A 72,089-nucleotide genomic window follows, 5' to 3' on the forward strand; every position below is an offset into this window, starting at 1 on the left:
GAAATCCTCAAGGACCCTGAAGCTGTTTATGAAGTGGAGGAAATGTGGGTGCTGTCGAGCAGTCTGACTAACCTATTTCCTAAACAAATAGAAGACAACTCCTTTAGTGTTGGGAGGGAAAAGCACTAGACAGCGACAACTGATCACCAAAGCTGTTCTCCCTGAAAGCTCTCTTCTAGCTGCCCAAGAACCAAGCACAGACCCACAGATCAGCTGAGGCTGGAAGGCAGCTCTGGAGGTTGCCCAGTCCAACACATTGCTCAGAGCAGGGTCAGCAACAACAGGTTGCTCAGGGCTGTGTCAGTCAGGTTTTGAAGATCTCCAAGGATGAAAACTTCACCACCTCTCTGGACAACCTGCTCCAGCGTGTGACCACCAGCAGTCAGAAAGTGTTTTCTTATGCTTGGATGGTATTTCCTGCATTTCGGTTTGTTGTCATTGTCACTGATCATGTCACTGGGCACCACTGAGAAGGGTCTGGCTCCATTGTCTTTACTCCTTGCATCAAGAATTTATATCTGAGCTCTCTCCAAGCTGACCAGCCCCAGATCTCTCAGCTTCTCCCTGTATGACAGACAGATGCTTCAATCCCTCTATCACCCTTGTGGCCTTTTGCAGGACTTACTCCAGTGTCTCCACATCTCTCACACCAGGGATCCCAGTGCTTGACTCAGCACTCCTGATCTGTCTCCCTCTGCCTCTGGTGACGCTCTGCCTGCTGCAGCCCATAGCGCTGTTGGCCTTCTTTGTTGAAATTCCACATCCAACGTGGTGTCCAATGCCCACCTCCCCACAGTGTCCAGCAGGGCCCTTTCTGCAAAGCTGCATCCCAGGCGGATGGCCCCCAGCCCGTGCTGTTGCCTGTCATTATTTCTTCCAAGATGCAGGACTTGGCATCCCCTTGTTGGACCTTAAGATGATCCAACAGCCTGTTAACTTCTGTCAAGGAAAACCCATCCCAGAAGCATTCCCATGCCATTTCTGAGCTTTGAAGGGTGACTCTCCATGTTCCTGCCCTTATCTCCAGGTATTACTGATGTGTATTACTTCCAGAAATAGAAGTAATGGCAACAAAAACCAACAACCAAAAAATGGGTTTCTGTCATAATGGGTTTCTGTCACACCTCTTAATGGGAAAGCATTCCAATAGCTATAGACTCAGGCTTCTTTAGATAGTAAGATTATGGCTTGGATGCTGATGTGGATGTTAAGAATATACTATATTTTAGATGGTTCCAGTAATAGACTAAACATTGCATAAACTTTTGTTGAAAAAAAAAAATAAATCTACACATAAAGTATTGGTACTAATTACTCCAAGAAAGTTCTCATCTCTTAATGTTCATGAAATTTCAGTATGCTCCTGTGGAGTGCAGCTAAGGGCAAGGCCCTAATTTTGCCATGTGAAAGGAAGTCTGGAACCTTACAAGCAGATATTGTCCCATAAACAAGTAATAACACGTTACCCAAAGCTTCTGTGCTGATAGAAAACAATCAGAAATCATTTAAATATATGACTCACACACCTGATTTTGACACCTGGAATGAAAGACTTTCTAATGACTGTGGATGAAGGCTGTATCCTTGGTGTAATTATGCTGCAGCAGATTTGTAGAGTATAATTGGGAGCTACACAGTGACAACAAAAATGAGTCTGGCAGGCACACTCCATAAATGCACCCTGCACATATATGTGTTACCCCCATGCTTCTTTCTTCAAAGAAGAGAAATACCATGTGCTTCTAGAATGAAAACACTGCTGGGTGCACTATTTCATTTACAGCCCCTGCCCCAGCTCATAATGACCTTTTAATCTCTGTCAATTACCAAGGAATGGTGTAAGACTAAACACCAGCTGGCCCAGTGGCACCACCACTGTTTGAAACCTGTCTCACACCTGAGTTAGGACTGTATTACTTCTCACCATCTTACTTGCAGCTTCCTGCTTTTCCTCACATCCCTCTACATTCATGAAAATAGAAGACATTTCTAATAAAACCTCAAAACTGAATAGATCACTGAACACCAGAATGCACTGCTGGATGTATTTGATCTGTACCTCTCAGCAACTTAGAGCATGTGTCAGTGATGGAGCTCTATATTAAAGATAGGGCTCTATTGTTTAATATACCTCAATGTATACTACTGTCTTGTGTTATAAACGTTAATGAAAATGTGTCTGAAAGATAACATGGAAGAATAAACCGACAGTTTAGATCAATTTATTTATGGCATTTTAATACCAAGTTAATGCATGTCTCAAGTAAGAATTTATAAATCTGGTAATTTATAGAAAAAATAAATCACAGCTTCACAAAAAGCTAACTTTCAACAGTTTGCCCCCCCAACCCCAATTTACAATATATTTCAACTGTTGGTAGAAAGTTAACAGTGATGTGAAATTCTTAAAAAATATTTGCAACAGCAATTGAAAATAAAATTATGATATTTACTCAGTGAAAAAGTAATAGGAATTGTGTTTCCCAGTAAAAGATATATCAGAAAAGCAGCAAAAAATCCTCCTCCTACTTATTATGTGCTACCTTTCCCCCTGCCACATACATCACTGGCAAAGGCAACACTTAACAGTAACCACTCCCAGGTTCAGTACTTCAGTGTTTTTGGCAAGAAGTCAAGCTCAGAAGTCCAGTGCTTGAGGTGTATGCTGCCCTTGCCCCGTGTGCTCCGAAGGCCGCTGTTCCTTGGTGTAAGATGGAATCAGTGACAGCTCAGAGTAAAGGTAGGGAGTAGAAAGATTTTCCTATGGGTTCATGTTCATTTTTCACTCTTTCTTCACCTCTCCAATACAAACTGGAAAACTCAGAAATTTTAATTATTACACCTCACATTTGAGTTCTTATACAGGATGAGGGATTTGAATGTTGGTGTTCTATTTTCACTTGTGCACAAAAATCCCTTCTGTTAAATGTACACATGCAACCACAAGAGGAAAAATGTTCCTTCTCTAACTTAATTAAAAGTCACATTTTCAAAGGTCATTGCACTTGATAATAAAAAGGCAATTAATATGCATTTGATATTAAATATATCATACAGACCTGAACTTCTGTGCAAACCACTGCTTCAGACAAACACACATTTAACATTTTTTTTAAAACTAAGCCTCTAGTTAAACAAAGAAAAACTTTTAAAGAATATTTTTCAGACATTTTTTTAAGAACACACAAAAACCACTCCCTTTAACTCCTAGTGCATTTAAACACCTCTTTGTATTTTGCTTTGAATTTCTTCATGTTGTTCCCACATTTAACCTTGCTATCATTCTATACTGATCCAGTGACATGATACAAGAATATGTTTTCTCTGACCTACCCAATAAGGCTGGCATTTGTCATGCTGTTGGTACAAACACGAAAGCTGAAGGTAAGATTATTGCCTCACTCCTTTACCTGTGGAAGATCTAAAGTTTCAAAGTGGACGCAACTCTGTTTTCATTCTTGTTGCCTGTGAACTCCAAATGGCCAGTTTCAGGTGTCAAGTGCTTACAATTCCAAGCCAGGGTTTTGGGTTGTCCCAGCATATTTTATGACAACTTGCTGTTAAAACTACGGACACAGAAACTGAAAGGGAGATTTTGGTCCCTGAGGTATACTAACTGACAGCAAGAACTAAAGCACTGATATTGAATTTGGAGTGGACCCTCTTTAAGGAAAACTGTTAGCTTCAACTTTCAGATTTTAACAAACAATCACTAAAAATACCCCTAAGCAGGACGACAGAATATATGCAGTATTGGTCAAGAAAAAGTATACCATACAGAGTAATTTTAAAGAGTTTTCAGTTACTGAGGACAAAGAAGCTGTCCTGTGAATAGCATGCTGTATTAAATTTGTCTTTCAAAACAAACACAAAAGGGCAAGAACATGAAACATGGCCTAAACCAAAACGGCCATTTACTCCTACCTCTTTAATGTACACTTAAAGGACTGAGTGTCTTAAATACTTAAAATAGGCAAACTGACTACATATGCCAGAAGCCAAAACAAACTTTTTAAGTCTTTGATCATTTCAATAGTGCTCTGTTTACCACGTCAGCAACGTTTTCATTGCCAAACCAGTGGCAATGTTTCCTACTAATAACGTATTTTGAGCTAGAGATTAAAAGGTTAGTACCATTGAAGGTGTTTCAGACCAGAGGTGACTAAAATAAAACATCTTTGGCAACCACATATGCATGATTGGTAATTCACAGCAGCTGGAAGAATTGTAAGACATTTACAAAGTCCCATAGTGCATCATTAACTTTTTGCAGTGTGTTGTATAAAGTACCAACCCCTGAAAAGTTTAACTAAACATCTGAAGTCACCTCAGAAGTTGCAGGGTTTTTTATGCCAACTTTCTCAAACAAAGCCATGGCTTCTGAAATTTTAAAGGATGATGGGATATAGTCCACGTGAAGGCCTCCAGTGCTGTTGGAGTTGATGGGGAAGGGAGGAGAATAGTGAAGGTCTGAATACTTAAATTTCAATGTACCACAGGGAGGTAGCTCAGGGACTGACAGCAGATGTATTCATGAATGAATTTAGTCACACAGGTAGTATCATCACACTGGTGGTGGAATCTTTTCAAACAATAAAATAAAATGAAACAAACAAACAAAAGTCAGCTGTGTCCAGAGAGTCCATTATGTAGTCTCATTTATCGTTACCTTAAAATGAGAAAGAATGTGCATTAGTAACATAGTAAATTAGAATTTACTTTAAACCATTTTAACACGTTATAACACAGCTAAGTGATAGGAAGAATTCAGAATAACCATTTTTTGTTTTCAGTTAATGTAATTATATATTAGATGTATCTTGTGACACAAATGCAAATAAAAGCTAGCACTTATGTGTGTGGGATGTGTATACAGCAGAAGAGAAAAAAACACACTAAATAAGATGGGTAAACTTTTAACAAGGAGAAGAACTGAAGTAAGGTACACTGAGCTATTTTTTTTTTTCACGAATATGAGCTCAGCTTTCAGAAATTTTGGAAATATTGCAACTGATTTGTACAACTGCATTGTGATTCTTATATGTATATTAGTATGCAATTCAGCAGTAACTGTCACAATGCAAGGAATTTAAAAGAAAAACAGATTTTTTAAAAACAACAGGGTACTTAAGCAGGAAGCTTGGTATTATTATCAGCACCAATACCCTACTTTGTGAGAATAAGGTCAAAGAACTTTATATCCCAGATGCAGAATAATATCCCATTTATAGTCAGACCTCTGGTTTTATACCTCATTAGAGAGGTGTCAACTTAAGCATGCAAAGGTGTTTCTTAAATTCGAGTCTAATAAAATATGTCACTTTAATTTAACCCTTACCTCCTTCAAAAAAGTACAGCTACAAAATATGTTGAAATCTCTCAGGTATCCAGATAAAAAAGTAGTGTGAAAGACTTATCAGAATCTTAACATAAGGACCCCAGTTGCTACATACAATTTGCTTTAATAGTGAAATAAAACAAAATATTAACTCTTTCTCCACTGGAGAAGAAGAAAGAAGATCATAAAAGAAAGGGCAAGTAAATGACCTGATTTTGATGAAATTATGAACAACAGTATTGTTCTTCAAATTCTGTCATCAGGTGCTGCGTGAAAATGCAGTTAGTTTAGCCGATCCCTAAATGGGTTTTTGCTATGTTAGTATTCTCTGTTCTGCCACAGCAGATTTTTGCTTCACATTTCAGCAGCTGCAAAAGCATGGCCCAGACCTACAGAGACATGTTCAACAACAGCGCTGCTGCCATGCACGACTTACTGCTGTTTCAGCACATGAAGGATGAATTCAATCCTCTGTAGATTCAATCCTCAAACTTACTATACTGATGACTGCATTGGAGTTCCATTGTTTTGTTAAGAGATAAAATGGAACAAATTAATTAATGGAGTTACAGTACCAAAGTTTGAAGGAAAGCCTGGTCAGCTAGCTCTGGCTTTTAAAAACAAAAGGACATTTACCAGAAAAAATGTCTAAGTGGGTGGGTGGTGGTGGTGATGACGCAGCCCTGCTCCAATCAGCAACACAGATTCAGTATATCGTATCATGTTCTACCCTAACACACAGATGAGCAAAACTACAACCAGTACATATCACCACTAATTCTACTCTTGTTTAGACACCATAATTAAAAAACAAAACAAAACAAAGCAAAAACCAGGAAAGTTACAAACTTCTTGCAACTTTCTTCCCCAAGCTTACCACGTAAAGAATATAACAAAAATCCTCAATTGTTACTGGTTGAAAACAAGGGCAAAAATGGGTTCTAAAGGCAAGAGTGAGCTAAGATGATTTCCGCTTGTGGGGCAGAAAGACACTGGCAAGCTTAGGGAAGGGAGAACAACATCTGTTTTTATGAATTCCCATAGTGTAAGTTTAGATATATATGCAGGTTACTGATTAGTTGTTTTTACAAAGCATTAAGCCTGGAATTTAAGTAGCTTATCTGCCCTCTTGATATTGATCTTCCTATTGATATTTTAGGCATCCCCCATGTGCTTGAGAACCTGACCTGGAATTAATATTCAAGTTGTTTAGTTCAGCTTGTTAAAAATTTACCCACTTATTCGCAGCTGGTTTTATGTTATATTTAATAACTAAGATTGTTCTCATTCACAGATGTATTTCAGAGTTAGTACATCAATGTCAAACCATTTGTTCAGTGTGATTTTTAATCAGCATTTGTTTAGTTTGATTTTAGTTCTTCTATAAGCTCAGTCTCTTCCATGCAAGGAAAAATTACCACTGAACAGTTAATTCACGCTGTATGAGTAGAAACTAACATTATCTGAGGAGCATGCTTGAGTTCTCAGCTATCCGTTTAATTAATACCCCACCCCTCAAAAAAAAACCCAAAACAACTAACTAAACAATAACTCCAAAAAAAAACCTTACTAAGAAGAAAATATGGCTATGCTGTAAAATATTTTCATTGGAAATAAATTTTAAAACACAATGGCAAAGAACAAATGACATCTCCATAGAAAGTTCTTACCATACAAGTAATCTTACTACAATGTCTTACTGCTGGCATAAGTAACTAACACAATCATCCATCCATATTAAGAACTTTCTTTTAAAATTAAACCTATATTAATAGGTTGAAGATGCATCTTCATTGCATATGCACACAGTCCCTTTCCCCAGTTTTGGTAAGTAGGTTTATTGGTGTCTCTTCTTTTTATACAAAATGAATTAAGAGAAAAATACTAAAAGAACATTCCGTAGATTAAGCAGATGAAGATTCCTAACCATACAGTAGCTCCAAGGGTGCCAGAGAAAAGGTGGAGGAGATACACAAAGCCTTTCAGGGAAGAGGAGTCTTCCCTTTATTTAGACCAGATTCTCTAAATAATTTAAAGTGTTATGAGAAGAAATAAAAGACAAAGGATGGAACCATATTCTAATTGCAACGTGCACTGCAATGCAAAACTCTGCTAGGCTGCTCCAAACTACCCAAACTTTTATAAACTGTGTACAGTCAGCTTAGCTAGATAAAGAGAGGATAGCCCAAGGTTTCACATGCATCTAACAATCATGAATTTCATGGTGCATAAAAATGAATTCAAGACAGCATTCTTTGTTCCCTTAGGTAGTATGTGACTAAACACCCTTAAACACTTGTGTGCATGAACAACAAAAAGCATCAGTCATTTTTTTGCTCAAAATAAACGGTGGAATACAAAAAAAAAAAAACAAAACACAACACTTAAACTAGTGTAGACAGCTTTTAAAGTGATCTAGTTCAAATAATAACTAACCTGAGACGTACTTTGCTCCGATTAACATTACCATGCTACTCATAATAAAAAAACCCAAGGGCAGACTACAGAAGATACTAGTGTCACCTGATGTCATCGAGGGGAAGATGTTTCCAGTCAAGCAAATCAAAAGAGAAATATATATATAAATTGCAATATATATGTTAAAAATCATATGAACAGCAAAAAGTAACAATTGCAAGAAAAAATAAAACAATTTGCAGAAAAAATAAAAAAGTTCATGCAACCTCCCCCAAAATAATTCAAAACAAGCTCTCAATAAGAGTTCACATTCAAATTCTACTGTTAGAACTATCTAGGTGGATACAATTTCTATTATTCTCCAATCTTAAATGCTCCTAGCAGGCATAGGACAGTTTCAAAGCTAGAACTAAGAAAATCAGCATTCCTCCCCTAGTGTTAAAGTGGATAATCAGTGAGGTAGTTTTTGTAAACATAACTTTTCACATTAGCTGAAGAACAAGACCTAGTTTTATTTTCTGCAAGGCAGATATTCTAAGCTTCAAAAGGAAATAAAGAATAAAAAATAATACACACATCAAGCACTTGGGATTTAGGGACGCATAACAGCATTTAGATATAAGGCAACTAAATCGTAATACTGAAGTAAATCTTGTTATTCATGATAAGTTACCTATTTCCCTTCCAAGCATCCTTGAGAGAATTGTTTGCATAACCATGCTGTTAAATAAAGTACTTACATCTACATACAGGATGGTAAAAGAAAAAATTTAGTTTTTATCTCTCATCAGTAAAGTAAGAAACTTTATGCAGCTTGAGGGCTGCAGCTGTGGGTTCTGGGGGTAGATTCTGAAGATTCTTAATCTTTTCAGTAGTTTTTCCAAGAAAAGTGAAACAAAGAAGAAGTTGTGTCCTGTAGGCTGATTCAGGCCTAGAAACTTATCCTGAAATAGTGCTAAAATATAAACTCAAATTATAGATCATAGAAGACTGCAGACTATTCAAGCCTGATAAATGGAAAAGTCATCTACTTCAAAAGAAATATCTTTTTTAGTCCCTCAAAGTGTATGTATGTTCTATGTGTGTGTACAATAGGTGTATGCAGTGCTTCCCTTTATAACTTCTAGCTCTTAGTCCTTTCGAGTCAAGCAGGTTTTGATGTGGTTAGCAATCCCTCCTTCCTATACAGCAAACAATAAAGCCAAGATACAGCAAGAAAAATCACTGGATTAAACTTTCCTCTTTTTCTACATGTGTATAAGAAAGTTTATAAAATTCCTGCACCATCTTAGAATTAAGCTGTATCTCTTTAATAGGAAAGATTTTTTTTTCTTTGTTAACTATCAACATTCCGTGGAACCTGCAGTTAGTCTTGATTTAATGTCTTATGCTTCTAGAGACCTACAAGATATTGCTTGTGTCTTCCTTTCAAGAGGAAGACCAGCCTATATCCTGCTTTACTTCCACAGTGTTTTTAAGTAATCATTTTCAAATCATTGGAATAGTTAACAGATAGAATGAACAGAAAAGGCCATCAAACTCAAGATTAATTAACTACTCTAGTTAGCTAATTAATATTTGACCTGTGTTAATGTCTGGTTTACCGTTTGAAGGAGCTTCAGATGTCTCCCAGCCCATAGATTTCATCACAGCTTTCTTCCACCTGGCATAGCGATATTCACTTTCTGAAATAGAGAAATCAGCGAAGAGAGAAGTCTGTCAGTGCCTATGAATACAAGTATTAAAAAAACGTTTTGAATCAGTTAAAAGAAAAACCCTCAAAACAACTAAAATAACAAAACTATGCACAGTAACAAGAAATCAACTTAAAAAAAAAATCTGTGTGTTCTCCAATCAGAAGATATACAAATAGGACAAAATTAAGCAATTGTTATTCATGCATAAGCCCTTCAGTGTTGAAAATAAGTCTTGAAGAAGGGATCATAGCAGTAATTATAATCAATATGTTAAGACGAAGTTCTTTATAAAAACAAGAAGAAATAATTGAAAAGACAAAAATGTCTTGCACATGGATTAATTATGTCAAGTACATGCTTTTTGTTTCTAGAAGCATTTAAGAATGACAAAAAAGTTAACTCAAAGAATGATCAGTGTAGACTTTTTAAAGCCAAATTAGGAGTCTACCAAAAATACTCTGCTTGTCCTTCCTATGTCTGTGAAAACTCAAAAATGCACAAGAACTTTAGGAGACATCTTTCTCAGTAAAAACAAAAACACAAGAACAATATAAAAAACCCATCACTACAAACACTATAAAGCTGATTTTTATTATTTTGAGGATATTTACATACAGCTGATTTTATACTGGTATGTCAGACTGCAACAAAGAATAAAATTGATCTTCTGAACATAAAATAAAACAGTTCATGGGTTCCTGGAGAACCTTAATGGAGCTTACCCTCTGGGTTGATCTGTGGTTCAAATCGTTCACATGTCACTGCTGTCAAATCTCCAGGATTCAGACTCCAAATTCCAACTCCTTCTGCAGCTCCTGCTGCCATAGCAGCTCCTAGAGCGGTTGTTTCAGGCATTGATGGCTTTACTGAAGTAAATCAGAAGAAGGCCATAATGCTTTTTACTGAAAGTCAACTTGATGATATCAGAACTCCAGACATATATGTCTAAAATAACACATTTTCCTATAACTGTTACATGAGCTTCCCTTAAGTTTACCACCTACAAATCTCATTTTATTGCCATTCACATGATTATGAAGTTAACTTCAACTATGAGTCTTCCAAGTCTTCAGAATACTTCAGATCACTGGTTCCCTCACTATTGAATAGTGGGTGGCAACCCTGTCCATGGCAGGAGGGTTGAAACTACATGTAGATGATCTTCAAGGTCCCTTCCAACCCAAGCCATTCTATGGTTCTATGAATCACAAAATTGCCCATTTTCACATCATGCACAAGGCTACTGACCACCACCAGTTTCCTCAGAGTACTTCTGTTAATAAGATGACAATTTGTTGTCCTCTCCTTCCCCAAAGTAGTGATTACTGTTTAAGTAACCCATGTTGTTCTCCTGCTCCAGACACTTTGTTATTAAAAGCATCTATATGTAGAAAGGGCATCTTAAAAGAGGTTACACACCTGTACTTACTAGCTGGTTTGCCTTCCACAGGTGCTATAAAAGACCAAACTACCCCCAAGATGTAAATCTGTGCCATTAACTCTACAACTGCCTGCTTCTCTACTTCAAGAGGAGAATCCCTTAAAAGCAGGTTTTATTGATCACATCCTTTCAAGTGCTAGCTATTAAGGACTGACAGTATAAGCCTTGTGCATTATGTCTCATTAAAGGCAAACTATAGTAACTCTGGAGTTAAAACTTTCCACTGGCTTGCTATTGCTGAAGTGGCTCATGTTTATGTAGAAGACCAGTGAAGGTGCAAAGTTCTGATTTGTCTCTGAGCAAGATTTTCAGGGCTGACATGTTGCAGGACAATGTAAATTTCATTGATTTTAAAACTGTTAGACAGTTAGATATTGATCTGACAACTTTAAAGTTTAATACCATCACAGTGCTATAATATTTCAACACATGAAATGAGTCAGAGATGCTCTAGGAAAATGAACCTTAAAACTTGATGCTAGACCTAAGCATTTTTTTTCTGGAAACAAAACCGAACCAAATTACACTCTTCCCCCTCCCCCGCCCCCCAAAAACAAACAAACAAAACACAACATTCTCAGCACTAAGAAAAGCCCAGCAACAACAACAACAGCCATCCAAACAGCCCTCATTAGCCATTACAAATGAACAGCATATTCAGCTTTAAAAAGAAAAAAGGAGTCATAGTTTTTTATCTTACCTACTGGAATACAAAGAATGTCTGATTGGAGTTGCATGAGAACTTTGTTATTGGTCATTCCTCCATCTACTTGCAACTGACTTAGTGGTATCCCACAGTCCTTGTTCATTGCATCTAAAATCTGAAGAGCGATATATGTTACAAATTAATTGCAGAAAAATCTCCAAATGCAAAATATCGATAAGTCAGTGTTTGCTGAAGAGTGTTAAGCAGGTACATCTCCTTCCCTGTACATCAAGAGGCCAAAACAGAGGTAGTGACAACACAGTTTTGATTAATGTACAGCAAGTGCATTCAATTTATCACAGAAATTCTAGTGTAGGAGAATTTTCTCTATACCTAGCCTATCTGTTGCATATATGGTCTAAGAACTTTGGGGAAAAAAAAACAACTGCTGACCACTACAAATTTCATTAAAGCTAACAGAGGAAGTACACAGCATTATCCTACAATCATCTATTACATGGAGAATATTGTTTTTTTCTAAGGTTTTGTAAAAACAGTCAATTAAACGTCTCATTTACATTTTTAATGTCAGAATATAATACTTGATGACAGGAATTAACTAGTGCAGAATGATTTTTCTCTGTCATTTTTCAATTTATTTGAATAACTGTATGTGTGCTTTTCTCAGCTTTAAATGACAGCAAGATACACAAACCACAAAAAAGAAACTACAGTGCATTGTATGCTATTCTGCATTTCACAAAGTACGCAGTTATACAATCCTTACTTAGAATTCAACATGTTTCTATAAATGAACAAACAGGTAGGTTGGTAAAGTACAGAAAACTATATAGAGATGGGTTATCCAGCAGATTTTATGTATTCTCAGACAGTAAGTCAACAAGGAACTAAAAGCATTGCCACAAGATGAAAATTAGAAGGTAAAAGGCCAACTTTCATTGTGGCAGAATCTGTACATGGGTCTGCACCGAAATAAAAAAAAAATACATTAGAAATAACCAGGAATACAGGATATATAGCAGAGCATGAAAGTTTACTGACAGTACTAAGCTACTACTAAGCTCCCTACAGCTTATTTTCTTCATCTTTTATATTAATCTATACTGAATTTCACCTGTCTTTTTTTTTTTTTTTTTTTAACTATTCAGAACTTCAGCAGCGCCTCTTAATCTTAGCTTTACATATACTGCTGAAACTCTGATTTTGTTTATTATTTTGCAAGAGCATGTTGAATTATATTTTTCACTTAGACTAAAAGTTTAAGTGTATACTGTGCACTTTGACTAAAAAGCAAAAAGAAAGCTAGAAACAAGGAGGTGGTGAAGAAACAAAACAAATTACGATCATGCTGTTTCTATCTCTATTGTAGCATAGTTAGATTACGGGCAAGGTATCCAGGTAAGTTTTGTCTAATGACAGCAGTGTGCAGCTCTTCAAATTCAAAAATTACTCATTTTTCTACAGTATTTTCTGAGAGAAAAAAAATATAACAAGGGTCATCTGTCTGCACAAGGAAGGAACTTCTGAGAGAAAAAATGAACAGAAACAGAAGAACTGGATGGCACAAAAAATATTAAAATCAAAACAAAACAAAGAATAGGAATTTTGAGTCTTTTCCCAAAGGATACATAAGATTTACATTTCAAACAGAATTAAACCAAACTAACTTTGCTTTTGAGAAGACAAAAATAACAATGTATCTTTGAAAAATGTACATTTTATGCTCTTCAGTAGGACTTAATCTACTAATTTAAGCACGTCCAAAAACCTAATGAGGCACTCCTACCACTGTGTATTGACTAAAGAATAAGGAAATAAGGAAGAGTTAGATAAATTCAAACAGTTTCACCTTCAGTTTTGAAAGCTTTATTCCTCATCCTGCTACTCCCAGACACATGCCATTTCTTGTTATATTTGCTACAATCCTCTGCAAGGCAGCTGAGGTCATTAATCCAGCAGAAAAATAGCCCAGCAAAACAGGGATAATTTTTTGCTAGAAAGATCGTTGAGCTGTCACGTGAGATGGAATAGATGGGAGGACAGACAAAGAAAGAGAGGAGCAAGAAAACAAACCAGGCTATCACTTCAGTTCACTGTAACTTCACCCTGACTTCTAGTATCAGAATTAAGAGCTTGCTATTTCCAAGCTCCTTCCATGACTTTCAGAGGACTCAGAGGCTTCAAAAGGAGATGCCTTGGTGAAGTTTCTAGCTGTCTTTTTTTCCACAGGAGTACTTCTTGCTTTACTCATTGTTGCTACAGAAACAGCAAGCTACTTTCCTCATCTCACACAGTTTCAGATGGGTATTATTTTAAAACATAGAAGTTTAAATAACATTAATTTAAAACATGCAAACATATTAAAGTTTCACTGTTACCCTTTGGGGGCTATGAATTTCATTTTGTCCTGTGTTTGTACAGAACACAAGGAGCATGAAACGTAGCAGATAGTGATATAAAGATTTTAATGCTCAAACCATACTGATATCAAGCCTTTTGATTTGGTTGAAGGATTAATTTATTGTGTGAGAATGTAGGTTTGCTTTTGCAGAATGCTGACAAGTGCAAAAAGAGATGTGCGCAAAAAGTGAATGCAGATTTCACTGGATGTTTGCTGCTCTCTTGGTTTAAATATTTTTTGTTCTTATGGAAAACAACATCAGCCATATCTGTCACAGCAGATGATATAAAATATAGTCTCTTATGCTGTAGAACCAATACAGCATTTTTGTTATGGTATTGGCCTTGTCATTTTACTGTTTGCATGTTCTGCCTTTTATAACAGTCATAAAATATGTTCACCTTATTTTAAGTGCTGATAAAAAGTATGATTGCCGCTCCAAAATAATGTACCACTCAACCCGATCATTCTAGCTAAGTTCACAGGAACAATCCTTCGATACTACCATCATGTAAAGAAGATAATAGCATAGAAGTGTGGTATGAAGCATCTTCGTTAAATCTTTTTAATCCTCTCTTTTCCTGAAGAGTTACACTGTTCTTATACTAATTTAAAATGAATTTATGAACTAATTTGCTTTTACCTCTCGTGTTTGAAAGCAGACAGCTTCTAGTGCAGCAAAGGCGATGTGGTTTTTATTTGTAAACTGAGTAAGGCCACAGATAATACTGTTCAATAGAAAAAACAAAAACAAAACAAACAAACAGAAAAAAAAGCAAGAGTTAGAACATACATCTTCACCAGAAAATCTTTCAGACCTAGGCCTTTTAATTCAAGTCTCATTCAGTTCCATTGTATGAGGATTGCTTCTTAACATTAAAAAGCTGGTTTCTTTTTAATCTGAATTCCCTCATTTTTGTAATAACCTGTTATCATGACAAACCTTTCAGTGTCCCAAAGCTTCCTGACCCAAATGTTTTCCATGCCCCTCCCCCTCTTTTTTTTTTTTTTTTTTTGGGTGGTGGTGGTGATTAGGATGAGTAGCTGAGTCAGCTAATCCTCCTTCTCCCAGTAGCAGTTGCTGTTTTGAACAAATTAAATACAAAAGAGAAACAGTGGTTGCTTGAAGATACCTCGGAGAATGTTGTATCCAGATACACCAAAGGAAGAAAAAAAAAGTCTGATACCTGTAAGGATTTGTGAAATAATTTAGTCTTCCTGCAAATGTAGTTTATTCAGAACCTTACCCTCGTGCACTGGGTTCCCAGTATGGTGCATACAGTCCTGAAAATGCTGGCACAAAGTAGCAGCCATAAGAAGTCCCCACTTCTGCAGCCAGTTTTTCTAATGCACACACAAACAGTCTATATTTAGCAACAACACTTAAAAAATGACACTTAAAGATGTTATTAAATAGGAAAAATATTCAGAATATGTTAGGTAGCTACAAAAGCAATCAAGCCGTGTACCATTAGAATATGCAACTAACTGCAACTCTGCTTCTCTTTGACTAGCTGTCCATATCCAACAATATAAATGGAAGATGGGGCATTGGTGGCTGTGGTAAATGTAAAATCAAACCCCAGAATCATTTACTTGATATTCTGATCTAGATTCTGTGAGGTTTTCAAAGGGTATCCTGTGGGTAAAGAATGTACCTTCAAAGCTTTCCAAAAGGTCACAATTTACTTGCATTTAAGCCAAGGCAAGAAAGTGAAACTGGATCAAGACCAAAGGGAGTTAAGAACTAAATTCCCATTAATTTCAAATGGATTTAGAGTTCTAAAATCTCATCTTAAGAATATAATCACATCCAACTACAAGGAAATGTGGAGTTGCTTAATATCTGAGTAGTAACTTCAGATATCTGAACTCCTCAATATTACAATGTGTAATTTTAAAAGCTGTATTAAAACAGCCAAAACTACAGATGTTATGTGCAGCTCCTTCCTGTAACAAGAAAGGAAAGTAGATTTTTTTTTCAGCTTTTGTAAATTTCTTGTTTGCATTGATCAAAGCAGAGCAATAGAGAAGAAAGTTAGGGAAACTGATTCAAAAAGTCTTTTAAAATGGTACTTTCACACAGGTACCACATATAAAGGAATGAAGGGAGAAGGAAGGACATCTTCAGGGAAGAAGAAGCGATGACTGAGACCCACATGATTTCAGCAGCATTGACAAATTAAAGTTCTTGAAGTTCCTACATGTCAAATATCTAATCAAACTTGTGAAGCCAACAGTGACTATAGTGTTTCAGCAACTGACTAATTCCAGTGACAGTAGCTTATGTTCTATATGGTCTGTCAGGCTTTCTCATAGATTATTGTTTTTTGAGTTTTCCTTAGTCTTTGAATTCTGCTTTTTCCACTTTTCAGTAAGATATCAAATTATTAAAATAAATGTAATGAATTACTTTATAGTCCAAAATCTAGTTATATCAGTCACTTTCAAACTGTTACAGTTGCATGTTTCTGATGTTTTCTCCTTTTTATAAAATTTTGTATATTCCTCATTTTTATGTCACAAACAAGCTTGTTTTAAGTTCAGCTCATGCAGAAAACATTAGCGACCCAAATACTAAAGGATTATCGTGTTCTTAGCCAAAACAGACTGCCATCATCCACAATTCTTTAAGAGACAACTTTGCAAACTGAGGTCTCTGCATCAGTAGATATGAACCCTTCTACATAAATCATTGCATATTTAGAGCCTCAGGTTGTCATGTCTGTGACAGGAAAGAATATGTACAATCTAATATGCTTTTGGTTCTGTAATAGACTTAAACACTCTTGATTCTGGAAAATAATATTGTACAAAACCAGGAATCTGTACGACAGTACAGAATCTTCCTGAGTGCATGCTCAGTAACGGAAAGTTAGCAAAGGGTTTCAAACACCCTTTAGTGATAAGCTGTATGAAATATTGATGAAAAACATCAGTAAGTAGTGATTTCATGGGTGCAAAACAAATTGTTTGAACAAAGTAAAATATATGCATCTTCAGTTTTTCTTTACTTGAATATTTTGAGCTTTTATTCAACAATAAGGCAGTTGTCAGAATTCAAATATCAAGACAGTTGAAAAAAATACTTAAAATTAAAAGCTCCAAATTGCAAATACTCACCTATTTCCTGTGAAGTCTTAACGATACCTAGATTGTCCCTCAGCCAACGAACAACAGCACCAGCTATTGCAACAGATCCCTGAAGGAAATAAAAACACTTGTATGCAATTTTTCCATGGAGGGGAGTTACCGAATTTTGTGAAAAATCTTCTTGGTCTCACTAATTTAAGGACAAGTAGATCCAGTAGCCTCAACCTTCTTTTTATAACAAATTAATTTTTTATGCTTTAATTTTAAAGATAAGACTATTTATAGCTAGAGCCTAAGTACAAATGTCCAGAGAGACAGAAAATGTAGGCATTTACATTTGTCAGTTCTCTCTACTGCTTCAGCAAATGGCCCTGAATGGTTCCATCACATCACAGATGAATGGCAAGGCTCCCAGCTCACACCACTGTCCAAATAGACTTCTCTACAAGACAGTTTCAAGTCTACTAGACTAAGCTTCAAGTAAACTGGAAGCAGCACTACATTTTCATTCAGAGCCATTGCTATAAGAGAACAGGGGTGTTTTCTAAACAGCTAGCTATTACAGTTACAAAATAGAGGAATGATTAAAACAAAAGGCTGAATGCACATTTCTTGCCTCTCTGCAAAGTGTCTTATCCACTAAATTGTAGACAATTCTAGCATGGATGCAGTAGAAGAAAGAGCACTTAATAGCTTCTGTTGAAACTATTTCTTCAGACAGTATCATTAAGGACTTGGAGATGAGGAAGAAGCAAAAATGTGCATACAGATTTCTGAGCAAGTGGAAAAAAAAAATCACTCTCAACACAGTTCCAGTCCTTTCTTCAAGTACCTGGACTAAAACCAAAACAAACCTCTTAGACACCTTCATAAAATGAAACCCCCAAAGTTGCCAGAACATGGCAAATAAAAAGCTCAACTTTCCTAAGGGAAGGAAAAGGAAATGAGCACACACTCCCACATCCTAGTAATTGTAAGCCACAAATTATTTTCCCAGAGAAGAAAATCCTGTGTGTTGTCTTGGTCTATTTGATATGAAAAACATAGGCTCTCTTCAAAAGCTCAATTGCAGCTGACAATTCAGTACACATCTTGAAAATAACTATTAGATCAGGCCCACTGAACAACATAGATGGAAGAATATTCATTCTACTGATCCCAAAGAAGCTTTGGTGCCAAATATGTGCCAAGCGGATCTGTGCTTCAGAAGCAGAGCTTTAGAACAATGAAATCTTGAGTTAAAGTGAAAAATTCAGTTTTCTACAGAATTTGAATATCCTCAGAGCTGTGTGGAGAACTGAGGAACTAAAGGAACTGGAAGTAGGAACTTGATTTTGAGGTAGGCAAAAAGGGCTTTACTGTTTGATGAATCTTGTCCCAGAAATTTAGCTTAGATTTTTAAGTTAGAAGTAACAAACATTTGAATGAAATAAGACAAAAGACATCTAGTCATGTTTTTTGTTAATAGAGGATAGTTGAAACACTAGTACCAGAACTTCCTCCTTTTTAAACCCAATCTTAGTATGAAATTTTATTTGTTTATTTAGTAAAGATTTGGAAGACTGTGTAACTGAAAAAGTGTTTCAGCCATTATGCCAAGAAATGCAATGCAGAAATATTTTTATTAGATTAAGTGATCTAGATCGGAGGTAGATTGGACCAAAACAACGCATAAGCCTTGAGGCACAAAAGATTTAACAAATCGCTATTTAAATTTCTGTGCAAATGAATAATTTCACTTAAGATAATAGAAAGATACTAGAAAACAGAAGTAAAGAAAAACATGTATAACTACAGAAAGAAATAAATTACTGTACTTACTTCTAGTGCGTAACAAACAGGTTTGTCTCTGCCCAGTTTGTAAGCTATTGTGGTTAGAAGACCATGCTCAGAAAACACAGACTAAATAGGGAAAGAAGAAAAGGTGAAGCATGAACACAGGCATAAAATATTTAAACCAGTATATGCAAATGATAATGAAGAAGAGACAAAACCTTCACTTGAAAAAAAAAAAAAAAAAGGACATACAGAATGTTTAAGCATAGTAGATATCAATGACTCTACAAAAGTTACATAAGTTTAGTCAGGCATTGGAATGGGTTGCCTGGGGAGGTACCATCCCTGAGATTGTTTAAGGAAAGGTTGGATGTGGTGCTTAGGGACATGGTTTAGTGGGTGACATTGGTGGCAGGGGGATGGTTGGACCAGATGATCTCTTCTAAGGTCTCTTCCAACCTTAGTGATTCTATGATCCTATAAACACCAAAGATAAAACCCTTGGACTGCTGGTTTTAGTTCTCATTTCCACAAGCTGCCTCAGATCTTTCCAGATTCTCTATAGCAAAGAAATGGGGGTCTTCAGGAGATATAGAAAAAGAAGCCTAAGCTCTGTGTTATTTTTTCAACTACTAATACAAAGAAAAACGTGAAAAGAAGAATAGCCAAGATGAGAAACAGAGCATGTGGTTAAGTAACACAAGACTCATCACTTTGTGGATGAGGTTAAGAAACATACACAAGGGAAAAGAAGGGATCTTGCTACAAAAAGTTCATTTTGCAGCTAGGAAATGGAGTCTTACTGAAACACGTTGAACAGATTTTTACTTTCTGTTCTTTCATATTTCAATATTCATTTTTCCTTACCTCTAGCAGTGTAATTGTTGCTTTTAAGTTTATGAAATGTTAATTTATAGTTGTACTCAAGTATTTAAATGAAGATCAATAAAAACAAGTGAAAAATTGAAAAATGCAACTGACCTTCTGACCTGTATTGCACAGCAAGAAACATCCTGTTCCATACCTAGCATGAAAGCAACAAAAAGTTAAAACAAGGATGTTTAAAGGATAAACAATTACTGCAATTCCTGAATCCACAACTCCCTTGTGGAGAATCAAGATACCACTTTTTTTTACCCCTTGAAGTTTATGGTAGCATTAACTTATGATAAAATCATCACTCTCCCCCCTCCCCCCCAAAAAAAGAATTAAAAAAAAAAATTAAATGCAGCCTGAAGCTGAAAAATCTAGATCTACACCTCTTTCCCTGGGTATTTCTTGTATAGTACTTATCAAGGAGCAGATAGGGACGAAAACTAAACATGAATTCATAATGGGTGGCAGTGTTTACTTATTTCAATTTAAGATGATTATGAAAGCCACTTTAGAAAATAAATATTTCAAAACATCAAATTCAAACCTTTAAAGGTGAAAATTCAAGACACTGTATTCCTGCCACAAATAAGAGGGTTTTCTTTAAACATATTCACTTCAAATATTTCTGAAAGTGGCATGTTTCTCATTTGAAGACCACACTACATGTATGTGTGCATACACACATACAAAGATGCAGTTTAATAAAAGGAATACAATAGACTCATAATCCATGCTAATTTATTCCAACTAATTATTAATTCTCAATATTTTTTACACCCTGCAAATCAACAACCAAAACACAGTACTGAGAAAGTTCTCAGTTATATTTGGAGAGAAGAAAGGTAACAATACTACAAATAGGTTAAACATTCTCATCTGATAATTAGCTTTTACCATTTTCTTTATAAGTTTTTTTTTTTTTTTTTCCCAAAGTCTCATGTTATAAAAATATTTTTTATAAAAATACTTTGTGACAATATTGCTTAGAACCATGGTTTTTTTTTAATAAAATACAAGGCTACTAACAATTAGATTCGTGTACAAATATAAAAGATAACATGAAGGTTAATTAGCAAGAAATATGGACTAATGTGCAATTAAATCCGTGAAAGTCCAGAACTCTGTATATTCGTACATGCTGTGTTAGGCACGCAATTGTAAATGAAACAGTAAGTCATTTAAGCAAAGAGCTTTTCCTCAAATGAATGTTTGATTACACCATTTGCCTGATTTAACTGATCAGCTGTTTTAAACAAGGGTAACTAAGAGGCTGAGAGCTAGGAAAACAACATTTTATAATCTCCATATTGATCTAGACACAGAATGAAAACTAAGCACAGCAACCTAGAGATTGCCTTTTACTATCTAGCAATACTGTCTGTTTTTTGTCATTGAAGTCTACACAATCTAACCTGCATTGCCCATATTTGTTTAACTTTACCTTACTCAGTTTATATTACACTAGCAACTGCTATAGTCTGTGTTTTGGAGAATTTTAAAATACAAAATCTTCTTTCACACAGAGGTATTTACTCACAATGACTTTGTTACAAAGTATACCTCACAAACCATTTAACAATTTTCCCTATTTCATTCAGAAGTCAGTACACTGTTTATTTTGTAGGTCAACACAGTCCAAAGGTAGAGCTATTTATGTTGTAACTACAAAAGTATCTGGCAGTTAGGTTGAAAGAGAACATAACACTAAATTTAAAGCAAAACAGTGACCTACTGTTTATCTTACAACTTTCATTATAACTTACGTGTTTTTTGCCTGCCCATCTTGAAAACACATTTGCCCAACAAGAGCAGCAGACTGGTCACCCAAGCACTGAAAAAAAAAATATTTAGGAAATGTCTGCACATGAATACCATCCATGAACAAGTAACATGAATAGATATATTTAACTATGACTCTAACCTATTAGGAGCACACAGGTAATTGAAAGTGAGAAAAAATCCATAGAGATAACCTGTGCTTATTATTACTCTTCCTTTTGTAAGAACTGCAAATTAAACATGTCATGGAACTTATGGTGAACAACTTAAATCAAAATTAAAATTTACTATCTTAATGTAGAAAAAGCTGGGAAGCCCCACATTTCTGGATTATGTATACACTGAACTACTATTATATATAAAGCAGAGCTCGGTTCCATTTTGTTATGCTACTCATTTATTTAGAGACTCTAAGTTTCCAGCATTAAAGTTGACAGCTGTATTTGCATAGCCAGGCCTTATCTTATTAATTTACTGGGTTCTTCATTATTAGATTCAACCTCAAAATTTACTTCATGTAAAGGAAATTTACTTCATATGAAGGAAAAAAACCTACAAAACTGGAAACCATGATCATAATTTGTAGCATGATTCACCCTTCTTAAAGCTTTTTCCAGTGAAGAAATGCTCCCGCAGTATCTACCAGATTCCCATGCCAGCATTTTAGTTGAAGTTGACTCACCCCAGAAATTGGTACACCTGTCAAAGCTCCAGATTTCTGAATCACAAAAAGAGAAACAAAAGCTCCATATTAGCTTTTTGTGAATACAAATTTCACGCAATCAAAAATAAGCTAAACTTTTATTTTAATAGGGAGATGCAAATCTTGGATGTAGACAAAACACATGAAAGAAAGGCTAAATCATACAAGAATGGACAGCCACTTAAAAACACTGTCACTAATACTGTAGAAGTTGCTTTATAGTATCCATGTAATAGAAACTGTTGCAGTTTTCAAGACAAAGATTGCAATACAAGACCAACAAACACACAAAAGACCACAAAACCATACAGGTTTTTCACCGAAGGTACAGACCCTCTATGTAAGCTGAATTAAACTTAGTTACTTTAAAGTCTGCATCCCCTTGATCCCTAAAGTCTAGTCTACAGTACTTCAGATTCATCTTCCAATTAACAAAAAAAGTGACTACGAAAAAGCATAAAAAGAATAGAAAAATATATCCCCATTATCCTGTTATAGCCAAACACGAAAGATAACTCAACCCAAGAATAAAAGCAAGGAAAATGTGTAGGTAAGCTGAAAAAAAAAAGGGGCGGGGGAGGAGAGAGAAGAAAAAAGCAAGTTGTGATATCACTGCTGTTTATATGGTATCACATATATATCTATCACTTATGCAGTTAGCATTTTTCCACAATCAGTGCTGAGGTGGCAGAATCATGGTACCTGTCTGGCAAACGGCAGGACCCGATTATCACAGACAATAGTTTAAGCAGTAAAGAGATTTTTTTTTTTAGTATTTTAATGCTTCTTTCAATTCTGATAAAAATCTCTAGTGAGAAACTGAAGACGGCCACAAGATATTTATCAAGGAGAAAGTGTCCTGGAGAAAAACACTTTCTGGTAGGAGCAACTGTTTGTCTAGCAATTTGTTCCATAGAGCAAATGAAGAAAAAAAAAAAACAACAGATACTTCCCATAAAGACAAATTTCTGGGAGAATAAAACTCAAGTGGGAGAATTAGTAAGAGGAAAAAAAAAAAAAAAGTAAATCGTGTTAAATTATGTTTATGAAAAGCACAGATTCCAATCCTGAACATAGCATATGTTAACTAAATTTTAGTAACATTAAGATTGTAGTAACATTAAGATTGTAGAAGCTGGAACTCTCTTCTTTTTATATCACTTTAAAGAGAAATGCATTGAAGTTGGTTTAAAGTCGGGGGGAAAAAAAGGAAGTAAGATTTAATGCCTAGAGAAAAACAGAAGGATCACATAAACAGTATGGTTGAGTTGGACTTGAGCTTAATGCAGATCATGCCTAAAATAGAGCAGTAAAAGGTCACAGACTACATGGTTGAGTAGAATTGTACATTGGACTTCAGCTTCATGAAGCTCGAGCCTAAAATTGAGTAGGAAATTTACAGGTATATTTGATAGTATACCTGTATACTTCCTCAATAGTTCTAAAGATAATTTTTTTGAAATTATAGTATACAGAAAACCAGGTGCAGTATAACATGCAGCCTGTGTCAAGTTTAAAATGAAAAGGTGCAAAACAATAAAGTGACTAGAAAAAAAGTGACTGTGATGACACGCTAGGCAAAGACAGATGCCTCATTTTAAGATACAGCATTTCAAGGCTCATACAGAATTTCTTCCAAACACTACCACATATTTTTTCAGTTGCGTTCTTGCAGTAGGTGTCATAATAAATCTATATCTTGACAATTTTTACCTCTTTCTTTAAAATTGTTTCTTTGTGGAATTGTGAAAATGAATTTTCAGTGAAGCCATGCAAGTGCATTTCCAATCTGATTTTTTAAATTTATTTTTTAATTCTCATTTCAATTGACTGGAATTAAGGTAATTCATTTTATAGATGTACTAAAAAACCTGGTATGAATCTAATATTTCAGTATAATAGAATGAATATTTGTAGACAGAATGGCTCAGTTTCCTCATTTATAAAATGAGACAGCCAGCATTTACTAGACAGTAGCTGTATTTTTGTGTTTGCTGTGAAAAGAAATATTCAGCAGCCTACAAATTAAAGCAAATGCTTACATAAAGATTACACTTCAGAAGCAACTTTGACATGAGCACCTAGCATAGTATCTCAAATTTAGAAATATTTGCCAAATTTATTGGTCTAGAAAGCATGCTTTTACTAATCCTAAAAATCAATGGAAATGCACAGCACCTGAACAGAGTGGATAACATACAGGTGGTCAGCCTAATAGAAGCCTCTACTCACCAGGCTAGGACAGATTTTCTAGTCAGCAAAAGGAAGAATGAGAAAAAAATGGGAGGAAAGGGGAAGAGAAACAGAAGTTCAAATTTAAAGCGACCAGTGACCAGCTATTCTGTTTCAGTTGCCAGGCTGTATCTCATTTTTCATTACCACATTGCCTAGTATTTCATTTGCCTCACTTATTCAGCTTAATACAGCTCACTCTCATCTGACCATTCACATTAGTAACAGTTAGTAATGATTTTTAGTGGCGTCATTTTTGACAGATTAGCAAAAGTACTTAAGTTTCAGGCAAATTAGAATTTCGTTTTAAATAGTTTTAATTTGCGTTAATTACAAAATGATTGTATGTTCTTAGTAAGCAATAGGGTAAAATACCATGAAAAAAATGTGAAATCACAACATCTACCTTATCCTATTCTCAAGATTTAAGAATAAATTAGATGTCACTTTATCAGAAGAATTGGTACTACACAAAGTAAACTTAAAACCTCAGGCCAATGATAACAAACCATATTTTACTCCTAAGTTACATTCACAGCTCCACTGGGAACAGTGCAATTAGTGTAAGAGTTCACAATGTCATTATTATTATTTTTTAACTGAAGTTCGATGTAAATATACACTGCAAAAGGAGTTTATTAAAAACAAAGGACAAAAAAGCAATCTAAGGTGTCACTTGTGATCTGCTAGTTCATCGAAACTGACCAGATTCTGCCTTCAGTTGTATGGGAATAAGACATTACACACTTTGTCCAGTCTTCTTAGATCGTTAAGTAACTTTCACATCTTTTTTTTTAGTTGTACAAGAAGTACAACTACGGTGCCTTAATAACAGCAAGCTCATTACTTTAGATCTACTGATTACACTTTGCAATCTGATGGGTAATTTCTACATCAATAAGTACTTATCTGCAACTTGTCTTATATTTATCAAAAACCTCTCTGATCTTGCTTTGCTTTTTTGACTGATATTTAACTTCATATAATAACACACAGGAGATAATGACTCACAAATCAAACCATACTGGTCTAGAAAAAGCCAAATAATACCAGTCTAAGAAAAGCCATTAGTTTTAATGAAAATTCTGTCAATCAATATTGATATAATTATATTTTTACAGGATCAACATCACAAGAAAACATACCATCAGGCCATAAATCTCAGATGAGCTTCGTACTTTTGGAAGTATTTCCATAGGAATATCAAAGAACCTGAACACAATATAAAAGAAGTTATATATATGGTCAGTGACAAATCAGGAAGGATTCTGCATTTATTTTTTTAAATAAATGCAGAATGATTCTTTAAGCTATAAAGAAAAAAAAAGGTAACTTTGATTTCTAGGTTTTAATCCATCACTGTATGTTTCCCCATTTCTTACATAATGTGACACTGAATCAGGGAGTAAAATGAGAAATATTTGAGTATTTTGAAGACGCATCGAAGTCTTTCACATGGGAAGTCTTTGCTCTTCCAACACTATCTTTATAATATTGGTATTAATTGTAACAGACTAAAAATTAAATTAAGAAATAAACAAAATATTAAATGGCATTGTTTTCATGACATAGTCCTCTACTGACAGAAAAAAATCAAGGCTCTGCTTTTGCAATTAATCCAGATAGTGGATTTGGGGCTTAGAGAAAAATTAATTGTAATTATTAATGTTAACAGTAAATACAACAGTAATAACTGACTGTAGTCTCAACAAGAAATTCTTCTATTAAATGAAACAGTCTTTCTTTACATATCACTTACAGAATCTACTTAAAGAACAATATGACTGAAAATCTGAGCTTACTGGCAGAGCTCAGGATCCCAATCCAAGGAATGAATGTTGAACAACATCGTTCTACTGGCATTGGTTACATCTGTACAGTGAACACCTCCATTCTTCCCACCTGTCAAACACTGAATAAAAAAAAAAAAAAACCACCTATATTAGTCATGAAAAGATACAAGTTTACTTCAACAAATTACAAAAAAAAAAAAAAGTAAATTCACGAAGCTTTCAGCTTGGGAGTGGGAAAACTGATAGTTCTGCAACAACTGAAGGGGAAGGCTTAATATAGTGGAATTAAGGCATGGAAAAGATGCTAAGTCCAGCAGTACAATTATAAGGGTACTGCAGTATCTCTTGGATTCTTATGTTGCAAAGGTGGCTAATGCATCTTTCTGAAGTCCAAGTTTTTCAAAAGGCATAAGCAACGTTTTACAGAAAGTGGAAAATTACAAATAAGCATCTACAAAACGTAGTGCTATAGAGACAGTACAAGCTTTAATTGAGTTTCTCTAACAGCTTATAACAACATCAATGGGTGATCATTCAGCATAATTTGATACAACACTCCTGCTGGGATCCCATCTCTCTGCCTAAAGTTGTGCTAAAAACAGGCTATATTCAGCAAGTGAACTTGTAGGAGACAAAAAATTTCTTTTTCTAGATGAAGAAAATTTTAAAATTGGTCAGCAGATTAAAATTAAATATTTTTACAAGCAACCTGTAAATACTCAAAATTTGGTTTTGTCCGTGTCTCCAGGAAAAAAATGCTTTTGTTATGAATTTGTGTGGTATAGGAAATGGAAATTCATTTTACAGAAGAGTAATAATAAACTCGTAAGTACATACCCATATAAGCCATGAATCAATAGTCCCAAACATTGCTCTTCCATTATCAACTGCTTGTCTAATCTCTTCTACATTATCCAAAAGCCACCGAAGTTTCACTGCACTAAAGTAAGTGCTAAGTGGAAGACCAGTCCTAAACTGTAAAATCAAAAACAGAAAAAAAAAAAAAACAATCAAAAAAACAGCTTTTAGAGATCATGCAAAGATCTTTTCAACACATGCGACAGTTAAATATAAAAATAGTCATATCAAATGAAAAATCCAAGACTCAAAATCAGACGAATTAAACAAACTTGTTCTTTTAATAAGTATTAAGCATACAATGAATCTGAAAATATCAAAATCAAATGGCTAGTGCACTAATGGACAAAGATCAAAGCTGATCTAAATACAGTACAAAGACCAAAGACCAAACAGTTGTTTGCAAAAGTCTGGTCTCATCCAGGATATCTCCATGACTAGACAGCAAGTAAAATTGATAAAAATGAGCAGCATGACACAAGAAAGATTGATTTTGTATTCTATTTGAACTTAAAAATCAAGTAAGTTTACATGCTCTCTTATATCCACTTTGTGGCTGAAGGAAAATGCATAAAATATAAAATATTTATATAACCAATCAAGGAAAACATAAATCAAATAATTTCGATACCATTCTTTAGGCATTTATTTTCCAAATTCTTACCTATACTCTTATTAAGACAAAAAAAAGGGACAAATTTACTTTTCATAAAATATCTCTGCAATTCTCAGACTGGTTGTAACTAAGTTAAATATTATGGCATATGATGAAAAATGATAATATTTCACATCAGTAAATGATTTTTGAATATTTTTCTACTGGATCTTATTTTTTGGTGTGATATTTAGTGAATGGATAGGGAGTACTCAATTAAGTCTTACAAAGGGTTACCCAATTCTCTAGTAAGAATATGTAATGAGTATTATAAATCTATTTTGAGTCTCAGATCAGTATATAGTATTATGCATTTTTAAAAATCATTTTACAGCTAAGAAGGAACTAGAAGCTACAACTGACTTACTTTGTAATGGGGAATTTTTTGTCAAAAAATCCATAAAACGTTATACACTGTAGCAGTAAGTATCCAGCTGCTATTTAAATAGTCTGTAATATCTCTCACCTTAAAAAAGGATTTGTTGTTTCCTGGAATTCTTTTAAGAAGCCTTTCAACTGTTGACTGGGTTCTCAGGTCAAGCCATACTACAAACATGAATAAAATGAATTAATTAAATGATCTAACACACCAATAGTGACATATGTAAGCTGCTTTTACAAAATTAGAGCTCTTGGCAGTAAATTCCTGTCTTTATTTCCTTTTTTTTTTTTTTAAACACAGCTGAAAGAATACTGTATTGCCATTCCATTTTTAACGCATGTTTGTGGGGAAAAAAAAAAAAAAGCTTGGATGCACTCATTTGATTTAGAACTAATGATTTGAAAATGCAAACAGGATTTTCCACATAACGGGATATATACTTTTCTCTACGATAGTATAAGCAAATGACTAATGCTGCTTACTTTATAGCAGATGAGTGTCATTAAATTGGAAGGTCAAAACAAACAGCAGGTTGATTATTTACTTAACTATGAAAACTTTGAACTGAAGCACTATGCCAGAGCTATCACAGTACAGCTGAAGATAAAGCTGTAAACAACAGAGGAAAATACCCAAGAGTCCTGATCTTGCAATGACACCATGCTAAACTAAACTGCCATAGGCTAAGACAAACAATCTAGACAATTACCATTTCTCAGCTGTCAATCTCAAAAGCCAAGGTAAATTAAAAATACAAATACAAATCAGTATTAACTAAATCTACATAACATGTGTTTCCTTTAAAGTTAAATCAAAGTTAAATCAAATTCTGAAAAATTAGTAATCTTCTTCATTTTAATGGAAGTGGTTGTGCATAAGTCTGGACTTCATGACATGCTAAGGATGTACAAAACCCCTTAGGAACACTGCTTTTTGTTAAAAGACTTAAGTGATTTATTAAGTTATTAGGTATTAATTAACAGAATAGTCTTTTTTTAATTGCACTTGCATATACAAACACACAGCAGATGACACAGATCTCAAACACTCAAAGAAGTCAGTAGGCTATATCACAATGAGATCTGAAAAGAACTAGGAAAGCATTTTTCTACAACACACTCATTCTACAAAGTTACATATTTAGGAAGTATAGCAGTTACCAATTGCGTTATAAAGAGGTTCTCCAGTGATCTTGTCCCAAACCACTGTTGTTTCCCTCTGATTGCTGACTCCAATGGCTTCAGGACAAAATAGAAAGAAGTATCCTTTTCAGAAGGTTTGTTTTCCTCTTTTTGGGGGTGAGGGAGGGAAAGGAGAGGTGGAGATGAGGGACGAACAGGTAAGGAGAAGAGGAAAGTAAATGGGAAATAAAATGCTTCCAACTTTTTCATGTTACAGTCTAGAAAGATTACTTCTATTAACTGTCGATTCGTCTTTCACTGCTTAACTTACATGCTCTAAATCTTTTTTTTTATTTACCACAAACTGAGACAGCACCAACACTGACAGGTAAACTATTTTTCTCCCAGTAACTCCTAAACATTTTACATTTCAGAATTTCTTCATTCATTGCCTGTCACTGTGATTTTGTAAGATTGTTTAAGTCTACTCTGTAGATTTTGCATTGCTGATATACACAAACAGCCTCTTTTCTCATTACTCCTCCCAAACAAGTTACTCTCAGTAAGAGTTAACATTTTCTTTGAGGCTAGTGCATACTTTCTCCTTATTGACTTAAAAAATAATCTGACTTGCTCAACTACGAGCATATTAAAGCCATGAGTTACACTTAAGAACTGGGAATACCTTTTATGTTAGTGATGTCTATGTTCAGTTGTTGCAGTTTCTCACAGGTTCTTTCCACACATTCATAGACTGACTTTAAGATTTCCTTTGGATCTTGTTCCACCCATCTTTAATAAACAGTCAATAAAAATGCACGTTAAAAAATTACAGTTAGGAGAAAAAAAATCAAGTCTATTCATTTTGACACAATCATAATTACAGAGAATGTTTTACATACCTATAAAAAGTTTAATGATTTTCAAAGCATTTTTAAAGAGTAAGTTGTATTTTCATAGCAAAACTATCTGCAGAAAACAAGAATTTTGTTTTGTTTTATTCCATGCAGAGGGCTTTGGAGCAACCAGTAGGTCAGTTAACAAAATGATAGGTCAAACAAACAAAAAACACCTCAGAGAACAAACTGTGCCATCTCTACGGACTAAGCTGAAGAATATGAATAAATTGCAAAAATAACCAGCTTTACCACTTTAAACGAGACTGCAAGAAAACATGTTAATGATTGGTCAGAGTGAAAAACTAAGTATTTTTAGTTTACGTAACACAAAGCACATACTAGATGCCTAAAATAGTTATATTATGCTATTTTTCCTACCACAGAATCATTTATAGCAGATAGTATGTTCTAAATAGTCATTTTAGATCATTAACTTCAGTTTTGGTCATTCATACACAACAATACATATACTCTACTGAAATGTCCATAAATGAATAAAAAGCCACAGAAAATTCATACCCTTCTTTAGGGAATTTCTGCTGTATCTCAACCTGATGGTGACTCAAGAGCTCCGCTGTTTTTGCATTAAACACCTGCAAATAAATTACACAGTTAATTTTCTATGAACACAGAAGTGTAAACAACGATAAATAACATTTGTTCTTTGGAATAAATATAGTGAAGTTATAATTGATAGCCACTTTCTCATCTATCAACAACTACAAAAAATATCCATAAGCAGCGATCAGGTATTAGCATTTATGCAATATTTTGGTAAGCTTTGCTGTCAATGATAACTGCTGAAACACTGATATTCAGAAATGTTTTAGTTACATATTAGAATTCTAGAATAGAGCAGGCTGGAAGGGACCTTTAGACACGTCTAGTGCAACCTCCTGCTCAAAGAAGGGTCACCAAGATGCCCATGGATTTTTTCCAAGCAGGTCTTGAAAACCTTCAAGGATAGAAAAAGCACAACCTCTCTGGAACACGTTAAAAGTTAATTTTTCTACTCTATTCCCCAGAAAAGAATTCTTAAAGAGGTCTATGTTCTTCCTTTTCTGTTATCACCTGAGAGTTTACACAGAAAAGCACCACTGTATTTTTTCCACTGTATTTACTTAGGTCTGTTCCACCTACCAGCTCAGCCTTGACATGAAGCTATCTTAGAAGAGGGTAAGCTTTGTTAGTAACTGCATGCTTGCAAGGAATTGATATAATTGGATAAGAGTCTTAAAATGCTAAGCAATACGGTTAATAGGAGAGATTGAGTCTTGCATGTATGTAGCAAGATATTTTTACTTGAAATTCCCTTTATGCCAAAAGCGTAGTAACATTTACTAAGGTGTAATAATAAAGATAGAAGACATTTTATTGAACACGGGTTTAATATGTATGTATGTGACTTATTAGCAATGTTAAATATCATTCAGTAATCATTCACCATTAATCATTTAGTATTCCTTGAAATAGGAGGTAGCACATAAGGATCCCTACTCTTAGAAGGAAATAAATACAGATTCCACCACACGAGGTCATTCGTTAAACCTAGTGTGTGACCTGCAGATAATAAAGGGTGAAGCTCTAGCAGAGCGAGGATTTTGCCTCCTTCTAAGTAAGCTGTTCTAGCAGGAATAATTTCTCAACAGAACCAGTAAGACTACAAACGCATGGATTTTTTTCATGTCCACAGAGAAGAACTAGGTAAACACAAACTCCAGTCCAACACAAACAAAACCGCAACCTTCTGACATCCTCAACAAAAGCAGCAAACGCTCCTTGTACCTTTGGGCAAGGGATTAAAAAGAGTTGCTGAAAACAATACCATGTTATATAGTAATAATAGAATTTTGATACATAGAAGGAAGCTAAACATGAAGGAGACATTACATTTAAACCCATTAGAAAATGGTAAACAAAGTAGGAAATAAGCAGAACAAATTGCAGCTCTTGCTCACCCCCACCAGGCTGTGGCCAAAAAAGAAAAACTATCCTTGTTTCTCTCTGACAGTGGTGAGAGAGAAATAGGTGACAATGACTAACACAGATAAGGTCAACACATTCCTGTTGAAACAGGTTTCAAGTGTATTTCCGTAACTGCTTTCCCTCCTTTCATATTCATTAATAGCTGATTCCAGTTTATAATAATGATCTCTCACTTCTCACAGGGGAAAAAAAGTCAAAGTCAGTTTTGTCCTAATTGTATCAGCAGTAGATACAGAATTGTCTGGGCCATTTGGGCATGTAGAGCTATCTTGTGGCAGAGATGATCTGATGGAAGGCAGTGAAAACATCTAGAAATGTACCAAACGCTCTGGTGAGGGATTAAGGCAAAAAGCGTAACACCCGCCTTCCTCTCCCAGCAAATGTATCATACAAAGAAGTAGAGCTAGAGCTTTGACTCAAAACAACAAACCAGAGAATGCTACGTAGCTATGTTGTATGAAAGCAAGCAAACAGAGAAGCTGATCATTTAATTCAAGCTGTTTCATCCATGACATCACACTAAGGAGTGCTAACAGTTGCATGGCGTTACATTCACCCTTTATCACCTTAGTGGAAAAGAATTCAGATCAACCAGTCCTACCAACTTTCAAAGAATGAAAAAGAACCGTGAGACAAACACAAGGCTCATGTAAGTGATGAAGAAGCTTCATGGCTGAAAACACAATAAACAGTGACAGATTTTACAAGTGACTTACCATTACTCACAAGCTTTGTCACTCCTGATAGTCATAACTACCCACAGAAAAGCTACTTCAGTTAGCCTATGCTGTGTTTTGATGAGTTTATGTTAAGCTGAAACAGCTACGGCTTTGTAGGCCAACACGCTCAAAGATGGAGTTTTGAAATTGCATTGAAATCAACCCAACTGGGGAAAGGATGACAGAAACAATAATCCCACCCTTAGCATTTAACCAGAATTAGCAAGCAGGCAGGCAGATTTCATGAATGAGCATTTTAACTCATCTCAGAGAAATTATCTTGCTTGGAAGGCTCCTGTCAAACAGCTCCTCCCCTCCTCCAGAAGCACTTACGATTATGGGAATAAAAAGCAAAACCATAACCCTTTTAAGTGATAAAAGCTAAGAGTTCACGGAAAAAAATAAAGCATTTGCAACATTTTTAACTTTCTTATTAGCTACATGGCCAATTTTTTTGTTTTTCCCAAAAAAGTTGGGCTACTTAGTGGAGGAGAAGGGATTCACTTCCGTAGGGTAAGCTCAATGGATGCTAAGTGTTTCCTTAAGTAAAAGCTGTTTTTGTTTACTTAAAAGAAAGGTTATGGCGTGATATAATTTTATTTGAAGTGTTTCTTCTGGATATCAAGGCAGAAAAAAACATGTGCACAGGATGGAAAAAAATAAATCTGTGACTGACTGATAAACCTAGGACTCGGAATACAGTATGTGTAATTCACGGTATTGACACTTCATCGAATATTTCAATTCTTGCTGTTCTTGGGTAAAATGCCAGAAAGGCTTTACCCAGCAAATACCTTTCAAGAGATCATGCAGAGCCATTAACTCCTGACCCCAAGGCTTTTAGTGAAAGTAGCAGGCGTTACAATGGATTTTAATGATATCATTCTTGAGTAAAATGGAGTGTGATAGATGCAAGTATTTGATGAACTTGTTTGGCAAAACATCTAGATCAGAATTTGTACTCAGGTACAGTTGTTTAGCCTACCCATTTTTCCTGCAGCTTGGTATCTAAAGAAAATGAGCTGCAAGCAATGGGGATGGCACTCAAAGCACTGAGCTCTCTCCAGTAACTCTGAACCGGTCATCCAAGCTCATCCCAACTTAACAGGAAAACTGAGATCTCACACAAGGAATGACAGTTTCTTTTGCAGAAGAAAAGATCCAAATAAAGGTCCTCTGAGGGCAAGGCGACAGCATAAGCTAAAACTGTTTGTGTGCATTGTGTGTGATAAGGATAAACAAGGAGTGGCAGTAACAGAGATGCAGTTTCCTCAGTTCTGATGCTTATTTATCATCAGACAGCCTCATTCATGTAAGCAGGAGAATCTCTCAAATCCTGGCTTGCGTCCATACATAGAATCGCAGAATAAGTAATGCTGGAAGGAATCCCTGGAGTCCTCTGGCCTGACTGCTCAAATAATGTTAAATTTAAAATTACACCTGGTTACTCAGGGCCTTTTCCAGCCAGGTGTTAAGTACCTGCAAGGATAGAGATCTGTCTTTTTGGGCCCTGATCCAGTGTTTGAGCCTAGTGAACCTTTTGTTCCTCGATTTATTTGAGGTTTACGTTGCTGTAACTTGTCTTTGTCACCTGTTTTCTTTTTCTGTGCTCCTCTGAGAAAAGCCTTGTTCTGTTTTCTCTACATGCAGTGTTTAGATAGCTAAAGACACCCCTTCTATGCCTCCTTATATTTCCCCCAGACAAACAGCCCAGGGTCTCCCAGCCTTGCCTTGCATGTCACGTGCTGCAGCACACAAACCACATTAGAGACCCTCTGCCAGCCTAAACTCAATTTTTTGAACTCTGTTCCTTTGGGGGGGGCAAAACCAGACACAGTGTTCTCAGTGCTGCCTTGTAAGTGGTACATAGACAGGAATAACTAGTTCCTTTGATCTGCTGGCTGTACTCTTCTTAACATGGTTAATCTTCACCGCTGCAAGGACACACAGCTCTCCTATGCTCAACTTGCTGTCCGGCAGGACTCCAGATCCTTTTCCACCAAGCTGCTTCCAAGCCTTCTGTCCCAAGCGCTAGAGTTTGTTGAACTTCATGACGCTTCTGACAGGCCACTTCTCCACCAGGACTTCCAATCAATTGCTCACCTGCAAACTTTAGAGCACATCCTAACCCACCACCCAGGATGCTGATGAGAATACCACAGGGTATCAGCCCTCGCTACCAACCCCTGTGGAACATCACCACCATTTAGACTGCACTATTGATGCTACCCTAGCAAAGTTTTTCACCCAGACATCTTTAGGCAGATCAAAATCTTGTTCTCTGTCTCAAAAATAAATAAAAAAAGGTAATGGCTGCACAGCATAGACAGGTGAAAAGTAACCAACAGTTTGATTTTGACCAGTGACTTGCCTGGGAACACTAAAGGAAAAAAAAAAAAAAAAAAAGGTAAAAAGATCAATGAGAAAGCAAATGAGCAACGAGAAAGCAAAACAACTAGCATCTGTTAACAGGTAGCAGGAGAGCCAGGGAAACAACGCAGACAAAGGGAACACCACCATTTGTCATACTGCATTTCAAAGAAAAATCTCTTCTAACTGTGGCAATCTCTTTCCTGTATAGGATTATCCAGATACATATATTACTGAGTGACTGATGTGGCTTGTAGCAGATCCCTGCATGCTTTGCCCTCTGCCTCCTTACCCCATGTTCTGATTTTAATTCAGTGACAAAATGCATTTTTGCTCAAATTCATCCAATTTTATTATCATAACAGTTTGATTGCACCGTCAAGGTAAAAGAATTTAGAAAAACTGAGACTGAAGATACGAAGAACTGAAAAGAATGATAGACACTATACACTTTCTTAAAAATAATTAAGTAAAAAGGAATGGCCTCTTCTTTATTTGAGCATCTGAATTCCTGAACAGAAACATACCTCATTTCAGACAAAAAAAAAAAAACAAAAAAAAACAACACAAATAAATAACAACTGACAGTATAAAAACTGCTGATGAATGCAATTAGTGCAAGGAAATTATTTTTAGAAGAACTTGTACTCATAAAAAGATCTTGAGTATAAAGTTCAAAGTGCCACTTTCAGTTCTACTAGTACTTTCCTTGTAGGCTAAGAAAAAGAGTTAACTCAGCTGCACGTGTAAAGCAGACAGAATTTATTTTCAGGCATTACAGGGAACTTTTCCAATTATTTTTTTGAAAAGGGCTCCTGACTGGCATTCCAGATAGCCCGCTGGTGTCATTTGTCAGTTTGGAGTTTCTCTCCACCCCTATATCTCTGCTTTGTCATTTGACAATCCCATGAAGGTCGTGATATTGAGAAATAACGGTAACACAGGTCAAGATACTCGGTCTCCTGCTTCGTGAAAGAAAATTCCACATGGGGGAAGCATATCTCATTCATCTTCCCAGTTTAACATCGTGCATATTTGACAACATTTCCTCTCTGGTTGTTACCTCTACGTAGGTTCCAGAACAGAAGCTATCACCGGGGTCTATGTCAAATGGCTACAGCTTACTGACTAGGAGACAGGACAGCATGCACAGAGATTTGCAAGCAGGAAGCTGTTCTAGTAAGTTAGGGAGATAGTAATGACATTAGTTACTGTCTATTGCATAATATGGAAATGACTAGAGCCTTAACCTAGGGAGCTGTCATTAACCGCCCCATCCTTAAACAAACCCGTCCTCCCCCGCTGCTCAGCCAGGCCCACCTTCCGCAGGGTGGGCGAGCCCAGCCACCTGAACGCCGGGACGCGCTGACACCGAGCCCGGAACTGCAGCAGCCGCCCCGAGAGGCCCCCACAGCGGGCTGGAGCCCGGCCGGTGGGGTTTTTACACACGGTATCTCCCCGCGGCCGCCCGGAGGGAGCTCCATCCTCCTGCATGCAGCAGGCCGGGGGGCCCTCAGCACTCCCCCCCCTCCTCGTCCTCCTGCGGGGGCGGCAGCCGGGGCAGGGCGGCGCTGCCCTTCCCCAAGGGCGCAGGGAGGCTGTGGGGGTGTGTGTGTGGGGGGGGACACCCTGCGCAGCGTCCCCTCCCCGCCCCGGCCCCCTCCCCGCGCGATCCCCGCGTTGTGCTCACCAGGAAGCGGCTGGAGCTGGTGCCCTGATCGATGGAGCCCACCAGCGGCCCCAGCGCCACGCGGTCCGACGCGGCCATGAGGACCACCACCACCAACCACCACCCTCCCCCCCCCTCCTCCGGCTAACGGCCGCCGCCGCCCGTCCCCGCCTTGCAACGGCCGCGGAGCGGGGAGAGCCGCTCAACGGCCGCGCTCGCGCTGCCCAACCGCCCGCCCTGCGGCGCGTGGCCACCGAGTGAAGCCGGCGGGCGGGGCGGGGCGGGGCCGCCGAAGGGGCGGGGCCAACGGGGGGGCGCTGCCGCCCGCGTCGCGAGCCCGCAGCCAATCGGCGCCCGGGGCGCGGCGGGGGCGGGGGGGGAGAAGGGCGGGGCCGGGAGGCGCAGGAAGCGGGACGGGGGTGGCGGGGGAGTGGGCGGGGGGCGCGTGACGGGCGGCGTGCGGGGGGCCGTTGGTGGCCGTTGGTGGCGCGAGGGCAGGCGTTGGCGGGGCGGGAAGGCTGAGGCGGCTCCTGAGGGGAGCCCGGGGCGGCTTCGTGTCCCTCTCCAAGCCCGTTTCTGTCCCGTACCGGGCAGCTCCGAGGGCTACTGAGGCAGCCACCCCCGCCTGGGGCAGCCACCTGTGAAACGCTGGCCGCAACAACGGGGTCGGTGTCGCTTCGCAGAGCTGGGCTCTGCATCCAGCAGAAGTACTGACTTCAATAAAAAACTAAACCCACCCAAACCCCGTGATCTTGGTCCTCCATCCTTCCGACGTGTCGGCAACTAGTGCTTCAAGAAAAACTGCTGGTGTTGCAAGACCCGTGATGGAGTTGCAAAAGCTAATAATGCTGACTAAAGCATGTGAGAAGTTAACTAGTGAAACGTTGCGGTAAATCGTCCTCCGCCGGCTCCAATTAAATGGATTTGTCTTTGTTTCCCGTTGGTGGTAGTTGTCCAAAGTTGAGGTATTTTGTCAGAATATGGTCAGACGCAATCAGATTGCTGCTGCATTGTAATATCTGGTGTGACATCTGATCCAGTGCTTCCATTTTTTTTGTGTCTGTTGGCATCAGGGCACCTTGGCATGGATGCTAAGGCTCTTTACTAATGTGTAAAAGATAGCAAATGACTTAGTTACAGCCTGTAATTACAAAATCCAAAATGAGACAGATAACAGTTTAGTAAGAAGTTGCATGCTTTTAAGAGTTAGAGTAAGAAAGCACTTGGAACTGCTTACTAAATGTTACCAAAGATTCTCTATTACCGTAAAATGTTTTAACCATGACTGGCATTTCTTCTTAAAATGTCAGCTATGGTTCAGAGAATACTTAGCTCTGAGACTTTGCTTCTGCAGCCCAAACGGAATGACCCGAGGCAGGTGGTGCAAGGAGGTGACAACAATCCTCTCTGGCTGTGCAGGAGAACCCTCCAAATTCTCCACCTGTCAACTCTCACAACCTACACTGCGGGCAACCTCTACACTACAGCCACGGGCAGCAACCACAGCTGACTCTAAAAGTTTATGCAGGGCTACACCATCTCCATACAGACTATGGAATTAACAGCTCAGGGAATTAATCTCAGAGGTTCTTATTGAAGTCTAAATTCATCAGTATAGTTAGTATGATTTTTGTATTTTCTTTTCTTTCTTTTAAAACCTGTCGTATGATGTTTTGAACCTAAATTTTAGTTCGAGGTGTGACATAACTATTTTCAGCAAAGGTTGAGGTCTCTCAGGATCCAGAAAAGGAGGAAGTAATATCATGACTGATATTTATGCAAAACATGAAACACTACTGCACCTATATAAAATTTTAAGAGATCACTGAGTTACAGAATTTTCCTAGGATGTGCAAATCTACCATTTTCTTGGGTATTCTTTAGCAGTGTCTCTGTATTTTCACACACCTGGGAAAGGAGAGATGGAAATGATAACCTGTGCCATATCTTTACCCTGCAGCAGACTCTTGAGCAAGACAAACAGAAGCAGAAAATTTTGGCAGACTCTAGAAAATAGTGTGATGGAGAACAACTTAGTCTTCCTAGCTCATTCAACAGAATAGAGTAATATGAATATTCAATAGAACAGCGTACTCTTTATCCTTCAATATTTTTATTTTGATGTTTGAACACTTTTTTTTTTTTTTTCTTTCTTTCCCTGTGGTATTTATTGCTTTACAGTTGAAAGTTGCTCTTTGCAGACCTGTCAGTACAGATAGTGGGCACTGTTCCAAGGAAGCTGTTTGCAGGGGAAGGAAGGGTGGAGCTGCGGCCATACCTCTGCGGTGAGATGGTGCGAGGCTGCACGCGGCTCAGATATTGTTAAAGGAATTAGTTTAGTGATGGAAGCAGTGTGCTCGAAGGAACATGAATATCAGTGTTTCTCCACTTCTGAGTATGTATAACCCCACTGGTGGTTTTGGATATTTTAAGGGAACGAACACATTTGATGCACATTCATTAACCACATAAATATTTACAATACATTTTTCCAAGACAAGTAATTTGTTTCCTAAATAACTGTTTTCAATAGCTAATAACACCTTCCCCTCCTCCCACCTTTTTTTTTTTTCCTTCTTTTTTTTAGTATCAGCAGAATGATGGAGGCGTGTTGGTAATTACATTCTGCCCTTTCTGGCTGATTCTTCTTTATTGACCTCAAGTTGAGGACAAAATGTGACCGTGTCAGGCTACTCCAAGCATGTGATACAGTGTGAATTAAAGAGTGGATGCCAGACATCCACATGTCTTTCCATTTTGCCTGTTAGTGACACAGCTCGTCAGGCTGAATCCTGCTGTACCTTACTGATGTCTGATCTTTGTGTTCCTGTAGGAAGAGCTGAAGAGAAATATTTGGAATTGGCCTAGAACAGGTGTACACACAAAGTGTGAAGCGTGCCAGGATCATGAGTTACGCTGTTGCATGTACCCTTTTGCCTACTGGGAGCATGAATGATACATGTGAGATTGCAGATGCTTGCACGCTTGAATACATTCAGTATCTCATGCCAGCCCAGGGAGCAAACACAAATAGATCATGACCTTGGTTGCCGGTGCCCTCGCATTTATGGTACGTGGTCTGCAGCACTCGCATGCAGGGAGCCTTTCCACGGGTATAGAGGAAGCAGATCAGAACAAGCAACTCTGTTCTCTATCCTAGGCTTATTTTGGAAGGTGTCCACAGTGCTCTGTCACCATTTGGCAAGAACAATTTTATTGTGAAGCCATGACTGTGGTGATGCAAGATGTCTTGCAGGATGCATTTTACTTCTGACCTGATATTAAACAATAGTTTTCCCTAAATCAGATTTTATATTTAGAATCACCCTCTCACTCTTCAGACCCTGAGCAATCATTGTTGCAGTTACCATCTCTCATGTGGACAAAAGCAACAGTCGGATGAAGTAAATTCACACTTTAAAGACAATTAATGCCACTTTGAAAAGTAGTTCTTAAACCAATAAATCTATACATGCATAGTATTACTCAAATCAAAATAGAAAAAACAGAAAGAAAAAAAAAACACACGATTTTCATATAGATAAAAGTAAACATTCTTGGGAATTAAAATGAATAATTCAGAGAAATATAAATATTCATTACTGGTATAGTAGCTTCTCCATGCCTCAAAATCCTTAACTCTGAGGTGCTTGTTCTTCTAACTTCCATACAGAAATTATGGCAGCTTACTGCAAAATTAATTCCCAAGGGAGAATGGACACTGCATTGAGGAGAAGCATTAAATTTGAGACAGTTTTCTACTTGTTTGCTGTATTTTGCTGGCTTTTTTATCCTTCCTTTCTTTCTTTTTTTTTTTATCCTTCCTTCCTTCCTTCCTTCCTTCCTTCCTTCCTTCCTTCCTTCCTTCCTTCCTTCCTTCCTTCCTTCCTTCCTTCCTTCCTTCCTTCCTTCCTTCCTTTCTTTCTTTCTTTCTTTCTTTCATCCTACTTTTCCACTATCAAATGAATTAATCTAGTTTGTGCTCCATAAATGGATGATATGAAGACCACTTCACATAGACTCATCCTGTTCTTTAATTTGACTTTCAAATTAGCAAAGGCAAGGCAACTGCTATTCTTACAGTACATCTTCTGACATGTACTGACATCTTCTTTTTTGTACTTGATATTAGCAATTTAAGCTTATTTTTAGAAATATCTATGCACAATGATAGGATTTAGAAAAAATATATGTTAATATTTCTCTAAATATTAACATTTGTCACTTTTCTGTGTAAACCCAGTCTTGGAATGGAAATGTTAGCAGTACACACTCTAGATTCTGGTTTCCATCTGTGGATATCAAAAATTCCAGGACAGCTGTAGTGAAACTATTAAGAATCATTAGTGGAAATTGTATGAGAACTTGGAAGTTATCACTACTCTGGATTTAAAGAATTTATGTTAATTCTGCACTAACCTGAACTCTTGCACCATGCAGAAGAACTAAAAATAGAAAAAGATTGTTTGAAGTGAGAAGCATCATATAGTCCAGAATGATAGTGTTGATTGAAACATATCATCAAATATATCCTATTTTTTTTTGTAGAAATATATTTAATTATATTAAGGAAAATTCATTTTAGTGTATTTAAGGAAGTACACCCCACGCTTTTGGTTGCAATTTCACTTTTGTTATTTCATGCTGAATTGCCAAGCAACATCCAGAGAAAGGGCATTAAGAATTTAATACTGATTATTCTATGGTCGTCATGGCATTTACCCAAGTTAGTTAGAAGGCCCCGGGACCCATGTATTTCTTTGTCTGTGAACTTCAAAAGCTGTTGGTGTATTGGCTCTACAAAACCTCTTGCAGCAGTGTCATGCTCCTAGCATTTTTTTTTACAGATATGGAGAAAGGTTCAGAGCAGCTGCATTACTAGCCAGTGGTCACGCAGCAAATGCTTAGCAGAGCAGAGGTAAAGGACAGCTCTCCCTCAGGTCAAAAGGCACTGCATTCCTTATCCGCTACATTTCTCAGGAATCAGTAACTGCATTCCTGTTGACCTCAGAGAGCAGGGCTGAGTTACCTAATAATAACCAGCAGAGGCACGATTCCACAGGGTAAGCTGAGCCAGCAGCACATAGGTACTAAAAGAATGCATGTTTACTACTGCCATCCAGTTCCTGCCTGTGCACAGTTTCTGCTGCTTGTGAAATGGGTCTGGTTTTTGTTGGATCCCTTCTGAGCTCATTAACATGGCAGAGAACAAACCTAGACAAAATAAAAGTGGATTGTTTTCTGCCAGGAAGCTGAATTGGCTCGCTTTCTGTGATGAGTGCCAGAGCTGGTGCAAGAGCAGAAATTTCCACAGCAAGGAGCATGGGAAAGGTTAAGAATAAGTAGGAGATGATGTGGAGGAGTCGAAGGACAGGATGAAATACCAGCAATAGCAAGCTCTTACACTGCCACTGCTCATGGACCTTCAACCTCCATATCATCACATTGAATGTCAACTATCTCTCAGGACATTCTGGAGATATGAACAGCTATACTATTGTCAAGAAACTGTATCATCTGTTTCTGAGAACAACTTTGATATATCACTATCTTCAATTTTACATATATCTACATCAGATATCACAAAACTAATGTACCTCTGTCATGAAACTGATGGGAGAGCTCGGCTATGTAGCGGTGTTCTGAAGATTCTTCATGCCCTGGTTATATCCAAAGGCAAAATGAGGCCAGCTACCAGTAGCTGAAGTTTTAGGGGACTAGTAGATAATGTATGAAGAGAGGCTAAAAAACCTGTGTTTGCTCAGCTGTAAAATAAATTTGAGGAAACATTTATACTGCTGCCTGTACTGCCAGGTGGGAGGGTATAGAGGAGGTGGATCCCATCTGTTCTCAGAGGTGCATGATGGTGGGACAGGGGGAACACACACCAATAGGAACACGTGAAATTATGATCAGATGTAAGGAGGGGCTATAAATAAGCAAAAAAAAAAAAAAATTAAGATTTTTTTTTTTCCCTCACAGTGAGAAGTGTCAAATACTGGAGAAGGGAAATTGTAAAATCATCATTCAAGATACTCAGAATGCAACTGGACAGGGCCCAAGCAACTCTGCTCTAACTGGTGCTGGTTTGAATGGGTTGGACTGGCTAGCTTCCAGAGGCTCCCTCCAGCCCATGTGATTTCGTGGTTCTGTTTTTTTTTTTTTTTTTTTTGGGTTCAGTCCAATGAGCACTCATATTGAATACCCTTTAACTTTATGACAGATCCTAGGTACAAGTCAGCTACACACTTTCAGTCCCTCTCTGTAATCTAGACAAAGATACAAGTTGGACTATGAAGTAGAGACAGAAGAGAACGTGAAGCAAGTGCACTGATGGATTACAGATCTCAAAAAAACACTAAGCTGCAGTTAAATAACCTCTTTCTTTCCTTCAGAAGTACTGTGTATCAATGATCATGTGACAGGTCTTGAAGCAGTATCTAGAATATGCTTCAAGCAAACTGACCTAAGGATTGCTGCCACTACCTGAACCATTTCCAAAGACTTTAGCAATTATGTAGTGCTTCATAGTCTAAAGCAGTTTAATAAAGACATCTGAGGGGGGTATTCTGTGGATTTTGAAGATGAAGACAGTCCTGAGATCATTCAGAGACAGTCACTGATGTCACCTTTGCCTTAAATAGCCAAAGTAAAAATAACCTGTGCGGGGCTGTGTGTTAGCAATGGGACAAATGATATTGGAGAACATCTAAAGGTCTTGAAATACAAAAAAGGAGAACCCCACAGAGACCCAGGGAGTACAGTGATTCTTCTGTTTTAGAGACTGGAAGGCTGGGAAAACATAGTTCAGAGGCCTATCAGAGGGCTTTGAAGACTTGCCTAGAACCTTCTGAATGTATGACCAAAGAAAACATCTCTAGGAAAAGGAGATGTGGAAGGAGATGTCAGATGAGGAGGTCTTAGTTTGACTGATGAAGCCAAGGACTGGGGTCCAAAAGGACTCATTCAGAGTAGTGGATCTTTTCTGGTGCCTAGGTCTGACACTGACAGGATGGCACATACTAGCAGCTATTGTTGAACCTTGTGCTCTCTATTTTGGAGTGTCCTATATTCAAAGAAATACTGACAGACGTGTAAAATACAAAAGTTTCTGTGCATCGAGAGAGAAAAAAACCTAACTTGCTATCTCAGCTTGGAAATACACCTCAATGTGGACATCAAAATGAACATTAACCTTTTAGAATAACATCAAAGCTGTTCTGCTGTGTTTATTTGAGAATTGAATTGTATTTGAATTAAATTTGGAAGATGCATAAATTTCCTTCTGAGATTGCCAAAGTAGAACACCAAAGCTATGCTTATGCAAACAAAAAGAATTATAGCGAGAGAGAAAACTCTCAAAATTGGAATAAACTAAAATAAACAACAAATAAACTAAATATAAAATACTAAATACTAAGGGAATGGAGAGGAAAGGAGGGGAGAGGAGGGGAGAGGAGAGGAGAGGAGAGGAGAGGAGAGGAGAGGAGAGGAGAGGAGAGGAGAGGAGAGGAGAGGAGAGGAGAGGAGAGGAGAGGAGAGGAGAGGAGAGGAGAGGAGAGGAGAGGAGAGGAGAGGAGAGGAGAGGAGAGGAGAGGAGTTTACAAAGCTATCGATGAAGCTATCAATGTCATCAGTGAAGCTGACCAACAGATAAGTGTTCTTGTGGAGTGAAGAAGAACTGAGGTTGTGAGGTAAAAAATAGTAATAATAAAATGTAGAATATCCTAAGGAGACCGTGAGAGAGTTGGAGTCAGTAGACATCATTAGGGCAAAAAGCCCAGTTACCCAAAGAGAAAGAAGTGGGTATGCGGACTGTTCTTCAAGGACTGAATTTGACATTTTTGATGATTTGTTATGTGCTTTCTGAACATCTGCAGAGACTACATGTCTCAAACATTAAGTAGGACGGCTAATATAGAGAACTCACTTTCCCAAAGTAATGGTGGAGAAGCACAGTGAAGAGAAATAAGAAAATCAATTTGTCTGAGAGACGACCTGCACAACACACAGTCCTGATCGAGCAGAGGAACCAGCCGGCTGCAGTCAAGGAAAGACATGGTAGTGCTCGTGTGAACTTCCCAGCTAAGATCCAGCTGGATTGCAATCAAACTCAAAGGGCAAGAGAGCAGGCCAGACGCAAATTTAGGAGGTTTTATTTCCCTTCAGTGACAATAAGGTAATACTTACTTACGAAGCATCGCAGGGAACCAGCGCGGTCAGGTTTACATGCTGTATTCCGAAGCACAGGTGCTTGTGCAACAAGAGGTGTTTGTTACAGGTTTATATACACAACATAAAGGTGGCCCCACCTGTGCCATCAGCTGTGGGCTATCTCAGTAGGTTATTATGTGGTTTGATACACGATCAGATTGTGTGAATCCTGTACACTGGCTAGATGGTTTTCAGACAGCAAGTTCCTGTTTTTCTTGAATGTACCTCAAGACATAGTTTCCTACTGAAGTTTCCCAGGGTAACTTTCTGAAAACTATAGCCCACTGTAGTCATGTGCGGTATTCTCTCATGTTCTGGAGCTTTTGCAATTTCCGTCCACCCAGCAGTGGTTCACTAGAAGGATATATTTATATATTCATATTGCAGCTACTTGTTATTGACTTCTGCCTAATTCCAGTAATGCTCTTGGTACATTTTCAGAAGAGTGCTTTGGTTCCAGAGAACAATAGAATTGCTCAGGCTGGAAGGGGCCTTCAGGGGTATCCAGTTCCAACCCCTCTGCCATGGACAGGGACGCCACCCACTAGATCAGGTTGGCCAAGGCCCCATCCAACCTGACATTGAACACCTCCAGGGATGGGGCATCCACAGCTGCTCTGGGCAACCCGTTCTACTGCCTTACCACCCTCTGAGTGAAGAGTTTCCTCCTAATACCTCATCTAAATCTATCCTCTTTTGGTTTAAAACTATTCTCCCTCATTCTGTTCTTATGTGATTGAGCAAAAAGCTGCTCTCCATCTATTTTTATAAGCCTCCTTTAACTACTGGAAAGTTGCAATGAGGTCACCCTGTTACCATTTCTTTTTTAGGCTGAACATCCCCACCTCTCTCAGCTTGTCTTCATGTCTTCACAGGAGAGGTGCTCCAGCCCCTTGATCATCTTCATGGCCCTCCTCTGGACCCACTCTAACAGTCCCACATCCTTCTTGTGCTGGCGGCCCCGGACCTGGATGCAGCACTCCAGGTGGAACCTCACAAGGGCAGAGAAGAGGGGCACAATCACCTCCCTTGCCCTGCTGCCCACCTCTGTTGATGCAGCCCAGGATGCAGTTGGCCTTCTGGGCTGCAAGCACGCACTTCTGGCTCATGTTGAGCTTTTTTGTCCACCAGGACCCCCAAGTCCTTCTCTGCAGGGCTGCTCTCAGTGAGTTCTTCTCCCAGTCTGTGCTCATGTCTGGGATTGCCCTGACCCAGGAGCAGCACCTTGCACTTGGCCATGTTGAACCTCATTAGGTTCACATGGGCTCACTTCTCAAGTTCCCTTCTGACCTGGATTCCAAGGCACGGGTGCTTCCCATGACCTGAAGTTCCCCTCAGGTCATGCACTCTTCTGTATGAGCAGAAGCTCCTTAGGGGCAGAGTTGAAAGCTAGGGTGGAAACTGCTCCAGCTGCTTGGTTTTGATCTGCCCATTTGTGAGTAATTACTGTAAGCACATTCACTTCTAGCAGTTGATTCTTCTATGCAATTTAATAAAATTCTCGTAAGTATAAAAGAGCAATTTGTCTGTACGTACTCTTTATTGGGAGTATTAAGCCAAAAGATATTAGAGGCATAGGTAAAATCATAAGACTAGACATTCAGATGATGAACATCAATGTAGCAGTGGTAAAATTCATCTACTTATTGCAGAAATAGAAAAATTACATTTCTAAGGACATCATAATGCTCCTATTCTTATCTGACTTTGTTCTGTGTGAGATTGTATTTTTGGTATAATAATAATACAAAGAAATTTAATTGCTACCCTTAGCTTTAATATATTAATTTTTACATTATTATTTCATTTCTACCAGCTGAAGGCAACACACTGCTCAGCTGCATTTCTATGCTATATATGTAGTGGGTTTTTGTTTTTTTTCATTCTATGCAAAAATAGTTATTTGGTTAATGACCAAGAGACTGCAGAGCATCTCTGGGTGCACCACAGCTGAATGTTTCAAAAATACTTCTCAGAAAATTCTTGCTCTCCCCACAGTCAGGGGAAGATTTTGCAGTGAATTTAAGAGGGAAAGGAGATGGGCATTTCTCCTGTGGCTGCCCTAAAATGTGCTTGGTGTTTGTGTGGGTAATTTTGCCTTCTATGTGTTGTTTTATCACTGCTTACTTAAGAAACCAGATTAAAGTTTTAACATCAGAATACATTTTTGTTGGATATCTTTTCTTACTATCTTTGTTTGCTGTAATTTGGTAAACAAGATAAGCAATAAGTAAATAGGCAATCCTACTGCCACGGTGCATTTTGTACAAAGTTCTCAGATGATTAATAGTGGAACATGTGAGTCTGCTGAAACAAAAAAGGACAGAGAATATTAGATTCAGATGCTCAAAGGCATCTGAAATGTAGGAAAGTACAGTTGCAATTAATTCACAACAATATTTTAAAGCATGACATGAACTTTGAAAATAAATGGTACTAATACTAAACAATTATAATTGCAACAAATGCTAATGATAAATGCATGTAGGTATAATACAAAGCAGTTATAATTATTTAGTATGTATAATATAATACATGTAATTTAGTAAATAACATTATTTGTAGATAAAAATAGATAAACATATATAAGATTCCTGTCTGAATTTAAGAAGAGATTGGACTGTGCACTTAGTCACGTGGTCTGAACTTTTGGGTAGACCTGTGCGGTGTCAAGAGTTGGACTTGATGATCCTTAAGGGTCCCTTCCAACTCAGGATATTCTATGATTCTATGATTCTAAGATTTAGTATAATAATATACTATTTCAAGACACTGTATTAAAATAATAGCACAATATACATCAAATAGCATAAAGTAGTGGTCTTTAAGAGTTTAACACCATTCATTTTCATAGAATGATTTAGGCTGGGAGGGAACTCTGAAGGTCAGCACATTACCCTCTTCACGCTAGAGTCTCCCCAAGCTCTACACCTCTAGTGTGCTGCTCAGAAAACTCAAAGCCCTTTCAACTCCAAAAAAGACACTATATGATTAGAAAATGCTTGTTCTTGTGTCAGCTCCTTAGTCCATGTACACATTCAGTTACATGGTTTGGAAGTGTGGTGGAGGAACGTACTGAACAAACTGAGGAGATCAGGATTTGACCCTTCTTATTTAAAAGCGTTATAAACTCTGTGAAAAATAAAACCCACATTGTCATAAGTTTTCAGTTTTGAATAGTGGTAGAAATATTATAAATTGAATAAATGAAAAGATTACTGCCTACTTGGACACAATAGTCTTTGAGGACATCAAGAGCTGATGAAGACTCTGTGAGTGATTGTGGCATGCCTGAACTCCCACTCACGCTAATGGGGATGCCTGAACCAACAGAAAAGCAGAAAGTTTGAAGACATTGGTGAAAATTTGCTCAGCCAGTATATGGGATCATCCAGGTAGCAGAAAGCCACAAGTTACTGCAAACCTTTTTTTGCAAATAGTAGAATTAAAACATTATTACATTTATTCAAAGCAAAGTATCAATATTATCAAAGATATTATCAAACTATCAAAGTAGCGTTTGAAAACATTCACTTCTGACTTGAATTCTTGGATACATTTTTCTATTGTACTTCTTCTGTATTCCTCTTGTGCTGCTATTGGATTTCTCTGTGATTGTCCATCCCTTGCTATTACATCTGGTTGATGGAAAAAAGATATCCCAGATCAGTGGGAGTATTTTTTTCTAAGATTAAAAACAAAACAAAACTTTTTTTTTTTTTTTGCCTCCCTAGAGACTCAGTTATGCTGTTCCTTAACAGTACAGAGGGCACAATATCCAAACAAAATAATTTTTTTCCCACAACCTCTTCTTGAAAGACTTTTTTGCTTTTTTGCTTTTTGCCTCTTTCTTTTTAAAACATCACAATAATTAGAAGCCTGATATAAATCAAAGAGCTCTCCCATGGCTGAAATTCTATGTTTTCCTTCTACACCTCAGCAGGAGGATTTACTCTTCATCATTTTGACAGCTGAGGCAGCGTATGTGAAACAGGTGATCCCAGCTAACAAAGCATGTTTCTCTTGACAGCCTGCTGGGCAGGAGAGGAAGGATTTAAGAATTACATAACAGAATTAAGCACTGAACATTTCAGATGCTTTAAAATCAGTTCAGGGCTATATATTTTGTCAAATAAAGGAGAGATTTTTTTCTTCGAAATGGATTAACTCAGAGAACATTTTTATCTTGGAACCTTAGTTTTGCTGCTGTTGTTGTTTTCCATGGTAGTCCCATAAAATTTGAAGATAAAATTTATACCAGTTTACAGGAAATATCTCCTGAAAGAAACAACCTCCATGCTATTGTTCAACTATGCAAACAACCCTCATCAGATAAACTTGAACAGTCAGCCTTACAAAGAAATCTGATACGCAGCCGCTCCTCGAAGAAGAGGCTGCTGCGGAAGACAGATGAGAAGGTGTTTTTCTTGAATGTTTTCTGTTCTTCTGCAGGTAGGGAGGCCGGCGGATGGATACTGTGTTTGTTAGCTTGCCTCTGTTTTGTCGAGTCAGGTTCAGAGATGATACTGTTTATAACCAATTTCCCTGGTCATGGGAAAGTTCATTCTACAATTTTATGAGTAATGCTCAGTTTATTTACCGCAGGAGGCAAAGAATGAGTAACTGGAATGTGCTCTGCAAAGGAAGCAGATCAAGGGTGGAGTGCCTATTTCTCAGGAAATCTTGTGAAATTTGTCTTGCCTCCCTCATGCAAATCTCAAGAGGCTCAAACCATTCCTCTCTCCTCTGTGTGTCTTTAAGCACGAGCTGTGCCATCTGCAGCAGGCAATCCTGATAACCTTCTGGGGTTGTGGGCCTGGTGTAAAAGAACGATTTTTTCCAGCCTGCAGGTAAAAGATCTTATGAATTGTCAAATGGCTTCATAGCAGTCATTTTTTGGAGGTCAGGACAAAGTTTCCTTTCCCTTCATTACAAATGCACCTGCTGTTTCTCATTTCAGTCAGGTGCCGTTTGCATCAAGAAACATTTCACTACTTATGAGATATGTCCAACCTGCTAATCCTAAGGAGTTCAGTTCACCACTTAAAACAGCAAAGGGAAGAAATTAGAGGCTTTGATTATCTGTACCTCTCCTTTTCTTTATTTCCCCAACTCTCCTCACTTCTCTCCTGTTCTTTCTTGGCAACCATATCTGACCAGTGCAGATTGGATCAATCTGTAGCTCCGAGGGTGGTGAATCAGGGTGCCGGCAACTTTTCCTCTTTCCTGGTCTGCTTTAAGAGCTGCATGTCAGATGGAAATCCCCTTCTGTTGCTACGAAGAGCTGGTGAAACCCACTCAGCTCATCGCAGAGGTCCTATTGCTTGGCAGGAAAGCAGCAGAACAGCTGGAGTTATTTCTTCTCAGCCCTCTCCTTAGCCAGAGCTGACCAAATAGCTTCTGCTTTTCAGGAGAGCTGCTTTGTGCTGGAGACTCACCTGGGGCTGTGGAGAAGTTGTGGGATTTGACTGTGCAGACATGGAGATATGCCCCTCCACCCCCCAAGTCTTTTCCTTCAGGTGATGTACCTGATTCAAACACTTTGGTTAAAAACCAAACAAACAAGAAGCAAGTCAACCCTTCAGGGACACCATCAGTGACCATGTCTCCAGCTTACACATTGGCTTAACAGCCTGTCTACAGAGCCTGGAGAACAGCACCTGCACCATGACAGCTTTTCTCCGCCCTCCAGAGCCTGTGAGCAGCAAGTGAGCAGCCTGCTGCTTTATGGCAGAGGAGGGGGCAGCTTCGCCTGCACATACAGTAACAGCAGGCTCAAAGTGCAAAGTTCAGACACGAGGCTAGATGTAAACTGCCGTGGCCATTTCATCATGTATTGTGCCTGGATGAGTCTGAGGTGTTGTGAAATATTTCTTACTTACTCGTGACAGTGAAACCATAGCAGAATGTCAATTGCGCTCTGGTACCCAGTGCTCCTTTGCCTGGCACCTGGGTGTATGGAATTGGCTGACGTTGCATGAGAGGCTACTCAGTTTTATGATGATATTGAAGCACCTTTGATTTCTGATGATTCATCTAGTTCTTTCTTAAAGAAAATCATTACCAAGTCATTAAGATTCCAACTACCTAGCACAAAACAAAAGAAAAACAGCAGATTATTAAAAAAAAAAAAAAAAGAAAAGAAAAAGAAAAAGGAAATAACCAACTTCGCCTGAAACACAGCCCTACATTTTTCAATACTTTTAGAATGCCAAGAACAATAAATTCAAATATTCTTTAATACTGACTTTGGAGTTAAACTTTTCAGGTGCTATTCCTACTTTTCCTGTCTTCACAGTTGCCTTTTCTTAAAACAAACAAACTAACAAACAAAAAAGAGAGCAATTGTGTCTTGTATGTTGTGCTAAACATTCCCAATTCCTAAACTCTCTTTTTGGTTTATTGATGCCAGAACCCAAACTTGTTCCAGTATTTCCTGTGACTATGGAAATTACTTGGTCTGTGGCCTCCTCCTTTGGTTAGCTTTCACTTAGATTTCAGTTTTGTTTAGTGACTTCTGAAATCACTTGAGGTTGTTTCCCTTTTGTGTAACCAAATCCACAAGACTTTTTTTTTTTTTTTTTTTTTTCCCTGAAAGTGTCATGTGAACTAATGCTTGCGATTAAGTGATTTTATGAGTTGAGAAAATGAGCCATCAATATTTACAGGTCTCACTCAGGGATACATAGGAACTCAAGAGCAATGTGGTCAGTATTACCTGAATTGTCCAATACTCAAAGTTGCTTTAAGCATAAAAATCTTCCTTTGCCTTTAGTGTCCAGATTGTTCTGTTACCTCTCTGTCTAGTTTCATATCCAGCTTTTATCTATTGTACTGCTGTGCTTACAGCCCTATGTACTGGTGTATTTAATCAATGTGCTTTCACACATCACTGTTACTTTATGCTGCAGTGGCAGCAAATATTTCCAGAGAAGTATCTGTTGTCTTTTGTACCAAATACTGTATCTTCTTCCTCCTTCCTCCTTCCTATTTATAATTCCAGACCAGCTGAGGCTGGAAGGTGCCTCTGGAGCTTGCCTGGTCCAAGCTCTGCTCAGGGCTCTGCAGTGAGACTTGACTGCATGGAGCTGTCCTGTCGGGTTTTAAACACCTCTAGGTATGGGGACTCCACTGCCTCTCTGGGCAACCTGTTCCCATTGGAGGACCTTCACAGGAGAAGAATGCTGCCCTTTTTTTTAATGTGAAATTTCCTGTATTTCAGTTTGTGCCAATGCCTCTTGTCCTGTCACTGGGTAACACCGAGAAGAGTCTAGCTCTGCCATCTTTACTCCCTCTGCCAGGTATTTATGCACATGAATAAATCCCCCTGAGCTTTCTCTTCTCCAGGCTGAGCAGTCTCAGCTCTCACAGCCACTCCTCTTAAGTCCAGTCCCTCACTCATCTTTGTGGCCCTGCACTGAACTTGCTGCAGTAGGTACTGGGAACTTGTACTGAGCATCCGCACCCTGGACCTAGCACTGCAGGTGTGTCTCATCAGGCCTAGCAGAGGGCAAGGATCAGCTCTCAATCTGCTGGCAATGCTTTGCCTAGTGCAGCACAGGATGTTATTGACCTTCTTTGCCATGAGGACACATTGGTGGCTCAAATATATGTACATATATATTAATTTAAAATGTTCTATCTTATTCCTAAATCTTTGCATTGTTTCTGTCCCAGTCTTCCTGAAAATGTAACTTACTGTTTTCCACTTCCAAGTAAATATATTTATTGTTTTCAGAAACCACAGTGGATGCATTTTTCTTACATTTCTTTCCTCTTATTTATGCAACTAAAAAGCCTTTTGCTCTCAGCTTTCCTTGCAAAATCTCAGTTAGAGACTCCACCTGAAAAAGCTTCTTTGGTTCTCTATGCCCATATCATTGCTTGATTTTTTTTTTTCCTGCTCCTTGGCAACAACCATCAAAAAATCAGCTCTGCGGTCTTTCCTCAGCTTTTCTCCTGCTTTTCAGACCCTTGCCCACGATGCCATTCCTTCCACTCACCCGCTCTGCCAGGTCTCATGCCCTTGTGTATCTCTTCAGCAGCAAACCTCAGCGGCCATAGTTTCTTTGCTAGCAGGTGGAGCTGGTGGTTTGCCTGCAGTTGTTTCAGCTCATGATTTTTGTTGCCTTTCCTTTCTTGTATGTTTGTGGCACTGGTGCCCAAGGATGCCTGACTCTAACAAAACCACAGGCAATGCTTTTCTGGGTTCTGGTTTATATGGGCCAAAGTATGGGAGTGTTTTCTATTACTACCTTCTTAAAAGCATTCAGTGGGTCCACTGCTTTTTCTGTTGCAGCTCCCAAATTTCCCCAATCATCTCTGTTGTAAACCTCCTGAAGACAGTGCCTGAATTTAGACATAATTTTCAGTTGAATTTTACTACTAGAGAATCTGAGATAGTTGAAAAAGTGTATTTTCTTGGTTACCAGAAAGATGTAAGAATAAGAAGTGAAGGATGTGATAATCAGAGTTAAAGCAAAAGCCAGTACTTGAGAAAAAGATACATGAAATACATCCAGCTGCCACTGGATGGCTCTGCTTGGACACTGCACACATGTGCCAATACAACTAACATAACCAGACCACTGCAATACCTCCTGGGTTTCTGTGATTTTTGTGGGATTTTGATAGATTATCAAAAAATCTCTTATTAGCAGCCCGAGTGTTTTCAACTTCATTGTGTTACACTGATGTATTCTAAAAAAAAAAAAAAAAGTGAAAAGAAGAAAAAAATCTGTTGCATGGTCCTTTTTTCCAGTTAAAAGCTCTTTCCCTGACAACTTGAAGCCTCAGCAGTAGTGACTAGTTGTCACTAAACCAAGAAGTAATTCAGCAGCATGAGGCGTGATTTATTCTTAACAAAGAATCAATACAAGCATCAGAATTAGAGTGTGTATCATGTGGCACGATTTCATAAAGATAGGCAGTATTCCAGCTGCTCTGTACTGCTTCTGGATATAACACAAAAGTTTTATAATATAACTAACTGGCTCCCACCTTGAAATTACACAGCTAATCTTGGCTCATCCCAGAAAGTCCACCTAACCAGAGTGGAAATCTGATCAGAAGAAAGCCAGCAAGAAAGCTATGGATGTCGTAGTGAGCTGGTCCTGCAGAGGTGAATAGCCTTCCTTGTCCTCAAGGCACAGACAGGTGAAACAAGCTTCTCTTCTTACAGCTGGGATTTGCTGAAGCTTAAGCCTGTTAAATCTGGAGACCTGCTGAGAAGGGAAGCCAGAGCTCACCCAAAGGAAAAAATCAGAAAAAGGTTCCTGGGGGGAGAAAGCCAAATGGAGGAGGGAACAGAAGGCTACACCCTGCTCTGGCCACATTGATAAATTAATGTCCTCTGCCTAGGACCATGCTGTTGGCTGCAGAAATCTCCCTCTAGACACTATATTTTAAAAATTCTTTTTAAATGAAAGGTGCAACTACTTCCCAAGCAGCAAAAAGCATTTCCTCCCATGTCTACTGGTTAGTCTTATCAGAAATCTAATGATGATGGTTTTCTATCTGGTACATAGGACGTAATTAGCTGCAACTTAATTAAGTGAGCAGATAGGAGTACCCATTTTGGACTTGTGAAGCAAAAATGGCATTATAACACCCTGTGTTCAAAGAAGCTGGGATTCCTGCAGTAGGAAATGATCTGGCACTATGGAGCTGAGATACAGGCTCAAGCACTTTTTATTCTGCAGTTACATCTAAATGCAGTGATCTGGAATGGCTGCTTAATTTGTTTACCACCTGAAGTACGTTTGCTACTCATACTGAGATTTACATTTGAAAGTGTAGGGACTTGCAAAAGAATCATGCGTCCTGGGGAAAAATCCAGGCAAAAAAAAGCACTGCTAAGTTTTCCCTTTGAAACTGCACTTAAAAAAAAAAAATGGGCCAGGCTTACCACAATACAAATTCTATGAAAGGAGCAGACCTGGTGTCTTTGTACTCTGGAAAGCTTAACAAATGACCCCAGAAGACTGCTAAGGAAACCTGGAAGGTACAAACGCAAGCGAAGGTGTGTAGCTGCTGATAACCCATTTAGTCAAGCAGGCTGCTGAGTTGGGCAGGAATAAGGTACATTGCTGAAAGAAGGTGCAGTTTGCACTCTGTCCAGCGCAGTTTCAAGCTGCTCTCTGCTGCTGATTGAAAAGCTATGATGTGTTTCATGGTATTTACTGTGTACACCAGTAATTCAGTACATATATATCTATGTACCTATACATTGCAGATCTCCTTTTAGCCTCATTGTTATCTGATGCTAGAGAGATGTAAAAAAGCAGGTGACATTTAGATTATTTTTTGTTCCAAGACATTAATTTATAAATTGTTGTACTATTAATTAAAAAAGAAAAAAAAAAAAAAGAAAAAGAAGAAAAAAAAATATTTTTTTTGCCAGACCTTGGCAATGGAAAGAGGCTGATCAGCCCTATACAATACTTTTTTTTTTTTTTTGGTGTTTTACAAGCACTGTGTTTCATACACTCCAGACTAAATAACAGTGCTTATGTGATCATGTGCCCATACATAGTTGTGCACAGAAAACACATCATGCTCTCTGCTGTCAGTGGTATCACCTGTGCAATAAGGTATTTTATCTGGAATTCACCGGTGCAGCATTATTTATGGTCTTTGTAAAAAAAAAATAGGTAGAGCAGTTTGACCACTAAAGATAAAAATAAGATTATGAATGAAGACAGGTTGAGAAAGATTTTGGGAGTGTGACAACAGCAATCATCCAGTTCATGTAAAGTATGAGAGCAGAAAAGAGCATGCACTGAAAAGACTCCATCAGCTGGCTGTGCATTCCTAGCAAGGCTAATGCTGGGAACAGACAGTATAACAGCTTCAATACACTATGTCCAACATTGCTGCCCTTTCTCAAAGCAAACTCCTATTGAAGATTTTATCACAGGGTGCAATGATCTTGCTTGTAATTTTCTTAGATAAAAGGCCTTGTTTTTCTTTTTGACTTGCACAGAATTTGAACCTGTAGAATTTTTATTGACTAGAAAGAGCATGTATGTCAGCAAATAGTTCGCTTGTCACTGAAGTACAAAAAGCAAGTCACAATGCAACAAGAAATCAGGAAGGACATGGTCCTTGCCTCTGCAGATAACTAAAAGATCTAGTAGTCATTTGCATGATGAAACAGCTATTTTATTTTTAAGCACGTAATATCAAATGCTGGGTGCCTAACGTAACCTCACAAGGTGTGCCAAAGGTGCTGCCCCGCCTTGCTGGGGAGCTCCTGGCAGCAAGCCTCTGGGGACCCAGCACAGCCAGACCTCTCCATGCTGTGGAGGAAAACACAACCACTTTACTACAGCAAGGAGCAGGAATCATTCATCATCATTTTTTTTATGACAAAGTACTGATTGTGTTATCTCTTTCCCATACCCACTTCCCTTCCAAAGACCGAAAGGATTCAAAATATCCCCTTTGTCATACTGCCTAAAGTAATTATACGATAGGTGATAATCTTAAGGTGTTGTCCTAAACCTTTTTAAATTCCAAAATTCCTAGTTAATGGCATTGACCTACCAAACAGGGGTAGAGCTAAAATTGCTTGATAACCTGATGGAGCTTACTGCATCAGGTTTACCTGCTTGAATATATACACAAGAGAATCAATTTATTTTATTTATTTTATGCATTTATTCCTACTTCTAATTTTAAGAAAAAGCTCTGGCATATGGGTCCTCCCAAAGGCTCCCCAGTTACAATTTCTGGTACAGACATTTCACATACAACTGGCAGGCAGCTGCCTTTGTGCTGCTTGACAGAACAGGCTCAGGCTATGCAGAGATTTATACTTAACCTCTGTGGTGCAGCCATGATGTGGTACAGAAGGAAATCCAGCCCTCTCTCTTATGTTTATAGCTGTGTAGCTTTATCACTTATTATTGAACCACACTAACTGAATGGCATCGGTGGATGAGGTTTTCTTCAAGAAGACGTGATAAACTGTGTTGTACTATCTTATAGATGAGCCTCTTGACAGCATTTTCCTGCTCTGCCTACATCAGCCAGTACTGCATCACAGTCAGAGAATATGTGGCAAAACAGCTGGTGTTGAAACCATGAAACCATGGTATGTGTGTTTTGGGGAAGTTATTTTGGATTACCTCTATTGTGGTCTGATGAGGAAATTTTCCTGTGGGAAGTTTCAAGTATGGTCCTGGTTTGTGTCCTCCTGGCTGAGTTTCATCCATGGGGAATCCTGTTTCACATGCTTCGAGACAGGTCTGTGAGGCAAACCAGAGCACAGCGAGTGCACACACCTGGCAGATATGTTTTGAAAACAGACTCCTGAACCCAAATAAAAAGATGAGTTAGATATACATAGTGCATCTTCTTGGGAGTGCTCTTCCTGGGAGAATAAGGATTGTGGTAAGAAGGAAAGAAGGAAAAGTGCAGCTTACCTGAAGCACTTTTCTCCTTCGAGGATGTGGATACAGTACTCTTGATGCATTGGACTTGCTCTTACATCCTTAAAATAGTGCACGTCGTCTGTCCTTTAAGGAATACTCCCATACCAATCTCAAAGCCATAGTGTTTGCCCATGGACCTCAAGCTTGGAGGGTGAACTCCCAGTTGACCAAAGTATTTTAACGTACTGTCCCTGATAAGCCAAGTGCACCCTGAGTCTAACCTTCCTCATGACAAGTTTTGCAGTGAAAACAAAACTCGATAAACAGGCTAAGCTGTGCTGTTTGGGAGGAAGCTGAGATATAACAAGGTCTGCAGACAACAAAGTAGTCCTGCTGTGAAGTGCATTTCTGCTTTGGCATCTCACTCTTCATGTGTATTTGGCATCACCACGATCTTGATAGGTCTAGATGTCTTGCTGTGTCAATTAAAAAGAAAATGGTGGGTAATGGTTGAAATATGCTAAACCATAAATCACCAAAAGAGGAGCACTTTATCTAAGATTGTTTTAGATGTTCAGTTCACTAAGGTGAAAGATTTTTTTTTTTTTTTTATGTTTGTTTTAAATGGTTAATAAAGAGAAGTCTGTCTGCATGGACCGAGTGTGTTGTAACCAGTTATTTTAACAATACACCATTTCACAATCAAGTTTCATTTAGACATAAAAGAGGAAGCAAGTCTAACGCGTTGTGGTTCAGTCAGTTATAAAACCCCCTCAACTCCTAAGGGACTTTCTTTCTATACTTCTGCACTATAAAGGATTGGAAATAAAGCATATGTCATCTTAGAAGTGTATTTGAAAAGGAAATAAAAACAGAACGCTGCATTTTGGGGTAGGACAGCCACACAGGAAGCTTTAAACAGTTTGTAAGACAACCAGTTTTCTGTACCCGGTCAGCTGCTGTATCTTTGGAGGTAAGAACTGAAATATACTATGCACTATATAAAAGTATGAAAATGTTGCCCTTGCTTACCAAAGCAGCTTAGTTCTGTTTGCGTGGGACTGCAGCTGGTACATGGTGAAATGAAGATGTGCTTTCTCTGACTGTTCGGAATGCCTGCACATGTTTGCAGCCCAGCCACTGTCCACATGCAATTTCTGCTGCCTTAAGAAGAGGTAAGAGCATTTCAAAAGTGCTGTCTTCAGAACCACAATTGACTGTGATTATGAATGTAAAAAAATTTTGATTGATTCTCTGATCCATCTGAAGACTGTCATAAAATCATACTAAAATAATATTCTCCAGAATACTTTTACAGGGAATCTTACCAAGTGTATTGCTTTTATAATAATTATGGTATTTTTTATTGATTTTTGCATGGTAGCATACTGTTCAGATCATCTTAGAAGTGGTGTACTCTATTTTTAGATTAGAAAATAAAATAAAAATAAGAACTGTAATAGAAAAAAAAGGCCATAATGTTAAAAATATTAACAGAGAAAATGTTGAGACTTTTTTCTTTTTTTTTTAAAAAAAAGATGATGTTAAAAAGTATAAACAAAGAAATGTTGTCATTGTGTTTTCCTGATTCACAGCCAATTTCCTGGTTCGATGCAAATTCACAGCATGACCTGGGTGTACACCCTCCCCTCCTTTTTTATACTCTTTAGCAGATGTGACCAATGTTTGAAGGTTTGTTAGTACAACATTTCTCTCACTCCTCCTGGGAAACCCCTTCAGCTTTTTCTGTCTTTCTTGCTTTACCTTGTATTCTTTTCACTTCTAGAAACTATACATTTCTCTTCTATAACACATGAATTTATTTCCCTTTTATTTCAGCTGCTTAGATACAAAATATTTCAGTGCAAATAGTTCAGTCATAACAACAACAGACAACTAATTAAAATAAACACAGAAATGCAGAAACAGGAAATTATTCCCACCCCGGAGAAAAGCACAGTCTAGAAATATTATGTAGTCAAGTCATCCTAATGAATGCGGAGCTCAATCCCTTCCTCCCTTACATTTCATATTGCTCCTTACAGCTTTGCATATGAGATGTAAAATGCTATCGAATCAGATTAATGGTGTCCTAAAACAAGTTCGAATGGGTACAGATAATTAAGGAAAATATGGAAAGCAATAAATCAGGCTGGCTTTGTACAAAGCTTCAAGGAACTAATAAAACAGAATTAGATGGGAAAGGATTTAAGAGCTCGAGAAGCTCTATTTACCCACATACCATTTTCGTTTCATTTTTATGGAAGTCTGTCCCCCCAAAACTCCACTTAAAGATACAACAGCACTCAAACATACATTAAGAATGTACTTTTCAAAGTGAAGGAAGCCAGGTGCTCTTGGAGTTCATTGCCATCCATTTAGCATGGTTGTGTAGACATTTGTCAAGCAAGAACATTTCACATTACAATAAACATATAAAGCACATTGTGTTTTCTGAGAAGGAGATCTCTCTGTTGCTTCGTTGCAGAAGGTGATTCCTTCATGCTCCTGAAATACAAGATTTTCATCCTCTTCAACCTTCTCTGTTCCCCACAAAGCAGCCCATACGTCCTTGTAGGAGTGGGACTCCTAGCTTTCTTGCAACTCCTGAAACATGGATAGGCAAATAAAGATGAGCCAGGCTCAAGTTTTCTTTTGAAGGAAGACAAAAAGAGAGATTCAAGGAGGGGGAAAAAGGGGCTTGGCTCAGGACTGCTGCTGCTGCTGCTGGAATAGCCTCATGGAACAGTCCCACAGCTCTCAGGTCTTCCAGAGCAGCAGTAGGGGAAGTGCAGAAGCACAGCTTAGCGGGTCCTCTTCTCTTCTGCCACGGGCAAAGGGAGCCAACTCCCAACTCAAGCAGCAGCCTCCATTACATTTACCTAAGCCAGCACTGGGCATTGGAGATAGCCCTTAAGAAATGGGGTTCACCCACCAAAAATCATGGGTTTCATACATTAAGGAAAGACTATATACTCATCCATACACATAGCTCGTTTCACTTCCTCCTTCACTGTCCTGGTTTCCCCATACTGGCTGCACTGAGGCTTCTCAGGAGCTGTTTCATGCCAGCCCTGGTGGAAGGTGAGATGTGGATCCTGCAGCATATGTGGGCTTGCTGCTCCAATCTACCCTGCCTGCCAGGGGAACTCTTGCATGCATGCCCTGCAATTAGTGGGAGATCTCAAACCTCAGTGAAGGGATCTGTTTCTCCACAGACTATAAAAGTGCCTGATAATACTAGGAGAAAACATACAAAAGATGGGTCCACAAGGTTTGGGTTCCCTTGAGATGGGAAGACTTTAATTGCAGTCCTATCTAGTAGATCATAGGCTGTATCTATAGCTCAATTAAGCTATACCTATAGCTATATCCAGTGCTATAACTTGAACTGAAACTACCAAGAGCACAGCTTCAGTGCCATTCAGAGCCTCACTCAGAGAACTGAAAGCCAGATATATTCCATTTCGAAACAGGCCTGTCTATTCTATGTGCTTTCCATCCCCTCCTTTTGCAATGCAAAATAATGTCCCTTTCCCCACAGAGCAGTGATTCCAGCTGGCACCATGTTCTTTCCATTCTCCCTAGCAACTTTTGATCTTGCTCAGGTTTTCATATGGGGCACAATTTATCATATAACTTTGTGTACCCTTCTCATGCGTTCCTTAAACTTTTTGCTTATCCTAAGCCAAGAACTCCCATTCTATTTGCTTGCTCCCAGACTATAATATGAGATCTTTATGCAAACATTGGCACCATCTCCAAGCATTATATTCCAGCAAATTTGCTGTCACTCAGAAAATAGTAGCAATACCACTGGATTCTCCACATGGCTTTAAACATTCATCCTGCCTTTAGGCTTTTCTTCTGAAAAACTGAACAAAAACCCTAGGGAAGACCTACAAGCTTTTAAGAACTTCTGAGAGTAATAAAGACTACGTAAGATAGAAAAGAATGTAAAGCAGACAGCCTGCTCCCTCTGTCTACACTGTGATCTGTGCTTAGATAGGATGTAGCCAGCTCCCTTCACCAAGACAGTAGCTGTACGAGGAAATATCGGTTTGTTCACCTCATGTGCAAAATGCATCAGAACAACATTGTAGACCGGACTATTTTTCCTTGTACAACAAAAATAATGCATTATGTTCAGGAAGAGGAAAGTGAAAGGTGAATGTAAGGAGTGTGAAACCCCAAATATTGAAAGGCATTAGATGTAATCCCCACGCATTCGCAATCTTGGTGTATAGGTGTGTATGTGGCACAGGAGGGGGACTAAGAGGAGGGACAAAAGAAAGAATTAATGGAAACCGTCATCCTTGTCCGATGTAAAACACAAGAATTAAGGGTGACCCAACTGTGTGGCCAGCCATCAGTCGTGATGTAATAACGATGTGACATGGGTATATGACAAGTATTAGGACCAGAGATATATATATAGCTCACTTCTGCATTCTGGCTCTCGACAGCACCCATCAGAGCTTCAATCAGATTTTCTTGCAGAGCTGTGAATATCATCGGATTAGTGCCACAGCTCTTGCAACCGTCAGAGGGTAAACTTGTAACTCATTCAACAAAACATGTAATTCGTAAGCATGATGGGAGCCTAATCTTTTTGAATTTGCCTGTTCTTTTGTTTCCAATTCAGTCTCAGACCCTGTGCTCTAAAACTCTGAAAATGGGTACTGCAGAATGCAGCATGAAGAAATGAAACCAGCAGTTTCATTTCCCTAATGTATCACCTTATGACAGAAACAAGATGCATCTGGGTAGTAGGAAAGACAGAAATGTCACATGCTACCTGAGCACACATGGCTTTGCGCATGTTGGTTAAGAATTGAATAGGTCAGATGTTATATTTTCACTTGTTTCTCAGAATCAACATTAAAAGTAAATGTAGGAATAAGTGTATAACAGTTCCTGCTACCTTAAGCTGGTGGCAACTCGACACAGAAGCCCCCTGCCTCAGGAAAAGAGGGGAAGGGAACAGCCTTTGCACTGCACAAGGAGGGGAAAGAAGGGAAAGGGGAAGAGAAGGGCAGGTTTACAACAAGAGCACCTCAAGCATTTGGGTGAGGTTTCTGTGGTGGTACCTTACTTACATCTAAAACCTAACACAAGACAACAGCAACTTACTGCAAAGATTGACAAGCTCCATATATATATGCCTCTCATGTAAATGGATTAAAATGGACTATATTTCACTAAATGTTACCTGCCTGTGGGAAATCTCACACAACTTGAAGCAGCAGACGGGATTCAGACTCACCAAAGCAAGTGTTTGGACATATTTAATTTTCATGAACATTTCCTTCTGAAGGAAGATTATTTTTTCCTCCAGCAGCCATCTTCATAGTGTGGAAGTGATTTATTTTCCCCCTGAGGAAAGTCTTTTCTCACACTATCTTCTTGCCAACATATGCCTCAAGTCCATATCCACAGTTAGACAGGATTTAGCCAACATTTAATACTACTGCAGCATTTTGCACAAGCAACTGCAACGCAAGAGATACCTGACTCAGAAATGAAAGTCTTTTCACTCTTGTAAAATATTAGTTCAACAGTCGTCAGCAGCAATGATGTAGTACTGCATGTGCTGCAGAGATCCCACCTCACCACTATTCACATTTTGTGGAAATATGTTCCAGTGCTCCTTTACAGCAGGTGCTTTGACAACTAATTGGGATATATGCTTAAACCTACACAGACAATATCTGTAAGGATTAAAATGATGTAATCAGATTAAATAGTAAATGAAAGAAGTACCCACTGTTTAAACAAAGACAATTTATTTGCTCCTCTATCACACAAGATATTTTGTCCTAAACAAAGAAAAATACATCTGTTTAAGATTTACTTTCTCACTGCTGGACCACACAATTTCTTTAGGACATCTTTCCCGTGAATCACCTCCTTGACATCTATTTAAATGAAAGGCACAAAGGTGGAGTTATGGACAATTATATGGCAGTGGAACTGCTAAAGTGTGGACAGAACATTTGCTGAGGAGCAGACACATTTCTGTCATTGCTAGTGAGCCCTGTCTTTTACTGCTAACATGGCTACACAGCTTTTGAGGATGAGCCACCAGCTCAGTGACTGGATAGGGTTATTGACTTCTGGAACCTGATTGTGCCTTTGTAGAAATGCGATGAAAACTGTTTCCAGAGCTGGTGATACTCATGGCTTTCCGTGAGTATCACAACAGTGAAGGAACTGGAATACTTCTGTAATGCACATCTGCCTATGTATTGCACTGAAATGTGTCTTTTCAAAAGCATGCTGCATCTAGGACGGTCAGTTTAAGAAGATCCTTTTACAGTAGTTGGAGAGTGATCAGCACATGTAGGGCACAATTCATCTAATTTCAATTTGGGTATCTAAAACAAGTCTAATGAATCATGTCTCCAAAAAGCCTTGCTTTTGTTATTGACATTTTAATGTCTAAAAACTAGAGCCAATTCTATCCAGCTTAGCATATGGAAGTGATAAGTGCTAATTTAATGATCTGAGACTTAGTGAAAAAGGATTCACACCTACAGTCATTGATCAGTCTGGATACTAAAGGGTTATACTCTCGATATGAATCTCAAATCAACATAGTTCAGAGGTAGATGACAAACCACACACAATAAAAGTTGCTTCAGAGAGGGAAAGAGGGGGGAAACCCTTGGCTTTTTAGCTGAAATAAAGGGCAAAAATACAAATATTTAAATGCAAGCTATTATAGCACTTATTACCAAAGCAAACCACTTCTTGTTCCTCTCTTCCCAATTCACTTGTCTTTGGATGTATCATACATACCATATGCTGTGTTACACCGAATATACTGTGATGCAATTGAGTTAACAGCACAACAGGGAGATGATCTGATCACTTCACTCATTGACTCAAGTCCCCCAGAAAGACAGAGACAAGCGTTAATGTCCAAATCAGAAATATATCTCAGCAGCTTGTAATAGAGGTGTGAGTATAATCATCACTCACTGACTTGGTAATGAACTAATGGTTTCTTCTTGTCATTCTTCTGTCTGCTGGTGGTTCCTTTCCTTTCTCGAAGGATGCTGTCGGAAGGTTACCTTCACAGAATTGCCTACCTTTGTGAAGACCTGAGCTCTGAGCTCTGCACCAACGTGGCAGCCGACGAAGTGGTGTATGAAATGAGGTCCATTAATTATTCTTCCATTGAAGAAGCACAAGGAAAAAGCTTCCTTCAGAGATGCAGATCTGCTGGCAAATGTTTTTCCTCAGTCCACTCTAAAGGCAGCAAACACAGCAGAAGGCAGAAGGATAATCTTCTACAGCCCACACAGCACCCAGCACCTGAAGGGCAGACATCTCCAGCTACAGACGTCTGCGAGGGGCTGGCAAGAAAAGACACCTACCTGGTTCCATCCTCCTGCAAAAGCATCTGCAAGAACTACAATGACTTGCATATAGCTGGGGATTACGTGGTGCCTATTAGCTCAGTGGCGTCAGATTTTACCTGTGACAGTGGCATCGGCCCTTTCCTGGAGTCCTCAGAGATTCCTCCGCCCATGGAGTCCATGAGGGTCCCCCCCAGTGAGACCATCCGCAGGCCAGTCCAAGGCTTCTCATCGTGCTGGCGGCTGGCGAGCTTAATGCCACACCAGCAGCCTCTCTCTGACTCGGCCCTCAACGACTACCTGGAGCAGAAGCTGGTGGAGCTGTACAAGCAGTACATCATGGATAGCACAGCAAACCGGGCATCCCCCACTCAGATCCTGGCCTCGGAGCTCATCATGACTAACGTAGACCAAATCAGCATGCAGATATCACGAGAGAGGAATATGGAGACCACCAAGGCCAAAGACATTGTCATCAGCCGCTTCCTACAAATAGCCAGTGAACAAATATCCTCTGAAATTAGCACACCCAGTCTGCATATTTCCCAGTACAGCAACACTAATGTGTAATATTTGAATTTCTACAGTTAGACAGTTTTTAGGTTCTGCAAACTCAATTTTTATTTTTTATTATTTTTTATTTTTATCTCTTCAGACATCTTTTTGCTTCGTTAAAATTTATTTACTGTCTACCAGTTACATTTTCCAGTACATATTAAGTAAAAATATCTGTACTGCACAGATGTCCCCCTATTGTGCGCCAGATGAATTACTTTTTTTTTTTTTATGTTTTTTCCCAAAGGCTTATTTCAGTGAGTGAGTCATGGACATTAAAAAAAAAAAAAAAAAAAAAAAAGTAGAAAAATGACTAAGAGCATATGACACTCTTACAGATACTCTCTTTCTTCCCCCTTGACATCTAATTTCAACTTTCCTCCCCTGGAATCTGCCATCCTACCTGAGGGTCTTTGTGAAGCTAAGGCTCACACCTCTGCAAGTACAGGGACCGCAGAGCCACAGAAACAGAGAATTCAGGATGCCATCTGGTTCATCTCCTTGACCCAAACTGCTTTACTTATAACACCTCTGTCAGATATTTTTTATAATCTGTTCTTAAAGATACCAAATAATAGACACTTTACAGCTTCTTCTATACTAGGTCTAATTAATCCATTGGTGTCTTCCAATTCAAATTTACCATCCCTTTTTGTAAAGCAAAAACTCTGTTTCCAGACAGACTTTGTCAGAAGGAGTGTGTGTGTATAGCTGTATATTTTGTGACGAGCTGAACTTCTACGACAGACGTCGGTGACTTGAGATGCCAGACAGACACCCACCATGTTTGTCAGCGACTTAAAGACTGGCGTGGTCATGTAGGGATAGTGGTGATAATAAGGGGAAAGCTTCTTTCTCTTCCCCCTATTTTTAAGAGAATTTCAAATTGAAAAATAAGGGCTAAGCCAAAGCCTCAGTAATTAACGTGACCAATTCCTTTGACCACTGAAGGAAAGCAGAAACAGACCACTCAGCAGCATGACCAACCCCTCCTTTTGCTACGAGCGTTGCTGTATGTCATAGGCCATGGTTATTTGAACTTGACATATATCTAATAGAAAGGTCTTCTGTAAAATCTCACAAATCTTAAAAAAGAAGAAAAAAATAATTAGCTGCCTCAAGGGCAAGGATGGTTACCTGCTTTGAGTCGGTATGATATATAACACATTTTCAATGACAATCCATCATTGGTTGAGTTTCTAAGTTTAAGTATAATGTAAATACTAATTTATAATAAATATTCATCAAATGTTTTCATGCCAGTGACTCATGCCAGTGATTCAACACTGTTGTTTTGGCCTTTGTGTTCCTCTTTTGTTTTGTTTTACAAATGTAAGGCATGCATTTATGTGTATTTCAAAAACAAATGCGATGTAGTAAACATGTCAGTTTATTTTATTGCTGCTCTCTTCCCAGAGACTACTGGATAGCTCAGTATATTTTCCTGCTTGTACAATGAAGGGGTATCCAAAAAACAGTTGCTATATGAACCTTTCCTGTGTGAAGTCAGAGATGGTAATTCTGTTGCCATAGCAGCCTACCCCAATACTATTATTCAACAACTCAAGATTGATAATTTCTGGCTTATAATGTTTCTAGACTTTTATCAAATTCAAATTACAAACAGAAAAAATACTATTCTAAAGAGACAGTAACATTCAAGATAACGTACAGTCATGTGTTACACATGCAAAATCCATTATTTATAGATCTCTCAATTTTTTTAATTTCTCCCAGAATAAAAAGATACACAAGCATCTATGAAAATGGCTTGCAGAAGACAGCAAAGCAATCAAACAGTCATTTTTATGTCCTGCAAATGCATGATCATTTTTTTTCAAAATGCATTTTTTGTTTATTCCTTTTGACATTCACATGACTGTAGCCATGTAGTAGCACAAAACAAAAAGAGAAGAACTTCCAGAGTCAAATACATATATATCAATTCCCTTGCTGAAAGATCTGGCACCTTCATCAGAGAGCATAGTCCATTTTTGCACTCAACTTTACCCACTACATAAAGCATGCACTGTGTGAACAAAAGAGCTTTTTATCATCTGTGACCTGGAAGTCCAGATTTTGGTTCTCCTCCTAACTGGCAGATCTGTGACTAAGAGCTATAGGAAACATCCGCTGGCCGCAGCCTCCATTCTGAGAAGAGATTTAGTAAATAGTAACAGCACCTGGGGAACAGGGACTAAGAGGCTTGCCCACAGACTGATGTGGAAATGTGGTTTTGCTTACAGTGTTGACCCCTTAGCTGCTGTGTCAGAGTGCTGCAATGAGAATTTGGGGCTGGGCTTTCAGAGGAAAGAGCTATTACAGCAACTCACTGTGCAGCTGTGCAAAAAAGACAGATCTTTAGTATAAGACAGCACGGCTGCTGCAATCAGAGGGCATGCTGGATGCTTAGATTGGATTATTCAGTCAATGACAAATCACTCCATTTGTACGGAGCTTCCTCCCAGGCAAATCACTTAGTATAATCACACCTATTCTCACATAAAGGTCTTACTTTGTATTATTGGACTGACATTTATGAATTTTATTCATATAAGGGTCATAATCCTTGCAGAAGCTGATTTATGCTGGAAAGAGAGCTTTCAACCACTTCCTCCCAAAATATGGCTATTTTCTTTCCCCTGCCTAAATATAATTCCTTGGTTCACTTTGAGCCCTACTGTGCGTCTGTTTCTCATACGAATTACATACCATCCCAGTCCCTGAAGCAATACTGAGTAACTCTTGGATGTGACTTTTGCATAAACAAACAAATATTTCTTACTTTCCACTATGCTCAACTGAAAGTTCATTTAAATTTCTGTCCTTCCTCCATTTAAAACTAATCTTCTTCTGCACGAGTGCCGCTCTAGGTGTGTCTGTTTCCTGCTAAAAGCACTTGGAGAGCAATTAGGCTGCTATTAGCATGAGTCAGGTTGTTATCTAAAACGATTACCATCACTCTCCTTCTCCCTCCCTCCCTCTCTCCCTCCTTCTCTCTCTCCCTCTCCTCCTTATCTGTCTCAGGGTCAAATGTTTAAAGAGAGAGATCCCATTTGTTTAGTATCTTTGTTAAATAATCATTTTTAAGGCAGAGGCTCATCGCTTCTGGACACTGGTGGAGTTCTGGTGGCTAGTGAATGTAGTTTGAAAGGAAAGCCTGAAGTTTGGTCTCATGACTATTTCCCAGCAACAGGATGATCTGAATAGGACTAAGATCACTTGAGAAGAAAATAATAATAATTAAAAAAGGAGTAAACATTAAAAAAATAGGTTGGTTCCTATTTTGACCAACTGTAAAGAAACTGATCATGGAAGAACCACCATTAGCATATTCCAGTAGCTTCCTATGACATTTTTTCACAGAACATGTTGCTGTTAACATGATTATTAGCATCTAGGAGTTTTATTGTTTATACATAGTGCAACTGTGCCCCTAAGAGTCCAAGGCTGTCACCGCAGGGCCATTGAATGCTCCTGGGAGCTCCCAGGAAGGCTGGATGTACAATGTGAGAGGGGAGGGGAAAAGAGAGGAAGGCGGTTGCTGCAACAAGGGCAACCTCTTGCTCCTGTCTTTGGGTTTAAACCCTGTGCCGGCTCTGTTTTTTTTTTTTTTTTTTTTTTTTTTTTTGTGCCAAGATGTGACTGTGGAGGGACGGAAAAGGGATATAAAGCATGGGCTGAGCTCTGTGCTGAATGTGAAAGCGAGGATTTCACGCTCCGGTTGCTGTGTTCAGATGAAGACAAAAAGCTAATCACCTAAAACTGAAATAAATGAAGTTCTGCAGCAGCCAGGCGTAGTGCTGGGGCTTCAGTGCCAAGGCAGCTGCTGTGGGGCAGGACCTGGGTGAGAGGGGGGCACCCTGAGGTCTGGCTTATTCCTGCTGCTACTGCCCTTCCACAGCTGAACTAGGGGCAGCTATTAAGAACCATCCCTTCTCCAAGCCTCTTTCTACTATGGCTTTATGTCAGAAACAGGACCTTCACCAGCTGTAAGGTCTGCCGTGTGGAGGAGGGGACAAAGGGACTACATGATTTTTTTTTACCATACTTATCAGAGTTGCTGTAAAATATTGTTGTTACTAGCACTGGGCTTTGGTAGTATACCTTGTCCTCATAGATTCAGAAGGGACAGTCACTGACTTAGAGAGGTCACCAGGCTGAAATAGTACTGAAATGATTACAGACTTTAAACCAATAACAGATATGTAAGCCTGTTGTGCTTTTGCTAATTGACAGCGCTAGTAGTAAACCTCATTAAATGCAGCCCACTGGACTCAGAAAGGAAGCTGTATGCCCGTGACAGCTGCTGAGCAGCCACTTGGCATCCCTGTACACCCAGGAGCATGGCATCTCCCACAGAGCAGTACAGCAGCTGTGGAGGGTGCTTGGGAGATACAGGAGCAGCTTCAGCTGTGTTAATTACACACAGTGCAGGCACTGCGGGCAGCTTCTCCGCCAGCATGAGCCGGTGGGGCTGGCCTCTGCTTGGCAAATAACACTGATTGAGGGCTGCATTATTTGGTTAAAAACATCACTGTCTTAGAAATGAATACATAAAAATAACTAGCACATAAAGAAACAGACCTTTAGGTCAAAATGGAATTATTCACATGCTTCTGCTGTATCAGGAAAAGCTGGCTCACCATCTCCCTGGCATTAATACTGACAGGATTAGGGTGACTTTTCAGAATATTAAGCAGGCTTTCCAATGGCTGAAGGGAGCAGTGTTCCTTTGGCTCTTCTAAATGTTGTGTGAACTACTCTGTCTGAAGTGGAAATGCCCTCAAGGAAAATTAGCAGTGCCTCATTTTGAGTTAGCATCTGATTACTGCTGAACTCCAGGCTGCCTTTCCCTCCAGCACTGCTTTCCCACTTTATCTCTTGAAAAGGCTGGTCACTGCACACTCCTACACTGTGCTGCCATGCCAGAGCTCTGAGGAAGGCCCTGAGACCTCTCTCCCTCCTCTGGCCGTGCTGCCTTGTTGCTTGTGGCCAGCCTGCTCTGGCTCTCCAGCCTCTCTCTTCCCTTCAGCCTCCCTCCTGGCAGTTAGAGAAGGACTAGCTGGGTGGCATGTCAGGACACTAAATGTCCACCCCCCTCATCCACCCCCAGGTGTGCAGGCAAGGACCCTTGGAGCTCTGTGCCCTCTCTGCAAGTGGTGCAAGGTCTTGGCTTAGGCCTTGGGGTCTGCGGCAGCCCCAGGCTGCCTAGTCCTGGCCCAGCGCTCATGGAGCAGAGACTGGGCCAGAAGGATTTTTGAAAAACCAAGCAGTGGGAAGGGAGGAGTTGAGAGTCACACCACGAGGCTCTGTGGCAGCTTTTTTCCTTTTTTTTTTTTTTTTTTTTAATTTTTATTTTTTATTTATTTTTGTATGTGTGTGTGTATGTAATGGGAGACGAAGCTATGAGAATAAAATCACAGAAGGCAGAGCTGATTTAGGTAATTCTCATTGATGCAGTTCTCTGTATTTCATCTTTACATGCAAATTCCCTCTTTTTTATAACTGTATCATGTTTGGAGCGTAGGGGTAGAGCAGAGCAAAAAAACACAAACAAAAGGAAAACAACAAAAAAAGAAACCAAACAGTAATCATTTAAACAGTACCATTTTAGCTCTGGTAGAGAATTCCAATGCATTTCTAAATGAAAACCTTGCAACAAAAGAAAAAAAACGAACAACACACATATTAAGGATGTTAGAGGCAGGCAGAGCATGCCCCATCCCTGAAGTTTTTCAAGATCAGGTTGAATGACACCCTGGGAAACCTGGTCTAGTGGAAGATGCCCCTGCTCATGGCAGGGGGGTTGAAACCAAGTGATCTTGAAGGTTCCTTCCAAACCAAACCGTTCTATAGTATGATATGATAGCAAAAATGGGATTGACAGTTTTAAGAAAGAGGTTAGGAGCTGTCAAGGCCAGCAGTTTAAACCCATTAATCTCAAGGTGTTGAAGTGTTTAGCAAAAGCTGGCTGACATATTACTTCAGAAACACAATGCTTGACTAAAGAGGTACAGGTGAGAAATAAAAAACAAACAAACAAAAAAACCCTACAGAACAGTCTGTTTTTGCATTAGTTAGGTCATAATAACAATGTACAGCAGTGTTCCTTTTGGTTCCTTTTTTTGATCCAGGTGAAATTCCAGTCTTCTGCTTCCAGTGCCTCTTTTCAGATGACACTTATCCATCTTTTAGACATTCCAGCATCTTCCAAACTCAAGAAGAAACTTCCATGCTTGACATAACCATGGCTCAGGACAACTTTTCATGCAATATTCACAGTGTATATTTACCAGACACTACTTGTCACTAATACATCCCCTTATCCTCACTGCTGCATGCATGTATTAGAAGTTCTTCACCTTCCTTCTTCAAGGAATTTGGACCTTCCTGGCTTCAGCCTCACAGCAGCTGAATTTTATCAAGACCTATTCCAGACAGTGCCAGTGCAGTTCTTAGTATACATCTGGTAAAGATTCTTCAGATCTGTTAGCCTACCATCTATTGCCAAAAAATTTCCAGAGGGGTCTTCTGGACACACAGAATCATCAAAGATCTGCACAGAAGATCTCGTTAGAAATATAGATGTGAAGGCTGTAGGAGATTTCTGACGGAGAGTGATAGATGCTAGAATCATATTCATTAAATCAACTTGAAACAGTTAAAATAATAGATTCATCCTTCTGTAAAATAATACATTACA

The 72,089-nt window shown here is 38.6% G+C and overlaps 2 protein-coding genes across 6 annotated transcripts; one reads left to right on the forward strand and one right to left on the reverse strand.

Moving 5' to 3' along the window:
• Nucleotides 1–2,206: 2,206 nt before the first annotated feature.
• On the reverse strand, nucleotides 2,207–37,132 carry GK (glycerol kinase). 5 transcript variants are annotated; one of them, XM_068686885.1, is made up of 22 exons: nucleotides 36,895–37,132; nucleotides 30,649–30,722; nucleotides 29,916–30,022; nucleotides 29,270–29,347; nucleotides 28,194–28,273; nucleotides 27,052–27,189; nucleotides 26,224–26,333; nucleotides 25,567–25,633; nucleotides 24,422–24,439; nucleotides 22,169–22,204; nucleotides 21,471–21,538; nucleotides 19,813–19,855; nucleotides 18,877–18,957; nucleotides 17,086–17,164; nucleotides 15,210–15,306; nucleotides 14,606–14,690; nucleotides 11,595–11,715; nucleotides 10,176–10,319; nucleotides 9,361–9,441; nucleotides 7,775–7,861; nucleotides 5,775–5,845; nucleotides 2,207–4,669 (listed from the first exon to the last, which is right to left on the reverse strand). In XM_068686885.1, exons 1-21 carry the CDS (start codon nucleotides 36,970–36,972, stop codon nucleotides 5,802–5,804), a joined length of 1,716 nt encoding a protein of 571 aa, XP_068542986.1. In that variant the 5' UTR covers nucleotides 36,973–37,132; the 3' UTR covers nucleotides 2,207–4,669; nucleotides 5,775–5,801. The 5 variants fall into 5 exon arrangements, with proteins under 5 accessions (XP_068542986.1, XP_068543006.1, XP_068542996.1 ...); XM_068686905.1 differs by lacking the exon at nucleotides 7,775–7,861 and having other exon boundaries at nucleotides 36,895–37,131; XM_068686895.1 differs by lacking the exon at nucleotides 5,775–5,845 and having other exon boundaries at nucleotides 36,895–37,131.
• A 21,081-nt stretch (nucleotides 37,133–58,213) lies between these two features.
• Nucleotides 58,214–66,640, forward strand: TASL (TLR adaptor interacting with endolysosomal SLC15A4). The gene is made up of 2 exons (XM_068686922.1): nucleotides 58,214–58,437; nucleotides 64,522–66,640. The coding sequence occupies exon 2, from the start codon at nucleotides 64,523–64,525 to the stop codon at nucleotides 65,396–65,398; it is 876 nt and encodes a 291-aa protein (XP_068543023.1). The 5' UTR covers nucleotides 58,214–58,437; nucleotide 64,522; the 3' UTR covers nucleotides 65,399–66,640.
• Nucleotides 66,641–72,089: the final 5,449 nt, after the last annotated feature.

Source organism: Anas acuta, chromosome 1 (assembly GCF_963932015.1).
Source record: "Anas acuta chromosome 1, bAnaAcu1.1, whole genome shotgun sequence".
NCBI classification, from domain to species: Eukaryota; Metazoa; Chordata; class Aves; order Anseriformes; family Anatidae; genus Anas; species Anas acuta.

Coding starts and splice junctions, on each gene's coding strand:
- GK (XM_068686885.1), bottom strand. CDS start 36,972: ATGGCCGCGTCGGACCGCGTGGCGCTGGGGCCGCTGGTGGGCTCCATC. Junction 28,274..29,269: donor ACCTCTTTATAACGCAATTG/GTAACTGCTATA, acceptor TCATGTTTGTAG/TATGGCTTGACCTGAGAACC. Junction 7,862..9,360: donor ATCTGAAGCTCCTTCAAACG/GTAAACCAGACA, acceptor CGATGACATCAG/GTGACACTAGTATCTTCTGT.
- TASL (XM_068686922.1), top strand. CDS start 64,523: ATGCTGTCGGAAGGTTACCTTCACAGAATTGCCTACCTTTGTGAAGAC.